This window comes from Stegodyphus dumicola, chromosome 2 (assembly GCF_044657685.1).
Source record: "Stegodyphus dumicola isolate Sdum_Otavi_A_Nest chromosome 2, ASM4465768v1".
NCBI lineage: Eukaryota > Metazoa > Arthropoda > Arachnida > Araneae > Eresidae > Stegodyphus > Stegodyphus dumicola.
Window position 1 is genome coordinate 226,937,896 of NC_140769.1, and position 72,089 is coordinate 227,009,984.

General features: G+C 32.5%; 2 protein-coding genes and 1 long non-coding RNA gene across 3 annotated transcripts; 2 read left to right on the forward strand and 1 right to left on the reverse strand.

Moving 5' to 3' along the window:
- Window positions 1-5,331: 5,331 nt before the first annotated feature.
- Window positions 5,332-7,881, forward strand: LOC146998888 (uncharacterized). Its single transcript, XM_085810351.1, has 3 exons — window positions 5,332-5,463; window positions 5,835-6,152; window positions 7,636-7,881. Exons 1-3 carry the CDS (start codon window positions 5,424-5,426, stop codon window positions 7,686-7,688), a joined length of 411 nt encoding a protein of 136 aa, XP_085666477.1. The 5' UTR covers window positions 5,332-5,423; the 3' UTR covers window positions 7,689-7,881.
- A 7,256-nt stretch (window positions 7,882-15,137) lies between these two features.
- On the reverse strand, window positions 15,138-19,609 carry LOC146998889 (uncharacterized). Its single transcript, XM_085811835.1, has 3 exons — window positions 18,670-19,609; window positions 17,866-18,019; window positions 15,138-15,606 (listed from the first exon to the last, which is right to left on the reverse strand). Exons 1-3 carry the CDS (start codon window positions 18,815-18,817, stop codon window positions 15,138-15,140), a joined length of 771 nt encoding a protein of 256 aa, XP_085667961.1. The 5' UTR covers window positions 18,818-19,609.
- An 814-nt stretch (window positions 19,610-20,423) lies between these two features.
- LOC146998890 (uncharacterized) lies at window positions 20,424-24,562 on the forward strand. Its single transcript, XR_015039795.1, has 3 exons — window positions 20,424-20,669; window positions 21,901-22,031; window positions 22,985-24,562. It is a non-coding gene; the product is annotated as an uncharacterized LOC146998890 (long non-coding RNA).
- The last annotated feature ends 47,527 nt before the right edge of the window (window positions 24,563-72,089 follow it).

Below are 72,089 nucleotides of genomic sequence, written 5' to 3' on the forward strand. Positions count from 1 at the left end.
AACTAAACCTCTGGCCTTGAAGGCAACCAGCCACCGAGTGAAATCTCGTAAAACTGCAATGACAAGCGGCTTGCTTCCAATTGCTTCCAATTCAAGCGGCTTGCTCTCTCTTGCTGGGCAAAAAGCCACAACTTCAGTACTTGGCGTTAGCAAGACAATTTGCATAAATAAGTTAAAGCGTTTAATTCTGGCCGAAAGTTGAAAATAAGATGTGATAGTAAAGATTTAAAATAAAATAAACGTTAGTAAAACTTAGGATCCTTACAATAGAACATGAATCATGCCTTTCTTGGAAATGTATTTTTTTAGAAACATGCTGAGATAACAGGTTGAGACATCATTCGAACAGAAAAGGAGGTAAAGTTAATTTTTATAATGTATGAAGACATTATAAAAAATAACAGTTTTTTTTTTTTTTTAAGCTGGAGAATATTTTTATTTTTTTTGAGAGAGAGCTCAGAGAAATTTCTTTCGAACTGTTCCTGACAATGGAAAGGGAAAAATACTTATCCCATTCCCCTACTCTTAAGAGAAAAAAAATTCTTATGAAATATTCATGCGTTGAATTTGGTAACTTATATGGGTTGCGTTTTGTTTCTCATTTGAACTGTTCAACGGCGAGTCCACTCGTCTCGTTCTTTGGGGTAGTGGATTAAAGTACAGAGTTTTGTTGAAATGGATGACAGTTTCTTCTTTAGCAGGCGGAACTTTAAACCAATCTCGTCTTAATTCTTCTAATCTCTTTGAAATTCTTTCCAATTGTTCTGTTAAGGTTTCCTTGGTACTCATCGTCTGTCTTAGTTTATTGGAGTCTAGATCTATGGATACACGCGGTAAGGATGGTGTAACGACGTATGAATTTATATAGGCGGTTGACTGAAAGAAGACTCCGGAGAGTTTCGCAAAATATTTTTCCCTTTCTTTCAAAGGACGTTCTCATCGGTTTTGAGATAAGAACGGATGATGATGAAACCTATTGGCTAGAACAGTCTTGTCTAACTTGGAAGATTGTTCCGGCCCCCCTCATAGATTTGGATGAAGTCATTTAAAAGAAATGGGGTGGGAAAAAAATAAACACATAACTGAAAATGAACTCTTTTTATCATTCTCTAATGACTTATATATAAAACCCATACAATTCCATTAATTGACATTCAAAGGACCTCTACAAGACCAAATTGTAGACGAGGACCACAAAGAGTACTCTTGACGATTTTCTTCCAGGTCTAAGCGAGATGAAGGTTGAAACCAATATTCTTTGGTTTCTAAAGTGTCCAGACTGACGCATTTTATAGAAAGTTCCTCATCGGCATCACTCGTGTCCTCCTCCTGGGGAGCCTCGACTTCATACGGTTCTTCCTCCTCCTTTTCCTCTTCTTCTTTTTCGACGGCTTGGCTCTCTGGGTAATAAGAATGTAGTTTCCATAGAACGTAATCGCCTTCCTTCAAATTGTATCGAAAATTCTTCACCTTGTTCTCGGCACAATGAAAATACTTTTTGCGGAAAAATTGGTGTCGCGTGCATTTCGTCTTGTATCGCTCTTCGGTTTTCCCCGGGACACAAAGCTCGTAAACGGGCCGCTGACAGACCTTGCTGAAGAATTCGGCTTTATCGTATCCATCGCCTCCACGTTTTCCGTCAGCATTTTCAAGATCGTAGGAAGATGCTCGTGGGAAAGATGACCTTCGGTCCAATGCATGCCGTGTCGGTTACGAATGGTAAGGTTGACGGAAGCTCGATTGCGGGACGATAAGTCACCGTAATCGACGGGAGGGAGAAACATCATGTATCCGCATAAGGTTAAATCATAGGTGACGTAGCCCAGTTTTTTCAAGATGAAACACATTTCTCCATTCTGCTGATCGTGGCAGATAAGCGACTCCATGTCGAGAATGATGTAGGAACCGGTGAGAGCCTTGGAGCTCATGATGCCAACGTTCATTGAAAAATTCTCTCCCTGTGTGTGTCCTGAAGAAAAAAGGATAGCGCTCTCTCTGCGATCTCCCCTTTTGTATAGATAGGCAGTGGAGCACGTGACAGGTCGTATGAATCTTGGGGAAGGTCACATTCTTTTTTGATATCGCGCGCATCTAAATAAATAAGTAATAAAGGTCACCTTGGAAAATTGGGAAAGAATTGGCTTACGTCACGTTGGATGGTACTTCTCGTGGAGTATTTGTTTTCAAACCCCCTTTCACATGGAAAATTCTCACCGTAAAAGTAAAACTAACGGCTGTGTGTGAGAGTGATTATTATTACGGCTTGTCGTGGTACGAAGAAGAAACACCGTACAGCTATTTCCCATGAGTGTTATACATGTTGACGGAACACTTTTCCGTGGTTTGGGTGCGAGGACAAACGAAACGGCGGTTTTTAGAGAAATGGTTGCAAAGATCCATTTGTCGCATTTCGAGATCTACTCAAGACATTCTGAAATACAACGGGATTGAACAAATCGATTGTCTTAACCATACAAAAGGTTTTTTTCACTGTGCTTTACAAAAAGTGGTTCGGTATCATTATTATTTAAAGATACAGAGAAGAAATTCGCGACGTCGATAACATAAAATTCAATCTTGACAGAACTAATAAAAAATATAATGTTATCTCTTCAACAGCACGGACTGTTCTGAAGCGAAACTTGGAATTCTTAAATAGATAAGGGAGAGTTCATTTTTAAAAAAAAATGCTGATGTCTTGTCGATCGAGTCGGCTGGGAAAAATTTCTTAGCGGAGGAAAAAAATTCTCTGGCTTTAAAAAAACCTTTTTGTTAATTTTCATAATGTCTTTAGACATTATAAAAATTAACTCTACTTCTCCTTTTTGTTCGAATCATGTCTCAACATGTTTCTAGAAATAGATTTCCAAGAAAGGCATGACTCATTCTTTTCTTAGAAATCTATTTTTGAAAGCGTGAGACATCATTCACAGATAAAATGGGTGGGAAGTTAAATTTTATAATGTCTAAAGACATTATAAAAATTAACAAAAAGGATTTTTTTTAAAGCCAGATAGTTTTTTTTCCCTCGGCTCTCCGAAATTTTTCCCAGCCGACCCGATCAACGAGACATCATTTTTTAAGAATCGACTCTCGGTTTTTTTATTTTTTTAATTCTGAGCCACAGATACCAATTTGGTTTCACAAGTTTTTACCCTCCTTCCTTTTTCCTAAAATGTAATATAAATATTCTGGTATCTCATTCTTCGAGGCTAATCCGCGGGTTCTCCAATCAAAAGGGTTACTATAAAGGGTTTTGTTTGAATGCATTTATCTGAAAATTTTATAGGATTCTGTTGAGAAGGAGTGGGTATATTGAAGAGTCGTTTTTTGAATGGAAGCCTAGTCTCATCAGATGGTCTTTTCTGAGTATCGTTGATAGATTGGTTTTTAATAGGAATTGTTTCTCTCTGATCCTCAAGAGATATATTGGGGTCCTGTCTTGAGAAATGAGAGATTTAGAGGACCCTTATCCTTATCCTCGAGGTGTCTTGACAGATGGAGAAAGTCGTCGATTCGTTATAATGATTGTCCTCGAGAATATAATATGGATTCTTCTCGGTCCTCACGATCGAGAGAGTTTCGTGCAGAAATTTGTGCAACCAGTCGCTAAAATGAATGAGAATCCCCTTTTTCTTCTCAAGACGATTCATAATATTGTTCATTTGCGGAAGGGTTGGAAAGGTGGCTGTGTAATGATATTTGTCTCGTTTCATTCACAAAATTTGTGTATCCAAGGCAGAAATTTCACGAGCCGTCAAAACCTCCTCGTCGGCCAGAAATTGTCCCCGCATCTTGTAATAGCTACCCACTATATTATAACCGCACATTTTGAAAAATCGGAGGCTTTCAAGTAAACGACTCCTCAAACGATAAAAAATGAAAGCTGAAAATTTTTATATTTGAAAGGAATGCACGTGGTGAGCTGAGGATTCCTCATCATGATCGACTTCCCAAAAAATATGACTCTTTTGCACTATGTATATATATATAGAGAGAGAGAGACCTCCCCCCGTTCCTTCTTCCTCTATCTCTGGACGTCCTTGGGATTTAAACGGTGACTAAAAAAGAAGGTCATGGTTGGTTAGTTTTTTTTTTAATTTCACCTCCTCATTCCAACCCACTCAGCTTAAAAATGGTCATAGAGATAAAATTTCTTGGAAATGATATTATTACGAAATGTGTAGGCGCGGTGAGATAGCTTCCCCGCAAAGCAGTTTTAGGGTTGCCATAAAATGGCAAGGAAAGACAGGGTTACCACAATTTGCGAGAAATCGCCCATTTGGCGTCATGTGGCGACAATATCCCATGGACGGATGGAGAACCTTCTGGAACGAATTCTTACCGTTTAGCCCAGAATGTTCTGGAACACAAGCCGAAAGCTATATAAACACTTCTGGTCGGCAGTCAGTTAACGTGCACCTCGCATAGAGTGCGAGTTAGTTAGTATCGAGTTGGTGTCTCGTCTAACGAGTCAATTCCTGCGGAGTCGATCGAGTTGACAGCCTGGCAGCTAATGCCGACTAGGTCGTCGAGTTCACCGAAGGAGTCTCTTAGTGTATCGCGGTTAGTACCTCGTCGAGAGAGTGTGTTGATCTCCGGGAACGACTGAACCGAAGAGTCGGGAGCTGTGCACTGTGTGTCGAGTGCATCGCGAGTTGCAGTCTGGAGAGTCTCGAGAGTACGTAGAGTTCCTAGAACGACCAAGCAGAATCGGGAGATGTACTCTGGTGCTTTACAATGAAGCTATCTCCACCGTGATAGTCTGATAACCTGAACGCCGTGTCGCTGATTTTTCCATCGAGTGTTAATAGTAGATTTTCGACGACTGTAAAGGCCCATTCACACTTGACACTCAACGACGCTATCGGAGCTAACCGGCGCATGAAACACGGCTCTACCTAACCTAGCTCGTTCACACACAGGCGTCTCAAGACCAGAAGAGGAAAATGCTTATCTTCACTGTCATTGGCTGTATACCACGTGACACTCCCGAAACGTTTTAGGCAAAGAATCTGTAAGAGATTCTTTGGTTTTAGGCGCTATTTCTGGTTTTTCGCCAACTGCAATTGTGTTTCTCGCCAATTGTTAGCGGTTTGTTTAAATCAAGGATATTGCTTTTTTTTTTATTATCAAAATGGATATGTTTAAATGTAAATCTTGCAGTTCATCTTTTTATGCGAAAAGATATTTGAAAGCGCATGCACAAAGAATACACGAATTTAAATAATAAAGTTGCACCATTTTCGTGTACGTATTGTACGAAGCAATTTTGTACAAAAAATTCTTTAGCTAAACATAGGATACGTATCCATAATTTAAGGCGAAGTAATATTAAATGCGGCGAAGACGAATGCCGGGAACTATTTCCTACTACAGGAGATTTAAGATCTCACTTAGAGACTTGCCATAATTACAGCAATATGACCAAATGTATAAAACTGGAGTTTCAAAAAAAGCAAGGTATGCAATGAACTTTTTATTATTTTGTTTTCCTAGTTCAATTATAAATAAGCAAAATATATTGCGTAACTTCTGTATATAGCCCTTAATCTTTTTACATTAAAATTAAATAGCTTCATTAAAGCTAGTTCAGCAATACATTTATTTGAAGAAACACCATATATATGGTATTATTAATTTAAGCTGTTTCAGCACACAAATATGCATTTATTTGAAAAAATTAACAAATTAATTACTTTGAAACATATAATTTCAGAACACTATAGTTTTAACAATTAAGATTATTTTTCTGTGTGGCTGCAATCTGCATATTTTTATTTACTAATCAGATGCCCTTATTATGAAAATTTATACATTTATTTATTTATTAGACTTTTATTCATGGCTATCGGATGAAGAAAGAAAAACAAAGACTCATTTTGTGGTAGATTCATCTGGGCAGAAACATAAAAATTACACCAGGACGCTGTTTTGCTGTAATAGAAGTGGGACATACAAAGCAAAAGGCAAAGGTGAAAGACAGCTAAAAGCACAAGGGACTTCCAAAACAGGTTTCTCTTGCACAGCTACTGTCATACTAAAAGATTTTGGCAATCGTTTTGAAGCTGTATATTTTAAAGAACATTACAAGCATGAAAAATCCCTTTGTCATCTCCCTATTCCTAAACAAGAAAAGCAAAGTATAGCAGGCAAGTTATGTGTTAGACCGTATTTTGATTGTATTAATTTCTCTTAAATAAAACTATAATTACTTATGCAGTTGGAGCCTTTCTAGCTGTCATTAATATACAGGTGGTTCAAAATTCCAAAAGTGAATGAATTTTAATATTAATGAAGTTGATAACGAAAATCATTCATGAAAAATTCAGATTGGGAGAGAAACCGCGAGTGTGAAATTTAAAATTAGGCTTAACAGCAGACTTAATAAAAATAGCAGACTAAAAATAAAAATTTCAGGGATTTTGTGGAAAACTGTATTTTAGAGTCAAATATTAGAACAGGTGCAGTTATCATAAAATTAATTAGCTGCATTAATGTAAGTAAAAATAAATATTAGAAGTAAAATATACAAAACAGATACTAGTAAATAAATACTAGCTATCCTTTATTATAAAGGCATAAATATAATTTACAATTTAGTCCAACCTAGTTACAAAACTTAAAGATTTTAGGCATTTTTCTAAATTGTTTGATGTTTCGAATTCTTTTAGGATGTTTTTAATTCTTTCATCCAATTTTACATATGCTTTTTCCCTTGTTATTTCAGGGTCGCCTAATTCTCTGGCTTTCAAATTAAAAGACACTTTTTGTGTTTCTTCTTTTAGTATTTTAACTAATAAGTGCACAATAGGCTGGTTTCTGCCAGTGATTGTGTTTAATTTAGAATTCCACCTTTCAACAGAATTATTTGTCTTATGATGCTGTCCATGTACATTCCGTATTTTAATGGGCATATTTTGATTTTCCATTCACTACTCAACAAAAGAATCAATGAATGTGGTAAGTTTGTCAATGCTAAAAGCTTTTTCCTATACAATGCTCTAAGTATCATCTACATGTTCTATTGGCAAGTAAGCTAAGGCAGAAATCATTCTACAGACATGTCTTATATCTTCGTTCTCTTTATATTCCTTTATTACACCCATTTCTCCCCATTCATCTTATGTCACAAACATTGATTAAAATGAAAGTTACAACCGAATATAGTCGAACTGGGAAATTCTAACATACAGCTATTGATGGCTGCGGCTTCAAAATCAAATTTTATAATGTCCGGCTTCTACTTAGGGTACCAACATTTCACTTCCTGAAACATTGCAACTTACGTTGCTTGTGTCTTATAAGGCAGAAATGCAAAAAGCGCTGGATAAATATTGGTCTCAGTTGCTGTACTCCTTAAGTTGATGTTCAAATTTCAAAACACTTACTATTTTATATATTGTTGAAAGAATTGATTAGGGCAATGAAATGTTCATTAAAAAAATTTTCAGTTGCAAGCTGATATTCTAATATCATACCATTGTTTGCATGGAATTCATATTTAGTAGGTATAAAATAATATAAAATTTTCTTTTCAAGTTCATATAAATGAAAAACTTTATTTTGCATATAATATATATAATTTTTATCTCCTAATTATCTTTTTAAATTATTTCAGGTAAATTATTGCAGGGGGTGGAAGAGAAACGAATTTTGCAAGATGCAAGATTCTCTTCGAGAGATGATATTGAAACAAAACAGTTAATAACGAGAAAAGACCTGCATAACATTAAGAGGGATTTTGGTCTGAGCATTAATTCTAAAGGATTAATTTTAACAGATGATGAGACAAGTGTTTGGTCCTGGGTTAATACGATGTCGCAAATGGAATTCAACCCCGTTCTGATGTATAAACGTCAAGGAGAAAAATATGCAAATGTAAACAAAAATGATTTCATGTTAGCAATAATGACAGAATTTCAAAAAAAGATGTTGATAGAATCTGTATTGATTCTACACATGGAATTTCTGCTTATGGATTTGAACATTGCTTGTCGTTGATAAGTATGAAGAGGGCATACCAGTTGCTTTCTTAATATCATCAAAAGTATCAGAAAAAATTTTGGTAAACTTTTTTAACTGCATCAAATTTCTTTCTATTTAAAACCTCCTCCACTACTTCTATAATGATGTAAATAGGAACTTGTGGCTTTTAGAAAATTTAGATGCAGCTCTCGAACATTCCTGAATTCAAACGTGCTTACTGAAATGAAGTTTGGCCAACTCTGATATATACATTTCTGAATCTGGTTCCGATAACAGAACAGGGCCAAAATATCTTGTGAAAGAATATATATTGAAATGCCTCACATTATTTATTAAGTGAAATGGATTTGAAAAAAAAAAAAGGTACAAAAGTTGTATCTTCAAAATAAACAATATGTTAATATGTAATTCCTTAACATCAGAAAACATACTGACAAATTATCAATAACATAAATGATATTCTAATGGAAATTATAAGTAGATACACTTATAACTATTAAACCAGTCTGCAGTTATAAAATATAGCAATTTTAATTTTGACATCAGTTGCAAAAGTATTGCATAGCAGAAATATACTTTAATTCACAATGGCATTACCATAATATTCCTGTCATTGCAACTTACTTATTATAATACAAACCCAGTTATTTCAAATCAATTTCTATATAATTCCTGTGTAATATAGTACTTCAAATATACTGTTTGGTATGCCTGTTCACACTTGAATTCTTAATTTTGTTTCATAATTCATTAGTTATGACCGGAGAAATGCATGCAAATAATTCCATGTTATAAAATGCGTTATATATTCCATTTTAATGTGATCATATCTTTACTTTGAACATCAAAATGTGATTTTAGTCTTTGAAATATATTCATCTCATAAAGTGGTAAACAGCACATCGCAAACTAATGAACTACAATATAATATAAACAGTGTTAAATAAACAAAATGTTGTATTAACATTTGTGCCTGACTCTGGCTCACTTTGAAAAAACTGACACCACTTCTGAACCTTAATGTAAATTTTTAAGCAAACTGTTGCTCCTTTTAATATTCCCCATCTTACTAATGAATTATTTTGGTAATTCATCACAAACGATGCAACTAGCAATTATGATATGGCGTTTTTATTTTGGCGATTCTAAATATTAAATTTTCGCCAAAAGTGGTAAACTTACACAGCTAAGTTCTAGTGTTAATGCTGACGTCCAAAGGAAAGAAAACCACGTGACCTGTAATAACCAATCAGCATTAAGTTACGCATTTTCCTCTTCTGGTCTTGAGACGCCTGTCGTTCACACTTACTAGAAGCGTCCACTAGCGACAGCCAATAAGCGAGTAGGAGTTCGCGCGCGCTTTCATTTGTTTACGTTTCGTAGCAGACAAGTCTTCCGCCGTTAATCTTCGAGCGATAGAGCGAATTTTTAAAAAAAAATAGTTCGATCGAAACGTGTGGTGAGCAGAAAACAACGAAAATGTATTTTGTTGCGGAGTTTTCTTCTTGCAGCATATGTATTGTATAAGACTTTAGTCAAAAAGCCACGAAGTGAGTGGGTGAAATCCATTTACCAGCAGAGAGCAATTCATGGACATCATTCTGCTTTGCTACCTCATCTAGGAGAGAATTATCATGACTTATTCTTCAATTTTACGAGGATGTCGGTAAGTACAATTTTCATTGAATATAACAATAATATAGTTATGTTATAGTAGCATTTCCCAAAATTTCAAATTTTAATATACAGTTTTGTTGTAATCCATGCTCATCATGTTTTTTTAAGAGCCTGCTAAACATCAAAATCAAAATCATCATCAAATCAATGAAGGAGATTACATTTTCTGCTTCTTGCAAAAAAATAAATTGAAAATTGCAATTTCTGCATTTTTCTTAAACATTGAGAATTTTAAAATGCATAAAGAAAAGAATGCTTATGTGAAGGATGATTAGTTATTTGTCATTTCCTTTTATGTATGATTTGCAATGTAAAATGAAAGTATGATTTGCAATGTAAAATGAAAATGCTTAGCTTATTTGCTAATTGAAGAATGCTAAGAATTGCACAAACTCTGTGTCCATATACACATCGATATATTTTCACTTATAAAAACATCAGAGAATTGCAGAATCTTGGCATTGCGCACAGCCTTGACTTTGTCCATCAATCTGGTTTTACTTTAAAAAAATCAGTAGAATGATGATGTCATATAATTTTAAACAAAGTTATTCATTGCCAAAATTGAACCAAATTTGTAGCCAATCAAAGCTCCGTAAACTGCATTTTAAATCACACAGTGAAAAATAACTTTAAAAAGGAAATATCGACTTACCTTATTTAGAAATTTCTGTGTCTCCAATCTGTGGTACACAAAATTCCTTAACAGCATCCAAAAACTTTCTAAAGTTATCTGAACTAGAATATGCATACTGCTGTCGCCACATAAATTCACAAAAATAAGAATAAAAAATATCCTACGTAGTGCCGGAGTGTAGGTGGTATTGCTTCCGAAAATCCCTTTTTATTATATTCCACATATCTTTGATGGTTTCGAGATGAGCTCCAGTTTCTGAATCCTTAAATGTCACTGTGTGATTTACTGAGATGTGAACGAAGCCATTATCAAAAAGCCAATTGTACGACTTCCAGCAGTTGGATATGATCATTGTTCAGGTAAAATATTCCATTGAATTACATTCGACAAAATTTAATTTCTTCTGTTCTCAACCACTTAAAAAAAAAACACCTTCTATTCTCATGTACTATGTCACCAAACACCCAGTTTACTACTGTCAGCCATTTTACCATGCAAATCACAAAATACTCAATGTACTTAGACACATCGTGTTTTTTTTTTTTTTTTCACGATAATTGCGGAACTCAAATGGAACAAAGAACTAATCGACATCTAACGCAGAAATAAGAACTTACAAATATTTTCCCCCATCAGTCAAATTCACCTCAATGATGCAACCAATCATGTCTTAATAGGGTTTCTATAACATTCAATTACTCAGGTTACTATAAATGAAACAACAATTTGGCAATAAATTAAACAACAACTTGGTGATAATCCAAGGGACACCCTAAAATATAGACTAACCCAAATTGTAAAGTAAGTTTAGTATTTTTTCATTCACTTCAAGCAGAAAATTTATCTTGATTTCAATAAATAAGGTTGCCTTGATTTTTCTCATATTTCAAATTATTATTGTCACTGCTAGTGATGGGATATCAATTATAAAAAAATGAGTTAACTACCCTAACTATTTTAGGAAAAATGTATGGAAATATATATTAACAAATATATATGTTAAAAGTTTTTTTTTTCTCTCACATGCACATTGTATATTAATGAATGTATGATAGATAAAGTAGTAGTAGCAAAATTAAAATAAGCCGTGCAGATCGCAATAACACTAATAATTCTATACGTCTTTATTTTCCCTTTTTATTCAGCTCTAACCCATACTGAGTTGTCCGAAGGTTAGTAATTGTGTGCATAAGTAGACTTTGTAATGACTTTCTTGAAGTAATACTGAATATAATTTTAATAAGCATTTTATGGCATTAAAAAGGCCTAGCAGTTCTTTATTAAGGTATGATCAAAACATTCCAAGTACACACTGCCATCATAATAATATGTAAATTTTTATTCTTTATCTTTTGTACAAGCTTCCTCCCCTTTCTAGAATAGTAGCTTAAGTATTCAATGAGTTTTAGTTAACCTTACAGAAATGTTATGATCATTGCATTTCAGTGACCTTTTTTTAATCTCATGAAAAATGCATGTATATAATATTATTGGAATAAAACAAATTTAAATTAATGAAATACACAGATGTTTAAGCTTTAATTAAAAATACTTTTTTAAATTTATACCTAAATCATATATTTATATTTAAATAATAGGGCAATCAGTTTGATCAGCTGCTTTTCCTGATTGGAAAGAAAATTGAAAAGAAGACGACTCGTTTAAGAAAGCCAATTTCTCCATCAGAAAGGCTGGCACTTTGTTTGAGGTAAGTAAAGATTCATAAATTCAATAACCTCTGTAGTTTCCATTAATTATGTAAAAGAAAATGTGTGTGAGTATATGTACGCAGTGTGGCAAGGGCGCAGCATCAAAGGGGTGCCAAATTGATGCTACGAAATTTTTTAATGAAATGTTTTCCATTATTGGCACACAGAAAGGGGCGCAAATTCATCAGTTGCCCTCGGATGCTGGAAACTCTAGCTACGCCTCTGCATATACAGTGCAAAGTCTCTAATCCGCAGGTCCATAATCCGGACCTCAAAGCTACAAATTTTATGCGCATGCGTAAACGTACAATGTGTTTACAATAAGCTAGGCTAAAATTATCTAAGGCATTTCAGTTAATGTTGCAGATTGCGCTGTTCCTTAATCTTCTAATTGGATCCGGCTTATTATTTTTTGCAGACTGTTAGAGCAATTTTATAAAAAGTAAGTTTGAACATTTGATTATGTCAAAAAGAGTTTCAAATTTAGGAGCTGCCAAAGGATCTACAAAGCGAAAGCATGTTTCGATGTCCATCAAACAAAAATTGGAATTGCTGCAAAAAATGGATAAAGTCTCAAAATTATGCGATGAGTATGACATTGGAAAGTCAACTGTATATAAGCAAAAAGAAAAAGGAACTTTTTGAATATTTTGTGAATTCCGACACCCCACTTGCAATGACTAACAGAAAAAGGGTTCGTTATGATAAAAGTGACGATATGACAAAATGATGAATGTTTAATAAAGTAAACAAATAAATATTAAGTTTTTTTTTGTAAATTTTGATACCCTTTAGATCATAATTGCTCTTTATTTCATAAATTACAGTTTCATATTTTTAATTGTATGATTTCTGCATGCCATCTTACCTGATTTAAATTGATGATCTATAATCCGGAATCGCCAATGTTCCAACAAGTTTGGATTATGGACTTTGTAGTGTATACATTATGTTTCTTTACTTTTGTAAGGTAAAATAAATAGATGTATGTAACATGAGGGAGGTATGTATGAAAGGTATGTGTGTTAGATGGATACCGAGTTTGTGCAATTCTTTGACTTGTTATTTTAGCTTTGCGTAGCGGTGATTTTAGATACACAAAGCCAAAATAACAAGTCAAAGAATTGTGCAAACTCTGTATGCATGTACCGCCAAAAATTACCGATGTTTACCCGTAAATATACTTTTACCCTTCTATTTGCTATAATAATATGCTTATGAAATATCAGGTACATCTTGTGCTAATATACGATAGCTGATATTTGTTTTTGGAAAGTTGTGTTTTCCAGTTATAGTTGCATTTATCTATTACTAAATATAAGCAAAATGAGTTTACTTTTCTATCATATATACTATTGGTCCTTTTTTTAAAAAAACCTGCTTGTTTTGAAAAAAGTTATTTAAAACACATTTTGAGTAAAAAAAGTAAATAAATAAAAGTTCTGAAAATAGACTCGCATAAATATTCAAACAAACAGTTGATGAACTAAAATTACCAAAACAAGCTTATGTTTAACAAATATTTTTAACAAATTGTTTAACAAATATATCAGATTTTTCTTTTTTCATGTGTACAATGGCAAACCAGTTCTATTTTTCAGATATTTTATTTCAGAATAAATATGTATTTTTATTTTTTTTTATAAGGTTTTTAGCTACTGGTGGAACATATGCAGATCTTTCCTTTAGCTTTAGAATTGGCAAATCGACAGTATGCAGTATTATACATGAGACCTGTGAAGCAATTTGTCAGACTTTAGGCCCATTGTGTTTGCCTGAAATACGTTCACGAAACCATTGGACTGAAGTTTCAGATGGTTTTTCATACAAGTGGAATTTTCCTAACTGTGTTGGTGCAGTTGATGGTTAGTGGCATACCTTTTATTTTGAAATAAAGTATTGACCCTGGCAGTTCATTATTTAATTAAATGCTATTGAATATATAATTACACCTATGACATTACAAATAATGATATTTAGTATTCTAGTTAAACACTATAAATGACAAAATCTAGTGTTATGTTTTAATGAAATTTGATATATGAACAAAATAATCTTTTCTCAGCATTGAAATTTTCTTCTTAATAGAAAATAATTGTGATTGTAATTTATCATATCTTTATTACATATTCACAAAGATTCATGAATGATGAAATCTTATAAAATATGTTTTTATTGATAGTGTTTTTTTCCCTTTCATTATAGGTAAACACATTGCTATACAAGCCCCACCAAATGCAGGATCGTCCTATATCAATTATAAAGGATTCCACAGCATTGTCTTAATGGCAGCATCTGATGCTCATTATAGGTTTTTGTATGTGGACATTGGAAATTTTGGGCGAATTAGTGATGGTGGAGTTTTTGCCAATTCTTCGTTAGGTCAAAAATTACAAAACTCAAAATTTTTACCTGAGCCAGCATTGCTTCCTGAAAGTAACAAGGTTTTGCCATTTGTTTTTATTGCAGATGAAGCATTTCCTTTAAAAACAAATATGTTGCGGCCATTCCCAGGGAAACTCCTTCCTCGGAATAAAAGAATATTCAATTATCGTCTGGCAAGAGCAAGGAGGTGCATCGAAAATGCATTTGGAATTTTGACGGCTCGATGGAGAGTACTTCGAAACACTCTCAACGTTCAGCCAGACAGAGCAGATAGAATTGTGTTTGCTTGCTGCTGCTTGCATAATTTTCTGATGAGAAATGAAATGGGTAAGGCTGCAAAGAGCTACTGTCCATTTGGATACGCAGATTCTATGTTTGAAGATGGATCTGTTCAAGAAGGTCTGTGGAGGCAAGACGAGAGCCATTTACCATCAGTTGGTAGACAAGGTGCCAATAATGCTACCGAATGTGCAGCTGCCATTCGAGAAAGATTCATGCATTATTTTAATGAAGAAGGAGCTGTTCCCTGGCAAAATAAATTTATTTAGTTTTTCTGCTTTCTTTATGTTTCTTTTTGTATGTAAATTATGTATTATTTAAGCTAATTTCATATATTTATTGCATACTAGTAATATTCTATAATAATAAAAAAAAAGACATTTTTCTCTTCGCAAGTAATATATTATGTAGCAAATAAAAAAATGAAGTCAATGAGCATGGAAGAGTTGAAGCTACTTTATTTATTTTCCCAACTCATGCAATAAGCTCAGAAAACCCATTTTGGCTTTGTATTTTGCCTCTTTGCTTAATTCTTTAAAATCCGGTAGCATACTCAGTAAGAAATTTCTGTCGGGATCATCATCATCTTTTTCCGTCAATACAGAGGTAATACTTCTCATGAAATCCAGAATTTCATCTGTTGCATCTTTTTTCCTCTTTTTAGTGCAGACATTGGATTCTGAATCACCATTCTTTAATGCAGATGTTTTGGAGCCTGTCATAGCAGCTTCTCTGCTAAAATCGACTCTTTCTGTCATTGCCTCTGTCCTGTCTGTCATTATTGATAAACTTTCTAAATCGGTTACACCTCTTTCATCATCAGAAGGAACAGTGGCACTCAAGTCGAATACTGAGTCATGTACAGAACTATTGAGGCTTGGCTCCATATTTTCTTCCATCTCCTCATTCCAAATATCATTAGTGATTGTTCTGCAAAAAAAAAAAAAAAATTTGTTTCATTTTACAAATTATTTTACTTTTGTAAAAGGGGAAACAATTCTAAAAGCTTTTAATTTGTAGAAGCAAAAACATTTTCATGTCATTGATAGAAAACACAATGTCACTCTTTGATATGGTATTAGCAACAAGTAAAAATAATTTTAAATAATTTCTGGGTATATCTAGCATTCTGTTAAGTGTCCATGATGGTTAAGCTCAGTGGCTATTCATTACGTTTGACCTGTTAATTCAACATTTAGAAAATGCTTCAAAGTCACATAAAAAGTAAACTTCATTGCTACCTATGTTTCATATTCCCCGAAAAGAGAGTTTTTTAATATGAATATTAATGAAATACTCATAGAATTTTTAAGAAAAATTTCCTGTTTGATATGTTAGTTATTCTGTTGTTAAAAATTCTGCAATTAGTTACATTATTAATGCAATAAAAACAATGTCATTATATGCATAAAACAGGGTATCAAATTGTTTTAGTCATACTATGATTATTTTATTATTAATGGGAATAACTATTAATCTTCAGTTGAACATGGAAAAAAATGGATATAAAAATATTAAAGATAAATTATGCATTTAATCATTGAATACAATTTGTAAAACAGAGGACCAAAAAGTGAACTTGATAACCAAGTTAAAAGTATTTTTTAGTGAGGGCTCTTATTTTTCAAAAAAAAATTTAATAAAATTTTACCATGAATTTATGACCAGGATTTCTTTCTCCTTATATTTAGAAATATTATAAGATTTAGACAAACAGATGAATCTTTGGTTATATATATTATTTACGTGTCATATACATGGCATCATGTGTTTGTTAGGCACATGATGGCTAACAAAAGAATATGCCTCTTTAGAGGACTTTCTACAGAAAACTGTCTTGTATTCACATAACATGTGTGCTAAACCAGGCATCGGCAACTTATGGCACACAGTACAGTTCTCAGTGGCACTCTACACCACTCTTAAGAAAGTTATCAGACAAAGATAAATCTTCCTGTATTTACTCTCTGCACTGTCAGGAAAGTTTAGTTGCCAGAATTTCATCACAGTGCTTAATTTTTCTAATGAACACTTTTGTTAAAGTAATATATAATATAACTCTAAATCTTTATTCTCGCCTTCTGTTCCCTAACTCTGCATGTATTGCTGTGTGAATCAAATTGTTTTAAATATTTCCTACTGTACGGCATCATGAATTATATTAGTAAACTGGTTTGGCGCACTACAGCTACAAGGTTCCTACTCCTGGGCTAAACCATGAAAAATACCCATGTGGCTAGCGTGTGGTGTGAAGTTTTTTTACTGAAATACTGAAAGGGCTTACATACAAAGAAAAGTATAATCGCCTCCAAATGAACATGTATAGACAGTGGTAATGATAGTGCTTGAGAGATGAAACTTGCTAGTGGTATTTATATATATGTTCTCAGAAATACTGATCACTTTTAGAACTAGTCATCTGAAGTAGATGGTCATTATGACTGGGGAAATTATATTTTGAATATGAAGACCAATGAGTACAATAATGGTTAATATGCTGTAATAATTTATGAAAATTGTATAAACAGAAAAAGTCAGAATGATCATAACATAATAAATAATTAGTTAAAACCATTTTATCTCAAAAACAGCATGAGGTTAGTAAAAGACATTGTATCTAAGTTTGTGTATCATTAATCATTTAAAAATTATATAATAATCCGCTTTTGAACAATGAGTGTACTATTTTATGCTTATACCAATGTGAACATACAGAGTAGATTTATGTTTTGTGAAAATGTATCGTTCCAAAATAAATGGTAGACAAGTAAATTTCTTACCACCTACGAGCAGTAATTAATAGCATGTCTACAACACAACTGCTTTGGGAACAGGTGAAAACAAGTCATTCTTAGTGTAAAGACAATGAAACTCATGCTTTTTACATTTGTATGAAAACCTGAATTTTTATGAATTTAAGCACACTACTGTATACTAGTGATGATCTTATCTGTCCTGCCAGTTTATTTACATTTGAACACAAACTTGAAATAAGGGCTTAATCATCGACATAATACTTTTAATAACACAGTAAACAACCAGTTATAAAAAATGTTATTTTGGCAATCTGATATATAATTCATCGTAAATAAATCCATTTTCAAAAAATTATATGATCTGTCAAGAAGAAAGTTCCTTAAAAAAAAAAAACATATACAGTGTTTTAGAAGACATGGAAGTATAGCTTACTTTCTTGAAATCACAACAGGAGCCAGAAAAGACATCTGGGCAGCAAGAGGCCAAGGTTTTTGAACAGAGTTAGCCCCATCTCCACTCTTGGCTGTTCTTTTTTTTCTCGAATACAATTTTCTTAAATTCTGCCACCTGTACATAATCTCATCAACTGTAATAAATGAATATTAAAAGTTTAAAAGCATTGTCCCAAACTGTTTACAAGGCAAAATTAGGAAATGTTTTAAGTGAGATATTGCATTAACTGGAAGACAATTAGGTAAAGTTTTTAGAACTTAGTTCAAAGCAGTAAAAGTTAAAATATTAAGATAATTATCATTACTTGAGAAAAATGGGAATGCTAAATATCAGTATTATATAATAACCATTATTCTTTTCTGGGTTGACTAATTAAGTATGGCAAGGGGTTATTCTTTCCTTTTGTTCAAAATTGGTCATTAAGTATACAGGTTCCAAATCATCAAAAATTATTTAGAAAAATAAAAACATGTTTTATTGTTATTAATAGTATTTTTATTCCAATTGATTAGAGAGTGCGCGAATTTATAAAGTTTGTGCGATTTATTTTATTATATGAGGCAATAAACAGTACCTTTCTTTTTATGAAGAGAAAAGTTAAGAAGGAAGACAAAAATTACATTAACGCTTTTGTTCATGTTTTGCTTTCACTACTTTTAATTTCAATACTAACTTTATAATACAAATAGATATATTATCTGAGATCATTGATATCAGTAATTCAGTTAATACTCCGGATTCAAAATCTAAACACAAAAATGTAGAAAAAAGAAAATTACTTACCATTCCGATGGAGACGATCCGCAATCATCATCCACGCGCATTCTTTTTTTATTTTATTTTTATATTCCTTAAGTCTGTTATCCCATATAACGGGATGTCGCTGGATTTCAGCAATTAGACTGCAATCGTCGCTCATATCTTCAGCCATGTTGTTTATTGAACTTAGCGCGCAAGCTGCTGCTGATGATTTGAAATACTCTCCTGATTGGTCGGTTCCATGTGTCGACTAGCTCCGTTTTGCGTGAAGTTCAGATTTTTCAACTGGCCCCGTAGTGACGAAAAACTGGTTTTTTCTAGCTGACCGGCTGTGTTGTTTGCGTCGGATGTGTTCGTTAGCTCCGATATGTTCCAGTGTGAACGGCGCTTAAAGGTGACTTTGGAGATGTCCTGATTAAATATTGGCCCAATAAAGTGTATGAGAACAAAGTGGCTCTAAGATGTTGGAAATGTGGTATTGAAGGGCACATACGACGGCATTGCAGAACACCCCAGGGCACGGATAATAAAGCGGATGATTTGATAAGACCAGTGAATGCCTTGAGATGGAATACTGGTGCGAAGAAACCAACCCTAAAGTGCTGGAACTGCGGTATTGAAGGCCACGTACGAAAGAATTGCAGAACACCCCAAAGCACAGAAAATAAAAAAAGGCGGGTTAAACAGACATTAAATGTCATGGAACGGAAAAGGAGTGACAAGACGCCAACGTTCTGGTACTGTGGAGCTGAAGGCCACGTACGAAAGAACTGCAGAACACCCCAGGATACGGAAAATAAGATCATTTCCCAGCAACGACGCAGGAAACAAATGAATGGCCATATCGAGGAACGGAAGTTGCCAGATAATGAAAAACTTTGTTTTAAAGCGCTGAAGATTTCTACTGTGAGTGGCAACAGTAACGGACTGTCCATCAATGGACATATCGACGGAGTTCTTTGCAATATGATCATTGACACAGGAGCTAATGTTACCATCATTAGGAAAGATTTAGCTGAACAGTTTAAAGATAAACTTATTTCGACGCCATCCTGTGTTACCCTTCAGACTGCGTCTGGTGACAAGATCGACATAGCTGGGAAGTTAAACGTGAACATCACGTTTGGAAGTGCCGCCTACCATCACACGGTTTATGTGGCGGATATTACAGATCCATTCATACTCGGATTGGACTTTTTAAGGAAATACAATTTTTCCTTAGACTTGAAAAACAACAAACTGCTTTCAGCATCTGATGACATGACTATCCATCGTCAGAAGGGAACCTCACATGGAAACACCGACGCCTTGTCTGAAAGACCCAGCTCAGAAAGCTGCCGAAATCATACTAGGGTCGGAGAGAAAGACCAGACTACCGGTTATTCTCCATCACAGATGCTCTTGGGTCGTGACTTTCGTCTGCCTTGTGACCGCCTGTTTGATCGCCATACGGATGCACCTTCATCGCCTGAGGAATGCATCCAAGATATCCAGGCCCGTTTTGAAGTGATGCACCGTTCCGCACGAAAACTAGTCAACTTGGCGACCGAGAAAGTGAAGTCCAGATACAACACGAGAGCTACTGGACATAGATCCAACAAAGGAGACAAAGAAAGGGCCGTATCCTCCTTGCGTGCAACGAGATCTCGATACGAGAGTGACATCACATATGACGGGTTTTTCGTGCGGAGCGACAATTTGCAATCCTCGAGCACTGATCGCAACCATTTCGTGCGGCGTAGCGATCGTCTGGTTTTCGGCTGCTTTTGTGCAACCGTTTAAAAATCTTACAATCGAAAAGTAATGGCGTCGGATGAATGTTTAGCGATGTATCTTTTAAACTGAATGCATCATCGTAATTCAGTTCAAAGAAGAATGTTACGAAGCAGACTGGATAAGTTTGCATTATCTGTTAAGCAGTTTATAAAGTTATTTAGAGGAGATAAACAGTTGAATTCTGTTCTGAACTAACAGCTTTTGTTCAAAGACTCTTAAATTTTACTGGATTGCCGCCTGAGCTAAAAGTAAGTTACTTATTTGAATTGTTGAAATTTCAGTCTAAAATTGTAAATAACTTAATCAGTTATTCTATAATTTATGTTTATATATTCTACATGTGTCGTGATTTCTGGTTTTCTGATCAATTTCACTTGTAGAAACATTTTTTATGAATTCGTCTATACTTAACAAATAATTTTCTGTTTAATATTTTTTATGTATCACCTGAAACATTCGAAAAATTTAATTGGAATTAAGTTGCGAATTATATAATAGTAAACAGAGAAGAATATGTTAGTTAAATTTCTCTCATAATAAATTACATCTTTGGTGCATAACATTCTCATTTGTGTTTTGTTGTCAAAAATCAGGTTCTGAAAAAGATAACTAGTTTGATTCATTTGCAGTATTATTTAAAAACGAATTACAGTATTTGTTGGGACTTTAGATTTTGATATTATTCTTCTGTTAATATTTATATATATATGTTAATATTTATATTAATATAAGTCATCTGTTAATATTTTATCTAATTATAGTGCTTAAAAATTCATGTGAAAAGGGATTGTAATTTTTTACCTATTGATGTAAAATACCATGTTTCTTCTTATAAAGGTTATGTTGTTATGAAATTGTTTGAAAAAAGAGTATTCTTTTCTCCATTTTACTTTACCAGTATATTATTATGCTATTTTAGAAGCATCATGTGAAAATATTGCAAATTTCTCACGTGATAAATTAATACAGTTTATAAAAACAACTAGTAGGTGTCAGTAGGTCATTTTAATCTCTTTTTTCTCTTGATTTTGGACACCACGAATGAGAAGGTTATGTTAATTTTATGAGATTGTACTCATAATTGTTACATATATGTAAAACTATAAAACTGTGTGTTGAGAATTTTCTGAAGTAAGATTAGTTTTGAATAATAACTCAGCTTTCATAATGTTATAAACATGTATCTTTTCATAAATTTGAAATGAGATTTGTATAAGGCTTATGCAATTTATTTTCTTAGTAAACCCAAGGATTTTAATTAACACTCCTCAATAATTTTATATTGTAGAATATTATTTCATATTAAGTAGATTATTATCATTTAGCTAATAAGTTTCAAAGTATTTAAAAGTTATCAAACATGTGTATTTCTATAATCCTGATAAACATTATCTTTCCTGTTATTGATAGCATATAGTTCCTTTATTCTTGTTTAAGCCTTTAGATAACATCTTTATGTATGACAGTAATATTTTTCAGGTTTCTGATTATAATATGAAGATCTTGGCAATAAATGCAAAATGCTCTTGTGTTCATGACACGTTCATATGGAGACAGTGCAGTTCATAACTTCTTGGCACTGCAGGGAAGGACAAACTATTGCCTTATAGGTATGTGCCCAAAATTTTATAATAAAATTATTTAAGGAAGGAAATAAGCACATTTTGTCAAACATATTTGAATTCTGAGAAATTAAATAAAGCACAAATAAGTATTTTTCAGGGACAGGGAAGGAAACTGAATGTCAGTTATCAATACTTCCTCAATTCTTGTAATCCTGAAATAAGATTTTTTGATACTCTTCTGTTATCGGAACTGGATTCAGAAATGAATGTATATGTATATTATATGTACATACATATGTATATGTGTACGCATATAGGCACATACATACATGCATACATATATACATTCCTTAATCCAGTCCCGATAAGAGTACCAATTTTTCAGTCTGTAGCAAGTTTTGATTAATTTTGTCTGCATTTAGAATGTATTTGATATTATTGTTATAATATTATTCTTACAAATTATAGATGGATCATTTATATCTTGTTATAGAAATAATAAATAAATATAATTTTTTATGTGCTAGTATTTTTATACAGTATCTTATACTAAGTATTATATTATCAGTAATCAACATGCGAGTGGATATATGCTAATAAAAGTATGATTTCATTTTTAAATCTTTAGTAGTATTTACCCATACCTTTTTTTTCAGTAAGTAGTAATTAAAATATTGGTGGAATGTGAAAGAAATAGATTACTAAATTTTATTAAACATGAAATGTACCTAATTTATATGCATTTAGATACACATGCAAGTTAAACATTGTGTTGTGTGTTCTCAATAAATGCAGATAAAAGACAATTCTTTTATAGACTTCTATCTTCCATGTATCAAATTGTTGTACTTAAAAATTATTCATTTTTTCTTTCGGATTAATGAGTTTAAAATGATTTTGCAATGTAATGGGTGACATTTTTTTTTTCTTTTTGAAATCTGATTTTAGATTTCTCCAACTGTACAAGGAATTTTTATTTCCATATATTTATTTTTTAGTATTTCAAGCGATAAAGGTTATCCGCTGGAACTTTGGCTTTTGACACCATACATATAAAAATCCCTGTTCATATATAGAAGAAAATTATAACCAAAAGCATGCAGTAGCAAGGAACTGCGTGGAAAGATACAGTGGTGTACATAAATCAAGGTTTCGTTGCCTACATCATCACAGAGTGTTCATGTACAGTCCAACACTATAAAGGGGCTTCTATAAAAGGGAGATGACTCATAGTCCATTTTGTAGCCAACAAAGCATTTTGTTGCTATCCGCCATTGGATCAGCATTGTTATGTTGACATGTTTGTTGATTGATTCCGACCTAATTTTGAGAAACATGGGTGAATGTGCTGCACCAAATTGTTCCAGTCATTCTAAAAATAGCATAAGAATATTTCGTTTTCCGAGAAATAAAGAAATACGAAGAAAATGGATAATTAATTCTTGTCGAGCTCAATAGATTCCCTGCCCAGGAGCGTGTATTTGTGAGGTGAGTTCAGCTTGGTATTTTTCCATAGAATGTTAGAAAAATTACTCTTTGTAATTCTTCAAAATGTATGTTTTCATTTAACTGCCGCTTATTGATGATCATCTGATTTTTATAAATACAAAATCAATTACGGCGTGTGTGTGTTTGTGCAGTAAAATATAAAATATTGCTAATATTGTTTGTGATGTTATTGTTCCTTTTATTATCACGAATTCTTTATACTGTTTGTAAAATTGTTATTTTTGTAAACAGCACGTAGGAAAGTGATGTTCTTTTTTTTATTATTAATATTTAATTCTACTGTACGATTGGTGATTTAAAGTAACATTCTATGTTTTGATTATGATGTACTGTCGCCAAATCTGTTAGTTGGTGCCAATGTTAAAAACTGGATAGTATGATCTAAATTATAAATGATTTTGCTTTTTCTTTATAGTAAGATAAATATATTCTGTATTTTTAAGCTATTTTGAGGAAGTTAAATATTAATTTAAATATTTGACAGATCATTTTAATCCCATTAATCATGCTTGATCTAGTTGTAAATCTTCATGTTGTATTTTTAACTATAGTTACTTTAAATTTATTTTCATTGTGTGGAAGTATGTTTTAAGTAGCTTTACAAACTTACTTTTTCTTAATTTTTTTCTATTTTCATATAAAAATTAAAATTTACCAGAAAATTGCATTCTTAAAAGCGTGATTAAATTCATTTAATACCTGTAACTGTAATTAAATACTAGTGTTTTAAATGTTAATGTTAAATTTCACGCATGCTTTTGTTAAGTTTGCTGGTACATTTTGAAGAGAGTCAGTTTGTTCATAAATGACATAGTTCATAAATTTCTCATGGTCTGCTAAAACAAATTTACTTTTGTGTGACCTTACATCTGAGGCACCGATTGTAAATTTGTTTTGGCGTATTAACAATTTTGAATAAAAAATTTATTGCTACTGTAAAAGAATGTTCACCTTGCTAATCAATGTCTTATAGTATTGTAATGACTTGCAAGATTTTTCACAATGTGATGTTGCATATGTTTTACTCTTCTTTGTTATCAAATAAATAAAAAGAGCATATTCCTAATCGCATATTTCTTCTTTTAAAGAATTATATTCTTTTAAGGAAGAATTTCTTTACATATTTCTTCTCTCTCTTTTTTTTTTTTTTTTTTTTTTTGTAAGAATTTTATGTATTATGATGCGATATTTGGGATTTGTTTTTAGAGTACATAACAGTACTTTTTTGAGATGTTAATAGAACCAGTGTATTTTATTTATTTACTTATTGCTTTAATTTGCTTTAATTTGAGGCCTTTCTTCCCCTCCTTTCCATATGCACATAAAACTTACTTAAGCTATATTTTTAACTTATTAATGAGATATATGTAAATGAAATAAGTCTCTTATATTAGCTACTTTACTACAAAGAGAACTAAACTAAAATGATATACCTTGAAAACGTTTTGAGTTATTTTTTTAAGTATTTAGAAAAACATACTTTATCTTCTAACACTTACTCTAAATTTTTATTTCTTCAGTATTTAATATTTTCTTGTTTCCCCAGTACATTTTCATTTAAAATCATCTTTTTCACATTTGCAAATTCCAATAACATACTACTTGAACATCTGCTTCAGTTTTGTCCAAACACATGAATCATTCTGTCGAACACAAATAGATTCAGAGTCTCTAGCAATCAAGCAAACAACCCCCAACAGAGTTATTAAGGTTGCCTTACATGTAAAAATTGCATTTCAATTTAGGAATTCATAATTAAATGATATATTTTTAGCCTCAATTTTTTTAGTCATTATACATAAATTATTGGAATATATCTTCAGATTGTGCTGCAAGATATTGCTGTTAATGAAAACTATAAATAATCGAATTTCTATTCTGAGATCTGTTTAAAAATACCTACATATTTTTAAGTAACCAAAAAGTGTATAAACCTGATCTAAATTCACTTACCTAAACTAAAAATTTGTGTATGAATCAGGCAGATTTTTCCCTTAAATGATAAACTGAAATAATAATAATAATAATAATAAACAAATTTTTGTACATCTTAGATTAAAAAACTTAAAACTGCCTAAAGAACTTCAAATGAACAAGATTACACAAAGTTTAGTTATTTAATGATCCTAAATTTCTTGAAAGAATAGTCATGGTGAAAATGAATAACAGCAATCTAAATAATAATACATAAATATGCATGTGTGTATAAAATAGTATCTTTCATGGTGCTTTTCCATGAAAGACACAAATGTCTCTTAACTGACGAGAAGTTATTCGGGATGACGGCTTACTCTAAACAGAGATGGAAAAAGATACATTGTTTACAAAAAAAAAATTAAAGTTACCATTATTTTTCAACAAGTCTTCTCATTGGTTGTTGTTCTATCGTTTGACGTCAATATGTGGGCGGTGCGAAGGAGAAGCTAATACCTCTTTCGATTGGCGAAATGTGCTAACGTTTCGCACAGTAGAGGCGCTTGAGGATACCAGTTTTCTCTCAATCGTTAGTAGCAGCCGAACGAAAAGGAGTCGCTTGCTACTTCACTCTCGTATCGAGATCTCGTCGCACGGTAGGAGGATACGGCCCAAAGTGTGGTTGTGGAATCCGACTCGACAGAAAGGACTTTGTCCGAAATTACAGTCACATTGGGATGGCCCGTACAAAGTCCTAAACAGGCTGAATGACGTCGTGGTTCGGATTCGTAAGTCTTCGAACTCTAAACCTAAAGTCGTTCATTACGACAGGTTAGCTCATTACTATGGCCACAGTACGTAATGTAAATAATTGTAAACAGTGTAAGTCCATGGTCCTTTTTCTTTCTAAATATGTATTTAGTATTTAATTTGCATTTAGTATTTGATTTGTATTTAGTATTTGTTTTGTGTTTAGTATTTGATAGCATTTGATTTGTTTTAGTTATTGCATTTATTGTTTATGTTGTCTGATATTGTAATGTAATGTTTATGCCTCAGCTATAAGTTTGGCTTTCTGTCCAGGGATTGTACTGCCCGGGACATGCAGTCCTTGGGAAGAGGGCAGTGTCCCGGATTTCATATTTAAATAGCTAATGTTAGTTGAATTATAAATTAAATGGTTTTATTTCCCGCGCAGTGCAGCGCGTGATGAATATTAAAGGAAAGCTAAGCCTGAAAATTGAAAATACAAGAGCGCGTGCATTTAGCATTTAATTAATATTTCTTTTTAATTTCGAGAAAGTTCCAGAAAGTTCGCGCGCGCGATTTAAAAATCTTATAAAAAGGAGGAAAACCTCTCAGTTCGGTTAGTCAGTTATTTTTAGTTAGCTTGTTATTGTTTTAAGAGTTTGTTTAGAAAAATGCTCTTGTTGATTGTAATGAATTCGCGGATTAGCTTTCTTTAGCTGTTTTGAATTAACTTGTGTTGAACGTTTAAGATAACTACTGTGAGATATTGGAATACTGAAAGAATATCTGAGGAAATTTTTTTTGTAATAATAATAAATTTTGTTCATTTTTCATCGGACTTGTGCATTCATTTCGCAACGAACCCGTACGCACGCAACAATATCTATCAGACCACAGCCTCTTCCCTCGTCTACTACGAATAATCGTTCTCTGATATCCAGGAAAGAAGTTTCAAAGCGACCGATAGGAGAACATGTAAGAAATATATTGGTGAAAATGTGCTTTAGCCCACTGCTAAAGATAATGAAATGGCGATTTTCAGTAGCGGCGATTTTTTGAAAATCGCCAGTAAACGTTGTATAAACAAAGTTGCGAAGGCTGAGCTATGTGACGTTCATAAATGGGTGGGACTAAGATTGTGACGTCACAATGTATTTCAAACTATTAAATACGAAAAGTGAATTGTAACAGTTATTAAAACTGTAAACAACGTCGCAGTCTCTCATACAGGGTGAAAATGTTTAAGCTTTAGTATTTATACAAATAAAAACAGATTTTTTTTAAATTTTAATTTCATATTGCGGAACATTTGAACTTTATCATCTTTACAAAATTACCTTATTGCTACGTAACGACACTATCTCTTACATACTAGTAAGTAAACAATCTTCATTATTTTCTAAAAATTTTTAAGCTTTATATTAATAAAAAAGATAAAATATTTATTATTGAATATCAACATCATACACAGCTTTCATTTCCATGTTTCTTAAATTCCTAAACCACGTTCAATACTTTCGTATTAGAATTCTACACATTAATAAATTTAAAAAATCTAATTTCTCACAATGAAAGAAAATATTAAAAATAAGCAATTTTAAAAAGAAAAAATATTTTTACTTAACCTTTTCAGGAAAATAAAAAGTCTTTTTGACAATGACGGCACGTTTCCCTTGCATTTCCAATAAAATAATAAATTTACATGTACATTCACTCACCACTCTCAGCATCACAGATAAATCCATAGCAATTGTTTATTTAACGAAATATATGCAGAAAAATAGCAAAAACACACAGATAAAACCACTCGATTGATAACTACCACATAAGAACATTCAAACGGCAAATGAATTAACTGCTCAAATTACGAAGTAAAAATTCCAAAAGAAATCGTCTGCTTGGAAATTCTTTTTAGCTGCAAGTATAGTTTTGAAAGCATAAATTATCGTCTGCTAATTGACAATTTGTCTTCGGACATTTGTGCTCTCTCCGAAGAAATTTATTTGTATCTAGTTATTAAAAAGCGCTGTGAAAGCCATGGCTTTTCGATATCTAAAGCTACGATAGGTAGTATTGTCAACGATAGGAAATTAAAAAAAAAAAAGACAACAAATATAATGAAATTAAAAAACAAAATAAAATCTGAAATTTAAGATTTTACATTACGCCCCAAAGGTGCATTTTCTTAACACTTTGCCTGTTAGCTTTATTAATTAAATATCATGTTCTTCGCACTTAAACCGTAAAATTCAGTTCAACAGCAATATCACAAAATAATTTTAAAATAAGCATATCTTTAGATTTTCCGATACACAGTCTCGCGCGCTGGAGATAAAAATGTTTTTATCTGTAGAGCATTGTCATTGCTTGCTTTGAAATTCCTGAGCATGTTAATTAAAAATTCGTTAAAATTTTACAAAATATGAAAACGATAATAAAACAAATACCGAATTTCAAATTTGGGCTTCCGGATGCCCATATTCGCAGGAGGATGACGTTATTCTAAATTTGATGTTTCTAGGTACCGTTGTTTTATCAAAATGAGGGAAACATACATACATTTATGAAGATTTTTAATCGTTTAATTCCTTTAAATATAACACAGGGCTATAATATTTCTTGGCCACAATTTGAAACATTAGCTACATTGGCTTTTCCCATGTACACATCGATCTATTTTCACTTAAAAAACATCCCAGAATTGCACAACCTGGGCATTGCGCACCACATTGGCTTTGCCCATGTGCACATCGATCTATTTTCACTTAAAAAAACATCCCAGAATTGCACAAACTCAGCATCGCGCACCACATTGGCTTTGCCCATGTGCACATCGATCTATTTTCACTTAAAAAATATTCCAGAATTTCACAAACTCGGCATCGCGCACAACCTCGGCATTGCGCACCACATTGGCTTTGCCCATGTGCACATCGATCTATTTTCACTTAAAAAAACATCCCAGAATTGCACAAACTCGGCATTGCGCACCACATTGGCTTTGCCCATGTGCACATCGATCTATTTTCACTTAAAAAATATCCCAGAATTGCACAAATTCGGCATCGCGCACAACCTCGGCATTGCGCACCACATTGGCTTTGCCCATGTGCACATCATCTATTTTCACTTAAAAAAATCCCAGAATTGCACAACGTCGGCATTGCGCACTGCATTGGCTTTGCCCATGTACATATCGATCTATTTTCATTAAAAAAAACATCAGAGAATTGCAGCACAACGTTAGCTTTTCCAATCTTCTAGGATTGAGCCAAAAAGAAATACAAAATATTAAAATAAGCAACTTTAAAACGAACCATACAAGAAAAATTTTTTCACTTACCCTTTTCAAGAAAAATGTAAAGTCTTTTTGAGGGGTTTTATATATGAATTTATTTCAGGGGGAAACCCTTTTGGATTCCCCCTCATCTTTAAATAAATTTACAAACGTTTATACGCCGTTTCTGTAATATATGCAGAAAAATGGCTAAAACCCACAGGGGGCAAAAACACTCGATTAAAAAAAGAAACCACATAAGAACATTCAAACCGCAACAGAATTAACAAGTAAAAAAAGAAAAAAATAAATAAAATAAAAATAATGAAAGCTTTTAGATTTTACATTACGGGCGTTGTTTTTAACGTTTTGTGTGTTACATTTCTTTATCATATAATGTTCTTTACACTTAAACCATAAAATTCAGTTCAACAGCAATATCGCAGAATAATTTTAAAATAAGCATATCTTTAGAATTTCTGATACACAGTTTTGCGCTCTGCACGTAAAAATGTTTTTTTTTTTTTTTTTTTTTTTTTCCGTACTGTGTTGCAGTTGCTCGCTTTGAAATCTTTGAGTTTGCTAATAAAAATTTCGTTCAAGTTTTACAAAATATCAATCAGATAATAAAAAAAAATCCAAGTTTGGGCTTCCAGATGCCCATATTAGGTTGGAAACGTATGTTATTCAAAATTTGATAGCTGTAGGTACCGTTGTTTTATCACAATGCGAGAAACATTTATGCAGATTTTTCAATATTTAATTTCTTTAAATATAACACAGGGCGATAACATTTAGTGGCAACAGAATAACAACACAGCTTCAAAACATCGGGTTAGCCATGTTGGCGCGTTTATTGCCCACTGAAAAACAATCGCCAAGCAGTGGGCTAAGCCACATTTTAACCAAATATATTCGAAGACCTTTCAAAACTATGCCGTCCCTCCGAAGACGCGTTATCTCATGATCACGACACAGAAGAGCCTGTTTCTCGTCGATCGGTGCCCGTGGATTCTTTGGAAACTATTGTAAAAGGAGGTTCCTTTCCAAAGCCCGATTTCATTTCAAGATTACAAACAACCTATTTCTCCCATCCATTCTTTAAATGATAAGATGAGATGAAAAAAACAGTCATGGTCCGAAAAGAGATTGGCAGGTATACGGAAAGAAATCCAGTGAGCACGTTCGAAGATGATGATGATGAGGAGGAGGAGGAGGAAGAGAAAAAATTACCCTTTAAGAAACGGTTGATTTACTGCAACATCCCTGGGGTGGAACTTGAAGATCCGTTCATAAACCTAGAATCCTCTTCTTAAAGTTATCCAGACAGGCAGCCTCTTTCGGACTCTCAGACTTGTCCAGAACGAACGCGTATTTCCAAACGGAAGTGTCTACCCGTACGACGTCGGACGGCTAGCTCAAACATGGTAAAAATGCTAAACGTACGACTGGTTGCGCACAGACCATCTGCGCATGAACATGCGTGCTTCAATGTGGCATGCGAATCGAGCGCCATTTTGTTCTCGAACGTGGTCGGATGGTGTGGTGGTGAGTATACGAGTGATATCTATTGTTTCCAATTTTAAGTTGAAATTCAAATAAATTAAAATTCTAATGCTTTTTCCACTTAAATAAATAGACTTTTTTTAATCTAATTTTCTTTTTGATTAATTTTAATCAATATTATTTTTTTTTTCTTGCACAGACCGCAATTATAGGCATAATTCGTTTTCTGCTGAATGTATAGGGTAAGAATAATTTTTGATTTTGTAAATATTTAATTAACTTTGAATACGAAATTATTTATGAATTGTATATAGTTTATCGGTTTGTGTGTGCAGTTAAAAGGAAAAAAAATTCGTGTCGTTTATGTACTTATTCACCCACCTTTCTTATTAAATACTGCGAAATGTAATATATTCTTGTATTTCTGTGTTCTTTTGAACAAATCCACTCATTTTTTCATGTTCTCTTTGATATCGTAATAATAGTAATGTTAAATCTCTGGCTGAGCAAATATTTTGGTTATCTGCGCTGAACTTTCCAGAACGTTATTGGAAATCAGCTTTAATAATGCATCTAGTTGAACATGCTTAGCCAGAAACATTAACATATTAAATTCAGCCGAGCTAGAGCGTGTAATATTAATACCAAAATCCTAACATTCTGTGTAAATTTATTGTAAGCAATTCTAGTATTATTCTGTTATTTGTAGCGAAATTAAAAATTGCAGCAAGAAGCAGTGACTTTTGCTGTGATGTGGTTTTGTTATTAAGCCCAGTTAATGTTCTCTTGCCTGTATGCAGCGTGGTGTGGGTGTGAAGCGGCTATTCTCATTCTTGATTGTAAGGTAAAATTAAAATTTATAATCCATTAATTGCTTAAATGAATAGGTTTTCAATTGTAATTATTTATGTTAATTCATTTTTTTAAAGCAAACTGGTGAATGCGATCTTTTTTCCCGGAATTTCTGCATGTATAGGTTAGTAAAAACTATATTTGTAATTATTTAATTTCAGTACAAAATGTGAATTAAATGTATATAATTTGTGTGTATTATTAAATTTCAGAATGTAGTTGCAAATTAAATAATTACATGGTTCCGCTCGATTCAGGGTAAGAAATGAATATGGTGTACTTAAAAGGTAATCTCTCAATGCTGTGCACATAACTCTATTTTCTTATTCAAACGTAATTGGATGGTGTGGCAGTGATATTTATGTGCCCTTTTTTTGTTGTTGTTGCTTACGTGCTTATTTACACAGATTTCTTATTACATTCTGTGAACAAATTTATAATTTTGTTATTGTTATTGGATGAGCATTGGTGCTAAATGTCTAGCTGAACAAGTTAATATTTTTCTTAATATCAGCAAATATTTCAGTTATTTGTTCATTCAACAGCATTTACTGCAAACCAGTTTTAATGTTGCTTCTACTTAACCAGAAACATTAACATCGAAGTTGAGCCAAAATATGTTTTGCCAGGAAGCTAATGTGTGCTATTTTTTATGAGATTCTGGCCATGTCTAGCTATATGCTTTTGCAGTGCCTTTCTTATTTTGTCTGCCATGGTCCATATGATTTGTTTTTAGGATTACAGTATTTTTAAATTGTTAAACTTGTACTCATCTTCACATGTCTTTTCACAACAGCAATATGGTAAAGCGAGATATTACGGTCCAGATTGGTGAGTTTTAAAAAAATTGCCAAGTTGCCAAATCGATTGTTTTCGTGTGTTTTAGAAAATCGCTAACTCATCATATCGCCGGTTACAACTTTGTATTAATTCTGTAAACATGCAAAAATATATAAAACAGGACTTCAAGAAAAACAACGAAGAAAGCGAAGAATCACCCACTGCTTGGCGCGTTTTTAAGAATTACACATTGACCGATTTTTTACTTGAAGAAACATCTTAGAATTGCACAAAAATGACATTGCGCACTCCCTTGACTTTATCCATGTACACATGGACCTATTTTCACTTAAAAAGTCAAAGATAATTGACCGAAACCGATTCTTCTTACTCTTGCAAACGCCAAACAAATAAGTGTGCGATTCTGTACTTTACCTAAAGTATTTGAAAGTTAATAACTATGTATTTTATAGGATCAACAGTATTAAAAGTCTTCATAATATCATATATCATTTTTAAGACAGTAGTAAAATGGAGTAGAGTGTTTGATCATGAAATTTAAGAAATTGTAATAAGCAGTAAATGAGCAATAAAAGATCGGAAAGCATTGATTCGTATTTAAGCCAATAGGTTACCAGATTTGGCGCAATTTTGCTTCTCTTGACAACTGGACCGTAATTTCCAGTCATATAGCATTTCAAAAAGTTGCCAGCTGGAATGTCCTCTGGAGCAGGATTTTGAATTTTCTTTTCTGTTCCTAGGACAAACTTGCTAGCAAATTCGTATTTTTAGTATACATAACTATTTTAGTTTATTTTTGACGAAATATTAAGTACTATGAAATGTAAACAGTACTTGCTGATTACGGGCCTTGATATACTGTGCTTTCATGGAACTTTGTGATTTGGTGGGCTTATCACATATTCATTAACTCACAGTTGTGGAGTTAACCAGTTAGTGGATAGACATGAAATGTTCCAAGCCCAATGAAAATATGCTTTTCATGGAGCACCAATTTACATTAGATCATAAACACTTGAGAGTTTGAATTATGCGCAGAGAAATATTTACAAAAACTAAAATCTGAACACTGATGATGAAAAGAAAATACGATCATATATATATTTACAAGTGAGGTATTTATGAGATAGACAGTTTCTTCCTTAGAGAGTCGTTTCCATAAAACTGTGTTTAATGATTACCACATTGAATTGCGGTGTGTGTTCCTTGGTCATTTTACCACATGCTGAGTGGTGAGATCGTGCAAATATATTTAGAGTGTTGGTATACATATAAGAATTCAACATTTTCTTTAAGAAAATATGCGAAGTTAGAAAATTGTTTATTGGAATTATATTCAGCCCTTTATGAATCTGCTGGTTATGTACATGCCATGGTGTCTTTTAGTACTGTGCTTTATTTTATACGTAGACAGCAACTTTTTTTTTTTCTTTTTTTTTTTTTTTCTTGTTGACTCTGGCCAAAGCCAGATTTGTATATGTAAATACTGGCCTGATGAGAGTTAGATTTATTTTTACACTGCAGCTGAATTTATATTATAACCAATAAGTAGATAAATAGACATACAAGTGGCATTTCACTTTTTTATGTCATATTTCACTGCTTTTGGCAGGGTATATCTTTTAATTCTTTGCTGGTTAGACCAATGTGGGACAATGTTGATTGCCAATTTGATGATTTAATGATTTGGTAAGAATCACTGTATCATCTGCATACTTCACAATTTTATCATTTAGCAGATCATTAATGTACAGATTAAAAAGCACTCCAAAACCTTGGGTCATTCTTGCTTTATTCCATTTCAGGTTTGATAAGCTGTCTCCTACACAAAAGTACATTTTTTAGCTATGAGGAAATATGCTTAATGAAATTGAAAGGCAGATTATTTTCCTTCAGTTTCATAATGAGGCCACCGTGCCGAGCATGGTCAAATGCCTTCTCTAAATTGAGAAAGTAGTCTGGTATTATACCTATATTAATTATGACATATTCTGTATTAACAACAAATCATTGCCAAATAAATTTATAACTTAAACTGAGTACAGTGCAAGAGGAAAAAAAAAAAAAAAAAAAAGGTCATATCTTCAAGCTGTCAGGTACTGCCAGGTACTGAAAACATTTAGCTATTCTGATTCAAAATGTATGTAACTGAACAATAATTGTAGTTGTATTTTGCAATGGCTCATGCAGATGAATAATAATTACTTACCTAATATTTTTTAAAACACTCTCTATATGTTTTTTTTTTTTTTTTTTTTTCATGTAAAGTAATTTAAAAGAAGCATACATGTTATAAAACAAATGTTTATGTTGTTTCTTTGAATGCATTTAAATAAATTGTTCATAAATGTCACATAAGTTTCTACATTCTTAAAACACTTTTCATGTTAAACAGCAGTCTAATCTGTAAAAATACTATAAAAAGATATCAAGGTATTTTTATTGAGACCCTGACTTACACCATAATCAACTTAGGATGGGACCACTGGAAAACACTTGTAAGTCAGGAACGATCTGTAATTTGTGAATTGGTGTTAATAAAAATGATTTTTGTCCTTAGTGTTATGTGCACGGTACATAATTTTTTATGAATATAGAATAATTCAATATCTATATATTATATAATCAAAGGCTACTGCTGTAAACCAGTGGTCAGGTTAATGAATCATTGAACATTAGTATTGGTTGGCTGTGTGTATGTATTTTTTGTTATTTTTTTACATGTAACGTAAATGCAAGCCAATTTTTCATAAAATGATCTCCATAAAAGCATCCTTTCCAGAAAAATATCCTTTAATGTTTTATCACAAAAATCAGCCAACAGTTGCATTTTATCATTTATAGAAATATATGTAATTGATAAATTGTACACATTAGGATGCTTGGATTGTATACTATATCATAATGCATATATTTAATATTGTTGCTTGGTTCTAGGTTCATGGACTTGGAGTAATTGATGATAACACTTGAAGAATCAAAACACAATTTATTTGCCAGTAAGCACTATTACACAGCTCAGTTCCAAAGACACGTTTACACTCATTGATAAACTATGACAAATATGCTGAAACAATCAGAAACACAGCCTTCAAGCTATAACAGTGAAGACAGCTTCAAGAGCTGCACTAAAATACAGCTCCTGACTTGGTTGATCACTCTCAAGCTACCTGAACTTAAGACACTACTTTCTCCCTGTACAGGCAGGGTATATATAGCTTTCAAGAGTATTCCCGAGAAGAACCTGCTTTCAAGAGTATTCCCGAGAAAACCACTAATAATGTGTTCTAGAATGTTCTTGCTCCATTCATGACATATTGCCAAATAGACTATTTCACACCAAATGTGCCAACCCTGCCCAAAGAATGTCTATGCAAAGAAGGAAAGGTTCTGTAGATATAATGTAAACCAGTTTGCTAAAATGCCACTGGAAAGTGGAGGGAAAATTTGACAAGGGATTTGGCAGTGGAACCTGACAGTGAGAATTTCCCCCTCCATGATGTGTACAGGAAATTGAGTAGCACATGTTAAGAAGAAACATATTCTTTCACAAAACGTTTTTTTCTCTGACGTTTTTGATAACTTAAACTCAAATTTTCTTTTTCTTTGGCTCAAAATAACTAACCCATTAATTTATTTACTTGCATAAAAAAACATTTTCTTTTCCTTTACAGTTTAAAGAAATTTAAAACCAATATTTGTTTTAAAAACTGTTGATAAATATGACCTTTGAACCTCAATGCTGGCTTCAAGCTTTTTTTTTCTTTGGTGACAGATATTTCGCACTTGTGCAGCTGTATTGAGTACTCTTGTGGCGGAGAAATTTTCCTTCTTAGCAATACATATTCTTTGCCCTGCCTTCCCTGTCACTTTCTGGTAATCCTAAGCCCACCATAGACCCATGTTGCTCAGCTTGCAGACATCTTTCTTTACTCTGTCAGAGTCGCTTCGTTTTCGACTTGCTGTGCAGAGAAGCTATCTCACCACTCAGCCACTTGCAATTTTGCAACAATAATTTAACTTCTGTGTTGAGGATTTTGATGTTTATATATTTAATCCTGATCAAATAATAAATCAATGGTAGGTACCTTAGCTTCCAAAAGTTCAGCATGTTGTGATGAAATCGATAAAAAGAGAATAATACAGCTTTGATTAACACCTAATTGCATAGCAAATATACATAAAAGAAAATAAGCATTATGTACAAAGAGGAAAACAATATTTGATTTTTATAAATTATATGATCATACTTATGTTATTAACAAACTGATATTTAAAGCTAAATCAAACAAGCAAAACAATAATAAAATGTGCAATTTTACACAAACTTTCCAGTTGCTGCCCGTTCTTTCATTAGATGATAGCCATTCCTCCATTAGGGCAGTTTCCAGCTGCTTGGAACTAACTGGAGGAGAAAAACATGCAGAGACACCTTGCAAAAGGGTATCCCAAAAATTTTTCAATGACATTCAGGATAGTGGCATCATACAGAAGCGACTCCATGCAAGAAATGTGATGTTTAGAGAAAAATCATATAAGACTATTTATTTAATACTCTCAAATGATAGAGTTACATGCTGAATAAATAAAATGACTAATGTGTAGAATCTGTACTTTGACCTGAACCTTAATTAAAACAGAAAGTTCTATAGTGTAAAGGAAATTAATATATTTTAAATCATTTCTTGCTCATGACACATGGCTAAGCACCATGGGAAGTTTTTCAGGCATATTTTTTAAACTTATTATATTTGGTTTATTTAATTAGGGCAAAGCACACTAGGGCTATCTGCGTAAGGTGAAGGATGCCTTCGTGGAGGACTTTCTAAGGGAAACTGGCTCGTATACACGTTACACATGGAGAAACGAGTGAAGATAATTGAATTTTACTTTGAAAATGGACGGTCAATTATTGCAACACAAAGATATGCGCCATTTTAATGTTTGACATCCCCCTAGTAGGCCTGCAATAAGGAACTTAGTGACGCGTTTTCAAGGTTCAATTAGTGCAGTCTTTAAAACCAGCAGACTTTCAGAAACGAGTAAATTATGCTGTCAGGTTTCAGAGAACTGCAAGAAATGACAATGAGTTTATTCACAAGTTGATCATGGGAGATGTAGCTCATTTCCATTTGAATGGACATGTGAATAAGCAAAAAATAAAAAAGAATTAATTAAATACAGTCATTTAAGAAAAAGTTATTTAATTTTCAAAATGTAAAGTGACTTCTGGGCCACCCTATATGTACTTATTTGTCAATTTCCTTCCCCTTTCTCTGCCCCTATCTTTTTTTTTTTTTTTTTTTTATTTTTAATCTTTAATTCTGTTTATGTAGTCAATTTTCTCTATGATGTTAAATATAAAATGCACATACCTTAGTATTCTTGTACCATTTTAGAAATTTTTTATTTGATTTGATTTTAATTTATCTCAGATGTCAGATGAACAATGCTGGCAGGTAGAACAACAATCTTTGAGTGCCTGATTTTCTCATCAAAAACCTTTCAAAGTAGCTAGCTAAAGAAAAGCTTTAGTTTATACTGTTCATTAAAAAAGTCCTCTGTTTGTTTTCTCCAGGTATACAATTCAAGGCATTATTTTTTGCATACTAAGTTTTTAGCATAATAGAATTATTTTTAGTTTCTCTTTCACTCACTGGCATCTCTGTTTTTAAATGATTTTGTGTGTCTAATTCTTCTAGATAGATGGCATCAGAAAAAGCATAACATTTTATTTCTGATTATTTACAGAATTAAATATATTACTAAATTTACAAATGATAAATTTAATTTTTATTACTGAATTAAAATGAGTTCACTGTTAATAGATAAATATAGTAAAATTACATACTTATGTATAGACAAGGTGAACATTTTGCATTGTTTATTCAGATATCATGCATTAATAATAAATATAAAATTTTATATGTATAAATTGGTGTGTATATTTTTTTACTGGGAATTAAATTACCATCTATGTAAAATTTAATAAAATATTATTAAATTTTGTAATGTAAAATTTAATAATATTTTATTCAATACTAATAAAATTCGAATTTCTATTACACTACTTCAAACTTCCAAACTGAATAATTAATTCATCGTATAGCCGCCGAGTACTACAGACTTCCTGTCTGGGTGTAGTATGATATCTAAAAGTTCACAGAAAAATTTATATTTGAGCATAAAAAATATAATAAGCATAAAAAATTTGGTGCTTTAATTCCGTTACAAATACGAGCTAAAACTTTGTCTAAACTGGTGTCGCCATCTAATGCACAAAATGAAACACATTTTCACAGAATTTAATTTCACTGCATAATAATAGCCAAAGGAAAGGGACACTGATGGTATCTGGGCCAAAGATTTTCTAAGGAATTTCTTTGAAGTGCTTTGTCTGGGCTGCCCCTTTCCCATATCATCGAATTATGTCCAAAAATATGACAATTTTGTGAACTAATGATTAATAAAAAAAATGCAAAAATCTGGCGCAAAAGACGCGAGGAATTAATAGAATTTCTTCCACTCTTACATTTCTAATATAATAATCATCAAATCCAGCTTTCGCTTATAAACAACTTTTGACCATTGAATTTATAAACAATTTTTGTATTCAAAAGTGCATAAAAGAATTAAATGGCTTCTTAAAATGTCGTCAAATACCTATAAACTCTTAAGACGACGCACCTGATTTTTTTCCATTTCCAGAGGCCTTAAATTCTCTACGAGGCATCTTCTTTTACGGATGACGCTGAGAATTTTACTATGGGAATTTTATGGGACAATTTAAATTGGATGTCTCGAAATTCCTTAAATCGGCAATTCATTTTACCAACGGTGTCTTTCTATACACACTGTTGGTAAAATGTGAAATAGAAATTAAGAGCAAATAAAAACCAAATGTTAAGCTGCCAGCAAATTTGACTTTAGGAAAGAGATAGAATGAATACCATTTCTAAGTCCATGGCTTTTAATGTCATTAAAACTGCTGTCACTTGTACAGGGTCAACGCCAGAGATTTTGCTGTTCGGTGCAATCTCTGCGATGTCTAAATTCTGCTGTCCATTGCTTGCCTAAAATCTAAACATTTTGCCCTCCCCAATTACCGCTTCCCGGTGCGGCCATACCGGTTGCACAGATTTGGGCGCCGGCCTTGCACTTGTATAAAGTTAAGAAGTCGTTATACCCAGTACTGTTCTCCCTAAGGTTTTTAAAATAAGGCGTCTTTAAAATAAAATTACTAATTTCATCAATTGTTAATTATTAGACTATTTTATAACTGAGAAGTATATCATATTTTGCATAATTACTAGTCAATTACTTTTAACTATTCGTATTTCATTAAATCATGTTTCGATTTTAATATAGTAGAGATAACAAAAACATGAAAAGATTTAACCAAACAATGTAAGTTTCGTTCTTTTAGCGCACTATATTTTATGTTGTAATTAATTTTTTTAAATATTTAACTTTATGTTCTGAACAATTCTTTTGATCTCTTGTACGGCATTTTCTCTTCCTCAAAAAGATTTCTGTATAGGCTACAAATCTATCTGAGAACTGAATAGGAGTAATAATCTATAAGTAAGAGAAATTTTCTGAGACACTAGATCGTAACTATTGGGAAGTAAGGGCATTACTCAGAACAACTGTTGGGAAATTGTCAACTGTTGGGAAATTGTACTAAAAAAAAAAAGAGAGAGAAATGATTTTTGTCATTTTTTTTTTTCGTGTTTTTTAGCCGTTGTTTGCTCTAATGCATTATGCTCATGCGAATAATTGACAGAAACCAAATTATCTGCCATTTTTTGTCACTAAGATGATTAGCAATGATTAGTTTGGAATCATTTAAAATATTGTATGCATTCTGTATGTATTTATACAGTCTATGTTCAAATACGTGTCATATTATTTAAAATATATTTAAAAAAAAGAAAACTGATTCGTTCTAGTGTGTCGGACCGAAGGGCTCAAAAGGTTGCAAGCCCCTCGCGCGGCGCAGTTAAGGGACCAAAGACCCGCCAGTTTGGCCATGACTGTTATATAGGATAAACATAACATAACGCACAGAGAAGTAAAAAATCCTAATGTTTTGATTTAATCCGAATTCTCAAACAGTTCAAATAAATGAAGTTATATAAATGACTAATATAGCTTTTTAAATAAGATGTTTGTACCTATGTTCGAATTAACCTAAATTTTAAATTAAAGAGAGATCAGTATAGTTCATTTGAGTATCATCAGTATAGTTCATTATAAGTTGAATGTGCATTAATAAAAATATGTGACTTTAAATAAAGACATTGCATACAGTCCATTGGAGAATTTATTAATTTATGTGTATGAGTGAGCTAACAGCTTTACCTAATTTAGATTATAGCAAATTACTAGAGGGTTATTTGCCAGAGGTAGCCTTCGCGGAGGACTTTTGGAATGTTTGGTTTGATTTATTTGGTCATGGCACTCGACGACCATCTGCCTAATGGAAGGGATGTCTTCGTGGAGAACTTTCTAAAGAATACTGCATCGTATCCACGTTAAACGTGAGGGAAAATCACAAAAAAGGCCATGCAGTCAATTCTTTCAATTGCAATCGAACCGAAGTCGAACTAGCAGTGTTCAGCGACTGTACGGCTCTGTTGCTGGTTGGCCGAATTTTCAACGAAAGCTGGCTCATATCACTACAGGGAAACTACGAAAACTCCCATGTAACCAGCCATTTTGCTGGGATTTAAAGTTGGGTCGAATTACGAGCTCTTGCATTCTTGCTGCTAGGCCGCTGGGGGTCTAAATGTATTAAAAAAAAACCCGAAATCATATGTTTTTACTCTTCTTTAAGTTTGAACTTTGAACTTAGATCGCGACAAGCATCGACCACTTTTAGGTCAAACTGTTGCTCATGGCCAATTGCGGCAGTAAGAAGAGATGATGCTGTACAGCATTAACACTCGGAGGTGATTATTAAGAAAATGCAAAAGCATACTTTTACTTAAGCAAAAAAGCGCATAGTCCTGTGAAGTAGAGCGCAGTGAAGGCATAATGAATGATTTCAGTCTTCTGGATAAGCATAACAGAGTGCATTCATTCTTCAGATAAGCATGGCAGCGATAAACATGTTGTTAGCATAAGCATGGCAGTAAATCTAAAACATAATAAGCATTTGAGAAGCATAAACTTTTAACAATCTGTCTGTCCCGGCATGGCATAAAGCAAATGCGTCGATATTGGATGGCATAAAATAATTCAGGCATAAGTAAGTAAAAGGTATAACTTGAAGATAAGCAAAGCAGGGATCAGGATGTTAAACTAAAAATGGCATAGCATTCTATTAAACTGTTAGTAGGTTATGTCCGTAGGCAGTGAAAACTGCTGTAGTCCTTCTCTGATGAAGTCGTAGCTCAGAATGAGCTAGATCCGATCCGAGCATTTTATGCCGAGATATTGCGCGGGAGCGCAACGTGTCCGGCTCAATAACAGGAATTTTGCCTGTATGGCACATAATGTGAATGCTGCATAACCGTGGTATCCCAAGGGAGAACTAAGGGGATGGAAAGGGGTGTGGCCGACAATAACAAGGCCAGTGAAGCAAATGGAGAAGTAAAATAGTGCGAGTTGTGGACTTAATACTGCATGAACCATTATAAATGAGCCCCTCATGCCAGACGCGGTCGAAGGCTTTCGCCACGTTCAGCATGAGTAAGGCGACACTTTCTTTGTTATGTAAGGCGCTGCCAATAAACTCGGTGAGTCTAACTAATTGTTTGGTTGTGGATAAGCCTTTTCTGAAACCAAATTGTTCCAAATGTAGTCTGTTAAAGTAGGGTTGCAAGCGAGCATAGATAATTTTCTCAAAAATTTTCCGAGGCCCGAGAGCAAGCTAACTGGGCGGTAGCCGTCCGGTCTGGTTATCTCTTTTCCTGGTTTTGGTAGTAGAATGATCTTGGCAAGCTTACAAGCACGCGGGAAGTAAGAATTTTCTAAACTTAAGTTGATGATGCTTATAAAATGAGTGATAATATTGCGGGGAAGATTCTTAATGGCCATATTCGAGATAATGTCATGCCCAGGCGCTTTTCTTTTCTTGAGAGTCTTGATAATATCCTGTACTTCTGCTGGGTTGGTGAACTCAGTCCTCTTTCTGACACTAGGCGCATTTATCCAGTCTTTTACAAAGTAGCGAGCGTCATAAATGAAGCTATAGTCACAGTGTAAGTCATTTGATTTGCTGTTCAAGATGATCAGCGAGAATTTTCGCCTTGTCTTCGTTGGCCAATGCAATACAATTGTTGCTGTAAATAGGCTTATTCGTAGTGGAACTATTTTTGAGGCTCCTTAACGAAGGACCCAAAGGTCCCCGTTAGGTTCGTTCTAACTGAGTATTTTGTCCTCCCATTTCTCTTGTCTGAATTTGTAAATATTCTCTTTAATAACTCGATTTAGCTTATTTAGCTCTTTCTTGGACCAAGGAAGGGTTCTATTACGGGGCTCTTAGGCATGCAGCCTTTATCCCTACATCGTCAAAGAATTATCTTTATCGCCAAAAAGAGGGTTCCGCAAAGAGGTAAATTTAGTGCCAAAATGTTAATTTAACAAAAACAGTAACTGCCTTCCACAGTGAAAAAAAGGTAAAAAACACTGAATGACTTTATTTATTAATTTTGATGTGGAATAAGGGCCAGAATCAGTTTGGAGGGGTTACATCATGAATTTTGAAAAGCATCTATGTTTCCCTGATCAATGGTTATGTGGTGTTAACAACACGAAAGCGGAAACACTCGCGAAAAACTTCATGTCGCAAGTGCTTCGGGTCTGGGGGAGGGAAAAAGCGCGAACTCGCTAGGCGAGTTTGAATTAAAGAGACATGGCCAGCAATGCCTCTGAGGAGAAACTTTTATAAGTATAATAAGATTGCATTAACTTTAATTGTTATGATAACTAATGAAAAAGCATTAAGTTCTCTTAAAGAGATTGAATTTAAATTAAGTAATCCTTGCAGTAGAACCCTTTTAAGAAGGGAACAAAGATGTGCTTAGAGCCTGATAACAACCGCTTACGGTTGAAAGAAGTAAAATTGCTCGATTACGGGACAAAGAGAGAGTGATCCTGAGGGAAGCTGAAAGATCAGCGAATTCACTAAGGCGATGGAGGGGGAAGCGAACGAGTGTATTGAAACCTTCGAGGCGCCTCGTCTCCATAGCAACGCCTCTTGGGACAATGAAGCACATTATATGCGCTCTCCAGAATAGCTCTGGATCTATTTTTTGACGATGCAATTCCCGGATGATAAACAGGGAGGCTGTGGAGTACGGGGTTTCCGATCGAAGGAATCTTTTGGAAAAAGTTAGCCGAAAGTCGCTGTATAAAGCGATTTGTTTTAGCTCTTCTTGTGAGTTGGGCTCAAAGTCTTATTCAAGATTTTGAGGAGCTTATTCCGCGCTCTGATTTGCTCTCGAATAAGAGTGGGTAGTCTATCCACACCGTGATTGGCCGTTAGTTTACGAGTGACACTGGCAATTGCAGGGTTAATAGAATTGGTAAGTCTGTCAATAGCAACATCTATATACTGCGGAGTCAAACTTTCGTTTGAAGAACTATGTTTTTGCTATTTAAATTTATTTTTACTATTACGCTATACATTTATAGCTGCGAAACAACTGCAAATTAAAACGTAAACAACATGCACGAAGATTTAGTGTCACAAGAGCAATAGTAGCTAATTGGTCCATTTTCAATCCCCCAATGGCTACGCTGATGTGCACTTGTGAAATATGCTGCCGGTGCGCTTTTCGCTAAGAAGCTGATTCAATAATGTCCAGTCAGTGAAACTAATTTCATTCTTCGGAAAGAAAGAAAATATCAAATGGGTGTAGGGATTCGAAATATTATTAACATTAAAAATTGTTTCTTGTATTACGAATCGACATGTACATTTTGTCTTAAAAAGTTCTCCACAAAGGCATCCCTCCCCCGATACAGACAACTTCCGCGTGCTTTGTCATAATCGAATAAACCAGAGGTTCTCAACCTTTTCACTAACACGTACCATCTAAACAAAAATTGAAAATCTTTAGTACCACCACTACAAAGTACTGCTACCACCACCACTCTTGAACGAAGCTTAGATCGCATAAATTTACGAGTGTTAGAGAAAAAAATCAATCAGGATGTTGGGGTTTTAATTTTTGAATTTTATAGTTAAAAGTACTATGCTTCTTTGCGTACCACCTATTTTTCTCTGGTGTACCACTATTGGTACGCGTACCAGCGATTGAGAACCCCTGGAATAAACCAAACCATTTCTATTTCATATAATGCACTAAGGTTATAAACTTACAGTATTTTCATTTTTCAAGTTTTGAAATTTAAGAAATAATTTAAGAAATCATATAAACAGTATCACTTTTTAAGAGTAAAATTTTAAATTGCTTCATTAATAAGTAACTGGAGCAAAAACATTCAGAATACTGAAATATTTTAGAATCATATCTATTTAAAAAATTAAATTAAAAAGTTGGTGTTGTAAGTATTTCGTATAAGTAGAGGAGCATTTCTGAAAATTAAGGAAGAAAATACTTTTATACTTTTATTATTAAAGTCAGGCGATAATTTCGAAACAAAAGAAAGACTCTGAGACAACCATCCAGTTTGAATGAGGAAAATGTTTGGCCTTTTGTATCGGTGGTCTTTTTAAAAAAGGTGCTGTTTAATTGCAATATTTATTTATAAGCTCAAAAATGTTGCTTACTTTTAAAAGTAATTTCGCTAATTGATCGACCTGAGAGTGTTTGTTCACTTGAGTTATTGGCATCGCAACACATTTTAGCAAAAATGAAATCATTATTATCCAGTATGAACTAGTGTATGTTAATTTATCTATAAGGTATCAAAAATAAGGCAAAATAAGAATTTTGAATTAAGGAATAATGCAGAAAGTCCTGTAGAAATGTAGTCTTTCGCGGCATTTTGGTATGAGCAAATCACTAGTTCTTGAAATAACTGTTATATCAGCGATTCTCAACTGGTGGCACGCAAAGAAACAAAGTATTTTTAATTATGAAATTCAAAAATTAAATACTCCAACATCCTGTTTACGTTTTTTTCTCTAGCACTCGTAAATTTATGCGATCTGAGCATTGTTCAAAGACAATATCCGCTCATCCATCCAAAACTTCATGCGTTATAATGACAGTGGATCTTGTTTACGAAACAGAGATTGATTCTACTGCAGACCTTGCTATAGTACGTGCCACGGAACTTCGGCTCAGGCAAACTCGAGTCGTTCGCTAAAGGTTTCCGCGTGTTATCGCTAACCCGGTGTAATAAGTTGTCGATTTTTGAACACATGTGAAGTTCTAATAAGGGTCAATGAATTAGCAGGAACAGTTCACAGGATAGTTAAGTCTTTGATGCGGGGTACACATAACGAATCCGAAGGAAACACCACCTGCTCTGCAGGCCGAAGTTGAAGAGTAAGTGCGCGCATAATCAATCACATGACATTACTTGAACTTCTGCCGTAAGAAGGGAAAAGTTTTGTCACAAGTTTGATGGAGAACACTCCGAGGGATTCTCACCTCTCTTTCCTTGCCAGCTCTCTTTCCTTCCAACACTCAAGAGTCAAAAGTCCTCTCGAGTGTTTTGCTCGAGAGGACTTCTGACTGATGAGTATTATAAGTGTCCCTTGAGAACTGATAAGTAAGAACTTGAGAATATAATTTATATTCTAAAAGAGCTCAATGAAATTTTTAAAAAGAATTTCATCTGTTTCTGTGAGACATCTAGTTTGTTAAAATAAATCGCAGTGTTTAGATTTCCTTTACATCTTACGATCTGGCCCAATATTTATTTTTATTTCAATAATAAAATAATTCAGCAAGAAGGTTTGCAATTAGAAAACGCAATTTACAGGAAGAAAGTGTCGCATTTGAATAGTTTTTTTTAATATGCTTCTTTTCTATTTGGCAATGGAAAACAGCATAATTTTCAAAATTGTTGACACACAAAATATATTCAATTTTTAATTTCGAAATAAAAGGATTAATGGTATTAAATTATGTTATAATAGACGAGGGAGAAATTTTAATTTGCGCAGTTGGAGTATACCTATCTAAACATACTATACAAAATGCAATTTAAAAGAGGAACTCTATTATGACTCAGCTTGCGATGACCACCAAAATTATTTAAATGACAATGACAATACCTAATGACAAGATATGTTTTACATAATTGTGGAAAACAGTTTTTCTGCTGTTCATATTATATGTTATTTTTGCCTTCCTTTCCGCAATTCAATCTACAAAATTGTTTAATTCGTATAAAAATATGAAATTTATATAAAATTTTGAATCTTTTTAAATGAACTCTAAAGGGGAAATCTCAAATACTAAATTTTTAAAGCATAATTCTATAGCACTATTTCAAGATAACATATTACATTAAACGGACCACATAATTACTGTAATTAAAGTTACTAATTGTTCAGTTTGTTTCTTAACTTTCATGAAGACTTGGATTGCTGTAGGATATTTAGCTTAAGCAAATAGTGCATCTTATACATTGCATTACTATTAATTTCATGTATCAATAATATATAATTTCACGTCAAGTCAAAATGATAAAAAAAATTAAGCATAGATGAAGGCAATTACTGCTAACTACTAATTCTAGATAGCAAATATGTGATATATTTCTGAAGAGAATTACGTCATGCATATGGTGAAATAACAGAAATTATTTTTTTTTTGGGGGGGGGAACTAATTTTTAAATTTCAGATCTTTTCGAATTTTTCTTTGAACTTCTTTCAGTACTTATAATTAAGCATTTATCTTCCATGTATTCTTAAAGTAATTAGTGCAAGTGGAGTTTTATAAATATAATTATAACCTTACTTGGGACAATAGCAGAACTTTTGATTCAGAATACTAAGCACGAAAAACACGCACGAATTCATAGCGAACGATCAGAATGCATAAAACACAGTAACTAATAAGAGATTATTATTTTATTATTATAAATGTAATGAAACAAAATGTCGAATAATTTTTTAAAAGACTTCAAATTTATATACATTTTGTTTCCCTTGACACAAATTCAAGTAACTAGAAGGGATAATGTAGAACTTCTTTGTCATGTGTGTGTGTTTGGAATAGTCATGTGATTACCAAACAGAAAGACATAAAACTAAAATTTTGATGTTAAATTTTCTAGCCGACAAAGCCATCTGATATCAGTAAAACGTCATGAAGATCTTCTACAAATAAGGTCAATGGAAATTACCTTCTCAGAAAATGTATTGCATCTAAAACATTTGAAACTTCGAAATCCTGAGACCGCAAAGGGGAGATAACATTTACGGTAGGTAACAAAACAGATAAATTGATTTACAGCTTGAGCTCAGTAAATGCAACATATATCTTAAACAGCAGAGTAGAGTACTATTTTATACACTGAATAAGGAAACTGCCAATACCGCTCTATTCCACGAACACTTCTGTAATACACGTTTTCAAGTAAATGACTCCAGGAGGTGTCATTAAAAAAGCTAACAATTTCATGAGCACTGGATGATCCTCTTCAACAACCGGAAACAATTCTAGAAAGAATGGGCGATTTATGCCAGATGAGCAGAGGGCTTAGAAAGCAGCAGAGGGTATCAGCTGTATTTTATAAACCTGAAACATAGAAACGCAATTTGATTTTATGCATTTCAGTATCAAGTGAAATATTAAAACTGATTGTTCATTATAACACTTTATGTATTCATTCAAAGCGGATCTCAGATAATGTGCCGCAAATTATTTCCACACTAAGTTTTTTGTGCAAATAATACGTCCTGCTAGTGTTTTTGTAATAAAATGCATGTTATTAATTGATTTCGAATTTTCGTTGCATCTTGATATTGCTGCCAAAAGATATTCAATCAACAATAGTATCTTTTACTACGTTTATGTGTGTGGATACATAGACCATTTCTCCGTGTACTAGAAAAATTTGATAATGATTTATCCACTTTTGAAGTAAAAAAATAATAGTTAGGAGTGTTATACGATTTTATAATACAAGTAAAAAATATATATAAAGCTCTGGAAAGTGTTAACACATATTTATGGAATATTATGGATGGTAATTTATGAAATATTATGGATGGATGAGTAAATGGAATATTATGTGCGTGCTATATATGTATACACATATCATCAAGTATAAAATCATTTATATATAATTTTTATGTCGCGATGAAATTTGTTTTCTTCCGCAAAATAACGGCAAATTATGAAACATTACGCAACATTGAAAAGCGTGATGAACAAATTTTGCGAAAAGAAATAGCGACTGCTGCACGTATCTCACAGATATCTTTCATTCAACACAAAGGTGAAAAAGTTCTATTCCTGTTCAAAACATACCCTGCAGTCTGAGTCACAGACGGAAGAAATGACAGCAGGTCTTTTGTTCAACTGAGGGGATGTGTTTTATGGCTTACTCACTTTCCCGCCAAACAAGTACAGAGGAAGGAAGCGTCGTTGCCATAGTAACCAGGCTGTAGGTAGTCTTACAGATTTGAGTCTTTATCGCTCAACGTTCGTAGCGCCATCTGTTATTAAAAATCGACATGAGAAAGGGGTATTAAACGCTCTTAATGAAACAAAACAGTTAAAAGAAAGCTAAGTACATCCGAATACGACTGTAAAGATAAGATCAGAGAGAGGACATTCGAGGAACTGCAGGCGTCACTGACAAGGTCAGACGATACTGTCCTCGAGGGTCGCGCCTCTGCCAACTCAAAACAGCCTAAATATAATACATCTGGGACCAACCTCATTTGATTTTTCACTGCCGTTCGCTTGCCTTCTCAAAAGGGATTATTGCCCCTTTTATGCAAGCTCACTTCAAAATGTCTTGCCCGATCGTATACCAACTTCGCGGAATTAATTGAAGCCCTCCTTAATTCTCTAAGGAGGTAAGAAAGGAGGTTATTCCCTACCTCCATGCAATTCTCCTCGACAACTAACAATGGTCAACTTTTCAGTCCCTCACTTTAATGTACAAAGGGTGACACAAAAAGAAGAAACTATGAATTATGAACGAATTACTTTATTTTATACTCATATTATATTTTTATAATAAAGAATGATGAGTCAGAACTTGTTTATGCTCCACAGGATTAACAAAATTTTCAAGTTTCAACATGTAGCTGCTATATGTTATTTTTGACAATTATTATATAAAGAAATTTGGGACTTAAGTAGTTAAAATCTTGCAAAGCGATAGTTAATGTACTAAAATATTATCTCTCAATTCTTGAAATTAAAAGTGGTCAATTAATGTCAAAAACTAAATAGGAAAAAATTGAAATTAAACTGAGTTATCGTGTTTCTTAAAATTACCATTCATATTTACTGATGTAATTTTAAGAAGTGTAATAACCGAGTTTAATTTGAATTATCTCCTATTTAGTTTTAACATTACTTGTCCACTTTTAACTTCACTTTGGAGGTAATGTTTAATATATCAGTTTTAACGTATGTAAACCAGATAAATTAATGAACCTACAAGAAATTGATATATATATCTACTATATATATTAAATAAACCTATCAAATATCGGATTTAAGAGAAGATACTACAGTACTAATATTAATTTGCATCGCAGTTTAATTTTTTTTATATAAATATTTATGAATTTTCTTAGATCTTAAATTTCAAATTCAACATTTTAGGAAAATAGTTCTAATCTAATTTTAAAATTCTTTTCATTGAATCCCAAAATTCGGCTTGTTAAACGTTTCTAAATTCATACAAATATTATTATAATATATGTCATATTAAGCCGTTATTTACTTTTCCAATTTTTAATCACTGAACTTGAAGTTACTTAACTTTCTTACAGACTCCATATTTTAAGAAATATAAGAAATGTTAAAAAATTTATTTTGTTTTCCAATACTTCTCTCACCGATATGCAATGAAACACATTTAATTTAATTAAACACATACACGTTTAATTAATCATTATGAACATATGAAACATGTTCATAATTATACAAAAAATTTCTAACTTCCTTCTATTCATCGCTTAAAATTCTTAATCTCCTCTTCAACCATTTCTTTTTAAACTTGCATTATATATTTCTTTTCGCTATACATTAGAATTTGTATATTGTTGTATTGTATTCATCCAATTTGTATTTAAATGATAATTTTTAGAACGTTCTGCATCATAACTCTAGTTAACAGAAGATGCTTCGTGTTGATGAATAGTATGCATCTTATTTTACAGTTTAGGTTTAGGTTTCAATAAAACTATTTTTAAAGAGAGATGACGCTGAGTTATGCTAATAATATCTCTAACTGTCGCTATTTATAATACAAGTTAACGTGATTAATTAGCAAAGTATAGCTCATTTACAATTTTTCTAAAAATTTCCAGCCACTACGGAAATTAGCAAATGCTCCTAATATTTTGATTACATTTTCTTCTTCCTTTATATTTTTGTGATATAATGTTTCATGATTGCATAGAGATAAATGTAATTCATTTACCCGATATGTAAATCTATATTCAGAGCACTTTTGCGTTTACTAATATTGTACCTTCTATCTTCTTTAATATATTGGTTCAACACACAGCATCTCATAAGACTAATTTCAAGAGCTTTGCGTTCACCAGCGATCAAGCATTAAAGTCACTAAACATTGGTAATTTGACCAAAGTTTAAAATTCAAGAGAATGATTTGGCTGCATGACAGTTTTTGTGGCTTTTCCTCATATGTAACGTGAGTACGAGCCAGTTTATCTTGAAAATTTGCTCCTACTACTGATCGAATTGAAAACCGCTGTACGCTAGGTTCATTCACAGGCGAACAAGTTGGCTGAAGCAGATATCCTTCGGGTACTTTGCCATAATGTACAAACCAAGAGCTCTTTCTTTTGTGTGAATATTTATACTGTTATCGGGTTGTGTGAGGATGATAGTAGAGTTCTTGAGTAGTCTACATAAAGGCATTATAGCGAAATGAAATTTTGAAGTGCTAGGCTAAAATCACTGTTAATTTCGAGAAATTGGTGTGTTAATTATTGAATCCACTGCATTCGTGATTTGTAACTTGCATATATTTGTTTCAGATATTAATTAGTAATGTGTCAATCCTATTTTTTGCACTATGCTAAACTGCTTTAGTATTTAGGACTGAATCATTTTCCATTATTGTTATTGATGAAAATATTTCAAAACTGCATATTTCAGAGAATTTCTATGTAAATTTGATTATTACAGTGCAAAAATAGTGTGAATATTTAAATATTTTGAATATATAAATATATGTTATCGAGCTGTGTGAAGACGATAATAGAGTTCTTGAGTACTTTACATAAAGGCGTTATTGCGAATTTTAACGTGCTAGGTTAAAGTTACTGTTAGTATAGAGAATTGGTATAAAATTATTCAATCCATTGCATCAGTGATTTGTAATTTGCTTATATTTGTTTACATGACATTTTTAGTTATTTAATAATGTGTGATTCCGATTTTTGCACTGTGCTGAACTATTTTAGTGTTTTGTATTGAATCGTTTTCTATTAGTATCCTTTAGTAGTATGAGTAACTATTGCTGCAAATATTGAAAAAATGCCTATTTCAGGGAAAATGTAAATCTGATTATTTCATTGCACCGGAGAGACAGCTGCATTAGGAAGGTTCGAGAGGTTTTTATCCGTGTAACTTTTGATATGTATGTCAGGCCTCCGCCCACCAGCGGCCGAGCGTAAAGTCGCTGAACACTGGTAGTTCGGTCCGAGGTTCGAATCCCGCGAACGGGCTGGTTGCATGGGTGTTTTCGTGGTTTTCCCCATGTGTAACGTGTATACGAGCCAGTTTCCCTTAGAAAGTCCTCCCCGAAGGCATCCCTCCCGTTAGGCAGATAGCCCTAGTGTGCTTTGCCATAATTAAATACACCGTATGTCGGGCCTCCAGTGGCTGAGCGGTAAACTCTGAACACTGGTAGTTCGGTCAGGGATTAGAACCCCGGCGAATTTGCCGGCTCCATGGGCGTTTCCGTCGTTTCACTCATGCGTTATTTGCATACAAGCCAATTACTCTTCGAAAGCCCTTAGCGAAGGCATCTCTCTTCTTAGGCAGATAGCCCTCTTATGCTTTGCCGTAAGTAAAAAAACTAAACAATTTGTTATGTATATTTTTTATAACAAAAATGGCACATAAAGAATTTCTTTCTATAAAATGGATTTTACATTTTATCGCAAACCCTACCTATTTCTATGTTTATTAAAAAAAGATTGAAATTTGTTAGAGAAACTTAAAGGAAGATAAGTGAGGGCGGCAGTTTTAAGTTTTTGCCCCGCCTAGGAAAAATGCAAAGTCCGGCGCTGATTATAGTGTAATTGGTTTTTTGGGTGGGGGGGGGGCAAAAAGGTATTTTGTCCCGTGCGCCAGTTATGCTTGCTACTCCACTGGATCGGACGGTAACCTTCAGAGATAGTAATATATCTTTGCCTGGTTCCCAGCCTATGAAGAAGTACAATTTTCGCAGTTTTCCATTTCGTCGGAAAAATAAGATTTGTCAAGACATGCATTGAGAATGCTTGTATACTTTTTGATGATATTAAGTGGGAGATCCTTAATAGTAATATTTGTAATATCAACGTACCCCGGAGCTTTATTATTTTTTAAACGTTTGATGATATTAATAACTTCATTAGGAGACGTGAAGTGGGTCTTAAATCTAGCAGAAGGACCGCTGAGATAATCTTGAATACAGTAACGAACATCATAAGTGAACGTATAGTTACATGGCGACCTGTTAGGCATAAATTGATTTTCTAATTGATCTGACATAATCATGGCTTTCTTTTTATCTGTAAATGCAATAGTAGACCTACGTTGAATAGGTTAAATGCAGACAGGAATATATCGAAGTCTTTTGGTGAAATTCCAAAAGGCATTTCCAGGCTCCTTAAAATTTTGAATTCTCTCGTTCCATCTTTCAGTTCGATAATTACTGATGTTTTTCTTAATAATACGATTCAGTTTACGTAATTCACTCTTAATACGATGTTCCAAGTTAGATTATATCTTTTTCTAAGCTTATTTCTATTTTTAATTTGTTCGTTGATGTAACGGGGGAGAATCTCCGGATTTTGTTCTGGTAGGAGCTTACGAGTGTCATGGTTGTGAAGTTAAATTATCAATTGCAATTCCAATTTCATAAGTGGATTTAAGTTCTGGTGGATGCTTAACAAGGAAATCATTAAAAATATTCCAGTCTGTGCTTTTGATGCACTTTGTGTCTGCGACTTTATTTGTACCTAGGGTAGCAATGACTGGTATATGGTGAGAAGTTAAGTCCATTTTTGTTTCTAATGGTATAGAGGTAGTAGATATTAAAACGTCTAAAAGAATATCTCCTCTTCTGACATTATTTAGTAGGTAGGTGTACTCCGAAGGAGCATAAAAGTAAACTGGGTGGTTATTAATAAAATTAAATAAAGTAATTCCATTACTATTAGATCTTCTGCAGTTCCGTAATTGCTCGTCTAATGGATTACTTGGAGAATTATACATTGAACTGAAGTAAGTAATTCCGTAATGAGGGAGTAACACAGAAACAGCTATGACCTCGTGACCATTTCTCCTGTTCTCTTTGATATGGCAGGATTGCAAGCAAAAAAACTGCGACCCCCTTACCCCTGTGACTCAGTCTATCGCCCCGATAGCATCTGCAGTTGGCAATATTCATGCTGTTACAGGGTTTTGCATGCGTTTATGTAATCAGTGCTATGTCAATGTCATTAATTAGAAAGTTAAGTTTTGAAATTCCTGCATTTTTTGTAAAACGCTTTGCGCGTTCCCAATCATGACTTGTGTGGGCGCTTTAATAACATTACGTCGACCCATTATTTGACTCTTTTACAGTCTAATTTTACTGATTGTTATTTTTTAATTGTCTTATTTGTTGAGTAATTTGGACGAGCCAGCATTTTTGATAACCGAAACTAGTTCGGCGAGGTTAGAAAAGATCTTTTTTGCTTCGCTAACGGTTTCATTATAAGTGCATAAGGCAAGTGTCTGAGCATATGATTTAACTTCAGTTACTCTGCTTGAATAAGTTTTTTGTATATCCTCTTTTTTCTCAGGGGACTTCATACACCCTTTAAAACTTGATGTGAGATTTTCACCACAGTTTATACAACAGAGCGTTTATCTTTATTATGCTTGTCATGACAATCTCGAGATTCATGATTTTGTGCGTAACGATATAGCTGGGTTGGTAATTGCAATCAGCTTGAGTATGATTAAATCCATGACATTTATAACATTGTAGAGGGTTTTGACGACCTTTGTATTCAGTTATAGTGGTTTTTAAACAGCATAAATATTTTTCATGATAAATGTTCTTAGACTTCTCTGTTTTTGGAAGTGTAAGTAAAAAAAATGGGAGTTTAGAAACTTCTCTATTTCTTCTACGAGTTATTTGCTTGATATAAATGATTTTGTAATTTAAATATTCTAACTTTTCTTTTATATCGTCCATCTCAATGCGTACAATTGTTAGTCTGGGATAGCGCAACCGCGCGGGAGCCCGCTTACGCGACCTGCGTTCGCCTGAGTCGTCTATCTCAGTGCTACGTAGTATATCTTTAATAACAACTTTAAGATTTTTGTTTTGGGGGAGAATGTAAGAGTGGTGTTTTACCCCAAGCTCTTTTAACATTTTAACTATTCCCCTGTAGGTATCGGCATCAGAGGTAGTCAGTCACTTTAACTCCATCTGGGATGCTATTTCCAATAAATTTAAACTTTTTGTTGATCGAACATTTTCTTAAGTTTTCCATACGAAAATTTATTTTCCTCAAGTATTATCGATGGAAGTCTAGATTGTTGTATATCCTGATTAGTATTTGTGGCAGTCTAGATTGTTGTATATCCTGATTAGTATACATAAAAATTCATTATCAACTGTGATGTTATTTGTACTTTCCCCACTATTGGTAGTGTCCACGGGCGGATTATCCGTATGTAGACTGGTAGTTTTATTATTTGTTTCACTGCTGTTAGTGTCAGTGACTGCGCTTTTGTGTACATTGTCACAATCGAAATAAACCAAAACCAAGACCTTGTGCGGCTAATTTTCACATTTTTCTTGAAAAATATGTTCTTAAATAATTAAAAAAGAATTCTCCTTTAATTTTACTTTGCATAAAATCAAGTATCACTCACTCGTCTACAGACCACTAATAAGAATTCAATCTTTTTCTATATAGTCCAATAACAGAATCAAAACAAGTGTGAAATTTTTCCCCTTGGATTTAACATTTTTAATCAAAGGATCCAAATAAATTGTACATTAATTTTTGGTATACATAAAAATTCATGTGAAAACGCTAATTAAAAGGTAATACAGTAAGATCTGAAGAAACAAATATTTTTACAATTCTACTTCCTCAAGAGCCTTGAAAAAGGGATGGGTTTTAAGGAATACGTTTCAATTGGTCGTCTCAAGCGAAAGTAGTTAAGGTAAGAATAGCGTCGGGTTTCCTTAAACACGGCCCAAGGGAATTGATTTTCTGCAAATCCTACTCAGTATTTACATATATAAAGACCCACTGCCTTTTAACCTAGATCAGGTAGTTGGTTCTACACCAAAGCTTAATAATTGATAATATTTAATTCTTGGTTCTAAACTTGGTTTGCATAAGTATGACTACGTTAGTAGGTGAAAAATTTTCGACATTTGAAGAATTTTCAAGTTTTCTTGAAAACTTTTGTAAGGAACATTATTGCCAGTTTTACAAAAGAGATTCGAAAACTCTTGCGAGCTCTGAATGGCGTGCAAAAAGAACTTGCGACGCAAATGAATCTCTTATATATTACTATTTAAAATACTGTTGCATCCATGGTGGAAAAACTTTTCAGAAGTCATCCTCAGGCGAAAGATCGACTAAGTAAGTACTTTTTATAATTTAATTTTTTTTTTCAAACTAACTAAATTGCATAGCATGCTGTTATCGCCGAAAAGTTTTTAATTTTGAAATCATTAAATACTGAGCAAAGTTATCCAATGTTTAATGTCCGATAGTTCCAAATTTTCGAGAGTTTTGCCAGCCAGAGAGAGCTTAAGACGAGTTGGCTTCTCCGTATTAAAATAAATTTCAATACATCAAAAAATTTATTGCTTATTTTTAATAATATGAAAAGTCTTATATGCATAATCGGTATTAAAAATATATTTCACACCTCCGCTGAAAATACTTGAATTTTAAAAGTTCTTTAAAGAAGGTATTTATAACCTTTTTTCGGTGGTTTTTTGCTTCGCAATGAAAGATTCAGCTATAATTAAAATTTTTTTTAAAGAATTAACTAGTAAAAAGTCCTATTTTGTGAAAATTAAAATTCAATGTACATCTTGAGGTATATAAGTTTATAGTATTTCCCACTGATATTCATGAGGTTTAAGTTAAAGTTTTATATTATATATTAAAACATTATATTTTATATCATTTGTATTGTAAATATGATGAGAGCGATTTCTATGAAACTTTCATGATCTTTAATGAGTTTCAACATTGTTTAGATTACATAATTTTCTTTTATCCCAAGTCTATTAACGTTCTCTAAAAGTTATTAATTTAGATTTTTAAAATTTTATTCGGCACTTACGTTCATTATTGAGTAATAATTTTGTATATTAATTTTAAATTTATTCATTTTTTTATTTAAAGTACATTTTATTTTTCTTCAATTCTTTTAATTTAATCATAAAAAATTATTTTTTTTATTGGTTACTTTTAATTAATTAAAATATTTAGCTTAGTCATTTTTTGACCGATTTCTTTACAATTCAGAAATTTGTACTACAATAATTTGTCTTGAAGTCATAGATTTTTAAAATATATGTCAACAAAAGATTTTTCATTGCTTATATTTTTAAAAACTCCTATAATTCGAGTTATAATAATGTTTAAGTTGTTGCACTGTAAACTTTATACAGAAGAGTAAGAAAATCGTAACATGTAAGAAAAACAGAAAAATCCTAAATTTCTTTCATTTAAGTCAGATAGACCTGAGTGAATAATACTGATACCTTCTACTGCACATGAATATTTTGATCCATAACTTCGCTAAAAAATACTTTGAAATGATTTTGATATAAAACTGGAATTAATTAAATGTGGAATAATTGTGCCTAACATTGTTTAACAAGGAGAATATCTTCAAAACTTATGACAGCATTGTAAATAAAGCAGGAAGTAGAAACTTTGCTAAAAAGCTTGCTAATTAATTTTGTCTTAAAATTTATTTGAAATTACACTTTGCATTATAGTGATTTTGAACAATAAACATAAATAATTTATCATTAAATACGATATTATAACTTCATGTTAAGGAAAAACAGGATCTTAAGTTCAAATATAGTCGAAGATAGTCGAATAATTGTGCTAAAATTTTGTAAAAAAAAATTGTTATGAAATTAATGAAATACTTGAGCTGTACTTGTGGGATTACAATCCCTTGCTAATATTCATGTAATAAGTATGACTCATTTTTTCATTTATACATTGTTACTCCTTCTGTCTAGTTTGGATGCTGAAAATGCAGGGCGCACACCATGTGAAGAAAGAAATGAAAATTTTCAGCAGTAAGTATTTGAGCTTACAATTTGGTAACATTTTTATAATCTGGTAACTATTTGGGACATTTTCTATGAAGAATTAGTCATTCACAAAACTTACATATTTTGCAGAATTTAAAACGCAAATAAGTTCCAATGCAACTAATTAAAATAACTTACTGTTCCCCCACAGAATTTTTGATGGGGATACGGTTTCCATAACGTATGATGGATTGTCTGCCAGGTGAATAATTGTGCTAAAATTTTGTAAAAAAAATTGTTATGAAATTAATGAAATACTTGAGCTGTACTTGTGGGATTACAATCCCTTGCTAATATTCATGTAATAAGTATGACTCATTTTTTCATTTATACATTGTTACTCCTTCTGTCTAGTTTGGATGCTGAAAATGCAGGGCGCACACCATGTGAAGAAAGAAATGAAAATTTTCAGCAGTAAGTATTTGAGCTTACAATTTGCTAACATTTTTATAATCTGGTAACTATTTGGGACATTTTCTATGAAGAATTAGTCATTCACAAAACTTACATATTTTGCAGAATTTAAAACGCAAATAAGTTCCAATGCAACTAATTAAAATAACTTACTGTTCCCCCACAGAATTTTTGATGGGGATACGGTTTCCATAACGTATGATGGAGTGTCTGCCAGGTGAATAATTGTGCTAAAATTTTGTAAAAAAAATTGTTATGAAATTAATGAAATACTTGAGCTGTACTTGTGGGATTACAATCCCTTGCTAATATTCATGTAATAAGTATGACTCATTTTTTCATTTATACATTGTTACTCCTTCTGTCTAGTTTGGATGCTGAAAATGCAGGGCGCACACCATGTGAAGAAAGAAATGAAAATTTTCAGCAGTAAGTATTTGAGCTTACAATTTGCTAACATTTTTATAATCTGGTAACTATTTGGGACATTTTCTATGAAGAATTAGTCATTCACAAAACTTACATATTTTGCAGAATTTAAAACGCAAATAAGTTCCAATGCAACTAATTAAAATAACTTACTTTTTCCCCACAGAATTTTTGATGGGGATACGGTTTCCATAACGTATGATGGATTGTCTGCCAGGTGAATAATTGTGCTAAAATTTTGTAAAAAAAATTGTTATGAAATTAATGAAATACTTGAGCTGTACTTGTGGGATTACAATCCCTTGCTAATATTCATGTAATAAGTATGACTCATTTTTTCATTTATACATTGTTACTCCTTCTGTCTAGTTTGGATGCTGAAAATGCAGGGCGCACACCATGTGAAGAAAGAAATGAAAATTTTCAGCAGTAAGTATTTGAGCTTACAATTTGCTAACATTTTTATAATCTGGTAACTATTTGGGACATTTTCTATGAAGAATTAGTCATTCACAAAACTTACATATTTTGCAGAATTTAAAACGCAAATAAGTTCCAATGCAACTAATTAAAATAACTTACTGTTCCCCCACAGAATTTTTGATGGGGATACGGTTTCCATAACGTATGATGGAGTGTCTGCCAGGTGAATAATTGTGCTAAAATTTTGTAAAAAAAATTGTTATGAAATTAATGAAATACTTGAGCTGTACTTGTGGGATTAAAATCCCTTGCTAATATTCATGTAATAAGTATGACTCATTTTTTCATTTATACATTGTTACTCCTTCTGTCTAGTTTGGATGCTGAAAATGCAGGGCGCACACCATGTGAAGAAAGAAATGAAAATTTTCAGCAGTAAGTATTTGAGCTTACAATTTGCTAACATTTTTTTAATCTGGTAACTATTTGGGACATTTTCTATGAAGAATTAGTCATTCACAAAACTTACATATTTTGCAGAATTTAAAACGCAAATAAGTTCCAATGCAACTAATTAAAATAACTTACTTTTTCCCCACAGAATTTTTGATGGGGATACGGTTTCCATAACGTATGATGGATTGTCTGCCAGGTGAATAATTGTGCTAAAATTTTGTAAAAAAAATTGTTATGAAATTAATGAAATACTTGAGCTGTACTTGTGGGATTACAATCCCTTGCTAATATTCATGTAATAAGTATGACTCATTTTTTCATTTATACATTGTTACTCCTTCTGTCTAGTTTGGATGCTGAAAATGCAGGGCGCACACCATGTGAAGAAAGAAATGAAAATTTTCAGCAGTAAGTATTTGAGCTTACAATTTGCTAACATTTTTATAATCTGGTAACTATTTGGGACATTTTCTATGAAGAATTAGTCATTCACAAAACTTACATATTTTGCAGAATTTAAAACGCAAATAAGTTCCAATGCAACTAATTAAAATAACTTACTGTTCCCCCACAGAATTTTTGATGGGGATACGGTTTCCATAACGTATGATGGAGTGTCTGCCAGGTGAATAATTGTGCTAAAATTTTGTAAAAAAAATTGTTATGAAATTAATGAAATACTTGAGCTGTACTTGTGGGATTACAATCCCTTGCTAATATTCATGTAATAAGTATGACTCATTTTTTCATTTATACATTGTTACTCCTTCTGTCTAGTTTGGATGCTGAAAATGCAGGGCGCACACCATGTGAAGAAAGAAATGAAAATTTTCAGCAGTAAGTATTTGAGCTTACAATTTGCTAACATTTTTATAATCTGGTAACTATTTGGGACATTTTCTATGAAGAATTAGTCATTCACAAAACTTACATATTTTGCAGAATTTAAAACGGAAATAAGTTCCAATGCAACTAATTACAATAACTTACTTTTTCCCCACAGAATTTTTGATGGGGATACGGTTTCCATAACGTATGATGGATTGTCTGCCAGGTGAATAATTGTGCTAAAATTTTGTAAAAAAAATTGTTATGAAATTAATGAAATACTTGAGCTGTACTTGTGGGATTACAATCCCTTGCTAATATTCATGTAATAAGTATGACTCATTTTTTCATTTATACATTGTTACTCCTTCTGTCTAGTTTGGATGCTGAAAATGCAGGGCGCACACCATGTGAAGAAAGAAATGAAAATTTTCAGCAGTAAGTATTTGAGCTTACAATTTGCTAACATTTTTATAATCTGGTAACTATTTGGGACATTTTCTATGAAGAATTAGTCATTCACAAAACTTACATATTTTGCAGAATTTAAAACGCAAATAAGTTCCAATGCAACTAATTAAAATAACTTACTGTTCCCCCACAGAATTTTTGATGGGGATACGGTTTCCATAACGTATGATGGAGTGTCTGCCAGGTGAATAATTGTGCTAAAATTTTGTAAAAAAAATTGTTATGAAATTAATGAAATACTTGAGCTGTACTTGTGGGATTACAATCCCTTGCTAATATTCATGTAATAAGTATGACTCATTTTTTCATTTATACATTGTTACTCCTTCTGTCTAGTTTGGATGCTGAAAATGCAGGGCGCACACCATGTGAAGAAAGAAATGAAAATTTTCAGCAGTAAGTATTTGAGCTTACAATTTGCTAACATTTTTATAATCTGGTAACTATTTGGGACATTTTCTATGAAGAATTAGTCATTCACAAAACTTACATATTTTGCAGAATTTAAAACGCAAATAAGTTCCAATGCAACTAATTAAAATAACTTACTTTTTCCCCACAGAATTTTTGATGGGGATACGGTTTCCATAACGTATGATGGATTGTCTGCCAGGTGAATAATTGTGCTAAAATTTTGTAAAAAAAATTGTTATGAAATTAATGAAATACTTGAGCTGTACTTGTGGGATTACAATCCCTTGCTAATATTCATGTAATAAGTATGACTCATTTTTTCATTTATACATTGTTACTCCTTCTGTCTAGTTTGGATGCTGAAAATGCAGGGCGCACACCATGTGAAGAAAGAAATGAAAATTTTCAGCAGTAAGTATTTGAGCTTACAATTTGCTAACATTTTTATAATCTGGTAACTATTTGGGACATTTTCTATGAAGAATTAGTCATTCACAAAACTTACATATTTTGCAGAATTTAAAACGCAAATAAGTTCCAATGCAACTAATTAAAATAACTTACTGTTCCCCCACAGAATTTTTGATGGGGATACGGTTTCCATAACGTATGATGGAGTGTCTGCCAGGTGAATAATTGTGCTAAAATTTTGTAAAAAAAATTGTTATGAAATTAATGAAATACTTGAGCTGTACTTGTGGGATTACAATCCCTTGCTAATATTCATGTAATAAGTATGACTCATTTTTTCATTTATACATTGTTACTCCTTCTGTCTAGTTTGGATGCTGAAAATGCAGGGCGCACACCATGTGAAGAAAGAAATGAAAATTTTCAGCAGTAAGTATTTGAGCTTACAATTTGCTAACATTTTTATAATCTGGTAACTATTTGGGACATTTTCTATGAAGAATTAGTCATTCACAAAACTTACATATTTTGCAGAATTTAAAACGCAAATAAGTTCCAATGCAACTAATTAAAATAACTTACTGTTCCCCCACAGAATTTTTGATGGGGATACGGTTTCCATAACGTATGATGGAGTGTCTGCCAGGTGAATAATTGTGCTAAAATTTTGTAAAAAAAATTGTTATGAAATTAATGAAATACTTGAGCTGTACTTGTGGGATTACAATCCCTTGCTAATATTCATGTAATAAGTATGACTCATTTTTTCATTTATACATTGTTACTCCTTCTGTCTAGTTTGGATGCTGAAAATGCAGGGCGCACACCATGTGAAGAAAGAAATGAAAATTTTCAGCAGTAAGTATTTGAGCTTACAATTTGCTAACATTTTTATAATCTGGTAACTATTTGGGACATTTTCTATGAAGAATTAGTCATTCACAAAACTTACATATTTTGCAGAATTTAAAACGCAAATAAGTTCCAATGCAACTAATTAAAATAACTTACTTTTTCCCCACAGAATTTTTGATGGGGATACGGTTTCCATAACGTATGATGGATTGTCTGCCAGGTGAATAATTGTGCTAAAATTTTGTAAAAAAAATTGTTATGAAATTAATGAAATACTTGAGCTGTACTTGTGGGATTACAATCCCTTGCTAATATTCATGTAATAAGTATGACTCATTTTTTCATTTATACATTGTTACTCCTTCTGTCTAGTTTGGATGCTGAAAATGCAGGGCGCACACCATGTGAAGAAAGAAATGAAAATTTTCAGCAGTAAGTATTTGAGCTTACAATTTGCTAACATTTTTATAATCTGGTAACTATTTGGGACATTTTCTATGAAGAATTAGTCATTCACAAAACTTACATATTTTGCAGAATTTAAAACGCAAATAAGTTCCAATGCAACTAATTAAAATAACTTACTGTTCCCCCACAGAATTTTTGATGGGGATACGGTTTCCATAACGTATGATGGAGTGTCTGCCAGGTGAATAATTGTGCTAAAATTTTGTAAAAAAAATTGTTATGAAATTAATGAAATACTTGAGCTGTACTTGTGGGATTACAATCCCTTGCTAATATTCATGTAATAAGTATGACTCATTTTTTCATTTATACATTGTTACTCCTTCTGTCTAGTTTGGATGCTGAAAATGCAGGGCGCACACCATGTGAAGAAAGAAATGAAAATTTTCAGCAGTAAGTATTTGAGCTTACAATTTGCTAACATTTTTATAATCTGGTAACTATTTGGGACATTTTCTATGAAGAATTAGTCATTCACAAAACTTACATATTTTGCAGAATTTAAAACGCAAATAAGTTCCAATGCAACTAATTAATTACTTTTTCCCCACAGAATTTTTGATGGGGATACGGTTTCCATTACGTATGATGGATTGTCTGCCAGGTGAATAATTGTGCTAAAATTTTGTAAAAAAAATTGTTATGAAATTAATGAAATACTTGAGCTGTACTTGTGGGATTACAATCCCTTGCTAATATTCATGTAATAAGTATGACTCATTTTTTAATTTATACATTGTTACTCCTTCTGTCTAGTTTGGATGCTGAAAATGCAGGGCGCACACCATGTGAAGAAAGAAATGAAAATTTTCAGCAGTAAGTATTTGAGCTTACAATTTGCTAACATTTTTATAATCTGGTAACTATTTGGGACATTTTCTATGAAGAATTAGTCATTCACAAAACTTACATATTTTGCAGAATTTAAAACGCAAATAAGTTCCAATGCAACTAATTAAAATAACTTACTTTTTCCCCACAGAATTTTTGATGGGGATACGGTTTCCATAACGTATGATGGAGTGTCTGCCAGGTGAATAATTGTGCTAAAATTTTGTAAAAAAAATTGTTATGAAATTAATGAAATACTTGAGCTGTACTTGTGGGATTACAATCCCTTGCTAATATTCATGTAATAAGTATGACTCATTTTTTAATTTATACATTGTTACTCCTTCTGTCTAGTTTGGATGCTGAAAATGCAGGGCGCACACCATGTGAAGAAAGAAATGAAAATTTTCAGCAGTAAGTATTTGAGCTTACAATTTGCTAACATTTTTATAATCTGGTAACTATTTGGGACATTTTCTATGAAGAATTAGTCATTCACAAAACTTACATATTTTGCAGAATTTAAAACGCAAATAAGTTCCAATGCAACTAATTAAAATAACTTACTGTTCCCCCACAGAATTTTTGATGGGGATACGGTTTCCATAACGTATGATGGAGTGTCTGCCAGGTGAATAATTGTGCTAAAATTTTGTAAAAAAAATTGTTATGAAATTAATGAAATACTTGAGCTGTACTTGTGGGATTACAATCCCTTGCTAATATTCATGTAATAAGTATGACTCATTTTTTCATTTATACATTGTTACTCCTTCTGTCTAGTTTGGATGCTGAAAATGCAGGGCGCACACCATGTGAAGAAAGAAATGAAAATTTTCAGCAGTAAGTATTTGAGCTTACAATTTGCTAACATTTTTATAATCTGGTAACTATTTGGGACATTTTCTATGAAGAATTAGTCATTCACAAAACTTACATATTTTGCAGAATTTAAAACGGAAATAAGTTCCAATGCAACTAATTACAATAACTTACTTTTTCCCCACAGAATTTTTGATGGGGATACGGTTTCCATAACGTATGATGGATTGTCTGCCAGGTGAATAATTGTGCTAAAATTTTGTAAAAAAAATTGTTATGAAATTAATGAAATACTTGAGCTGTACTTGTGGGATTACAATCCCTTGCTAATATTCATGTAATAAGTATGACTCATTTTTTCATTTATACATTGTTACTCCTTCTGTCTAGTTTGGATGCTGAAAATGCAGGGCGCACACCATGTGAAGAAAGAAATGAAAATTTTCAGCAGTAAGTATTTGAGCTTACAATTTGCTAACATTTTTATAATCTGGTAACTATTTGGGACATTTTCTATGAAGAATTAGTCATTCACAAAACTTACATATTTTGCAGAATTTAAAACGCAAATAAGTTCCAATGCAACTAATTAAAATAACTTACTGTTCCCCCACAGAATTTTTGATGGGGATACGGTTTCCATAACGTATGATGGAGTGTCTGCCAGGTGAATAATTGTGCTAAAATTTTGTAAAAAAAATTGTTATGAAATTAATGAAATACTTGAGCTGTACTTGTGGGATTACAATCCCTTGCTAATATTCATGTAATAAGTATGACTCATTTTTTCATTTATACATTGTTACTCCTTCTGTCTAGTTTGGATGCTGAAAATGCAGGGCGCACACCATGTGAAGAAAGAAATGAAAATTTTCAGCAGTAAGTATTTGAGCTTACAATTTGCTAACATTTTTATAATCTGGTAACTATTTGGGACATTTTCTATGAAGAATTAGTCATTCACAAAACTTACATATTTTGCAGAATTTAAAACGCAAATAAGTTCCAATGCAACTAATTAAAATAACTTACTTTTTCCCCACAGAATTTTTGATGGGGATACGGTTTCCATAACGTATGATGGAGTGTCTGCCAGGTGAATAATTGTGCTAAAATTTTGTAAAAAAAATTGTTATGAAATTAATGAAATACTTGAGCTGTACTTGTGGGATTACAATCCCTTGCTAATATTCATGTAATAAGTATGACTCATTTTTTAATTTATACATTGTTACTCCTTCTGTCTAGTTTGGATGCTGAAAATGCAGGGCGCACACCATGTGAAGAAAGAAATGAAAATTTTCAGCAGTAAGTATTTGAGCTTACAATTTGCTAACATTTTTATAATCTGGTAACTATTTGGGACATTTTCTATGAAGAATTAGTCATTCACAAAACTTACATATTTTGCAGAATTTAAAACGCAAATAAGTTCCAATGCAACTAATTAAAATAACTTACTGTTCCCCCACAGAATTTTTGATGGGGATACGGTTTCCATAACGTATGATGGAGTGTCTGCCAGGTGAATAATTGTGCTAAAATTTTGTAAAAAAAATTGTTATGAAATTAATGAAATACTTGAGCTGTACTTGTGGGATTACAATCCCTTGCTAATATTCATGTAATAAGTATGACTCATTTTTTCATTTATACATTGTTACTCCTTCTGTCTAGTTTGGATGCTGAAAATGCAGGGCGCACACCATGTGAAGAAAGAAATGAAAATTTTCAGCAGTAAGTATTTGAGCTTACAATTTGCTAACATTTTTATAATCTGGTAACTATTTGGGACATTTTCTATGAAGAATTAGTCATTCACAAAACTTACATATTTTGCAGAATTTAAAACGCAAATAAGTTCCAATGCAACTAATTAATTACTTTTTCCCCACAGAATTTTTGATGGGGATACGGTTTCCATTACGTATGATGGATTGTCTGCCAGGTGAATAATTGTGCTAAAATTTTGTAAAAAAAATTGTTATGAAATTAATGAAATACTTGAGCTGTACTTGTGGGATTACAATCCCTTGCTAATATTCATGTAATAAGTATGACTCATTTTTTAATTTATACATTGTTACTCCTTCTGTCTAGTTTGGATGCTGAAAATGCAGGGCGCACACCATGTGAAGAAAGAAATGAAAATTTTCAGCAGTAAGTATTTGAGCTTACAATTTGCTAACATTTTTATAATCTGGTAACTATTTGGGACATTTTCTATGAAGAATTAGTCATTCACAAAACTTACATATTTTGCAGAATTTAAAACGCAAATAAGTTCCAATGCAACTAATTAATTACTTTTTCCCCACAGAATTTTTGATGGGGATACGGTTTCCATAACGTATGATGGATTGTCTGCCAGGTGAATAATTGTGCTAAAATTTTGTAAAAAAAATTGTTATGAAATTAATGAAATACTTGAGCTGTACTTGTGGGATTACAATCCCTTGCTAATATTCATGTAATAAGTATGACTCATTTTTTAATTTATACATTGTTACTCCTTCTGTCTAGTTTGGATGCTGAAAATGCAGGGCGCACACCATGTGAAGAAAGAAATGAAAATTTTCAGCAGTAAGTATTTGAGCTTACAATTTGCTAACATTTTTATAATCTGGTAACTATTTGGGACATTTTCTATGAAGAATTAGTCATTCACAAAACTTACATATTTTGCAGAATTTAAAACGCAAATAAGTTCCAATGCAACTAATTAAAATAACTTACTGTTCCCCCACAGAATTTTTGATGGGGATACGGTTTCCATAACGTATGATGGAGTGTCTGCCAGGTGAATAATTGTGCTAAAATTTTGTAAAAAAAATTGTTATGAAATTAATGAAATACTTGAGCTGTACTTGTGGGATTACAATCCCTTGCTAATATTCATGTAATAAGTATGACTCATTTTTTCATTTATACATTGTTACTCCTTCTGTCTAGTTTGGATGCTGAAAATGCAGGGCGCACACCATGTGAAGAAAGAAATGAAAATTTTCAGCAGTAAGTATTTGAGCTTACAATTTGCTAACATTTTTATAATCTGGTAACTATTTGGGACATTTTCTATGAAGAATTAGTCATTCACAAAACTTACATATTTTGCAGAATTTAAAACGCAAATAAGTTCCAATGCAACTAATTAAAATAACTTACTGTTCCCCCACAGAATTTTTGATGGGGATACGGTTTCCATAACGTATGATGGAGTGTCTGCCAGGTGAATAATTGTGCTAAAATTTTGTAAAAAAAATTGTTATGAAATTAATGAAATACTTGAGCTGTACTTGTGGGATTACAATCCCTTGCTAATATTCATGTAATAAGTATGACTCATTTTTTCATTTATACATTGTTACTCCTTCTGTCTAGTTTGGATGCTGAAAATGCAGGGCGCACACCATGTGAAGAAAGAAATGAAAATTTTCAGCAGTAAGTATTTGAGCTTACAATTTGCTAACATTTTTATAATCTGGTAACTATTTGGGACATTTTCTATGAAGAATTAGTCATTCACAAAACTTACATATTTTGCAGAATTTAAAACGCAAATAAGTTCCAATGCAACTAATTAAAATAACTTACTTTTTCCCCACAGAATTTTTGATGGGGATACGGTTTCCATAACGTATGATGGATTGTCTGCCAGGTGAATAATTGTGCTAAAATTTTGTAAAAAAAATTGTTATGAAATTAATGAAATACTTGAGCTGTACTTGTGGGATTACAATCCCTTGCTAATATTCATGTAATAAGTATGACTCATTTTTTAATTTATACATTGTTACTCCTTCTGTCTAGTTTGGATGCTGAAAATGCAGGGCGCACACCATGTGAAGAAAGAAATGAAAATTTTCAGCAGTAAGTATTTGAGCTTACAATTTGCTAACATTTTTATAATCTGGTAACTATTTGGGACATTTTCTATGAAGAATTAGTCATTCACAAAACTTACATATTTTGCAGAATTTAAAACGCAAATAAGTTCCAATGCAACTAATTAAAATAACTTACTTTTTCCCCACAGAATTTTTGATGGGGATACGGTTTCCATAACGTATGATGGATTGTCTGCCAGGTGAATAATTGTGCTAAAATTTTGTAAAAAAAATTGTTATGAAATTAATGAAATACTTGAGCTGTACTTGTGGGATTACAATCCCTTGCTAATATTCATGTAATAAGTATGACTCATTTTTTCATTTATACATTGTTACTCCTTCTGTCTAGTTTGGATGCTGAAAATGCAGGGCGCACACCATGTGAAGAAAGAAATGAAAATTTTCAGCAGTAAGTATTAGAGCTTACAATTTGCTAACATTTTTATAATCTGGTAACTATTTGGGACATTTTCTATGAAGAATTAGTCATTCACAAAACTTACATATTTTGCAGAATTTAAAACGCAAATAAGTTCCAATGCAACTAATTAAAATAACTTACTGTTCCCCCACAGAATTTTTGATGGGGATACGGTTTCCATAACGTATGATGGAGTGTCTGCCAGGTGAATAATTGTGCTAAAATTTTGTAAAAAAAATTGTTATGAAATTAATGAAATACTTGAGCTGTACTTGTGGGATTACAATCCCTTGCTAATATTCATGTAATAAGTATGACTCATTTTTTCATTTATACATTGTTACTCCTTCTGTCTAGTTTGGATGCTGAAAATGCAGGGCGCACACCATGTGAAGAAAGAAATGAAAATTTTCAGCAGTAAGTATTTGAGCTTACAATTTGCTAACATTTTTATAATCTGGTAACTATTTGGGACATTTTCTATGAAGAATTAGTCATTCACAAAACTTACATATTTTGCAGAATTTAAAACGCAAATAAGTTCCAATGCAACTAATTAATTACTTTTTCCCCACAGAATTTTTGATGGGGATACGGTTTCCATTACGTATGATGGATTGTCTGCCAGGTGAATAATTGTGCTAAAATTTTGTAAAAAAAATTGTTATGAAATTAATGAAATACTTGAGCTGTACTTGTGGGATTACAATCCCTTGCTAATATTCATGTAATAAGTATGACTCATTTTTTAATTTATACATTGTTACTCCTTCTGTCTAGTTTGGATGCTGAAAATGCAGGGCGCACACCATGTGAAGAAAGAAATGAAAATTTTCAGCAGTAAGTATTTGAGCTTACAATTTGCTAACATTTTTATAATCTGGTAACTATTTGGGACATTTTCTATGAAGAATTAGTCATTCACAAAACTTACATATTTTGCAGAATTTAAAACGCAAATAAGTTCCAATGCAACTAATTAATTACTTTTTCCCCACAGAATTTTTGATGGGGATACGGTTTCCATAACGTATGATGGATTGTCTGCCAGGTGAATAATTGTGCTAAAATTTTGTAAAAAAAATTGTTATGAAATTAATGAAATACTTGAGCTGTACTTGTGGGATTACAATCCCTTGCTAATATTCATGTAATAAGTATGACTCATTTTTTAATTTATACATTGTTACTCCTTCTGTCTAGTTTGGATGCTGAAAATGCAGGGCGCACACCATGTGAAGAAAGAAATGAAAATTTTCAGCAGTAAGTATTTGAGCTTACAATTTGCTAACATTTTTATAATCTGGTAACTATTTGGGACATTTTCTATGAAGAATTAGTCATTCACAAAACTTACATATTTTGCAGAATTTAAAACGCAAATAAGTTCCAATGCAACTAATTAAAATAACTTACTGTTCCCCCACAGAATTTTTGATGGGGATACGGTTTCCATAACGTATGATGGAGTGTCTGCCAGGTGAATAATTGTGCTAAAATTTTGTAAAAAAAATTGTTATGAAATTAATGAAATACTTGAGCTGTACTTGTGGGATTACAATCCCTTGCTAATATTCATGTAATAAGTATGACTCATTTTTTCATTTATACATTGTTACTCCTTCTGTCTAGTTTGGATGCTGAAAATGCAGGGCGCACACCATGTGAAGAAAGAAATGAAAATTTTCAGCAGTAAGTATTTGAGCTTACAATTTGCTAACATTTTTATAATCTGGTAACTATTTGGGACATTTTCTATGAAGAATTAGTCATTCACAAAACTTACATATTTTGCAGAATTTAAAACGCAAATAAGTTCCAATGCAACTAATTAAAATAACTTACTGTTCCCCCACAGAATTTTTGATGGGGATACGGTTTCCATAACGTATGATGGAGTGTCTGCCAGGTGAATAATTGTGCTAAAATTTTGTAAAAAAAATTGTTATGAAATTAATGAAATACTTGAGCTGTACTTGTGGGATTACAATCCCTTGCTAATATTCATGTAATAAGTATGACTCATTTTTTCATTTATACATTGTTACTCCTTCTGTCTAGTTTGGATGCTGAAAATGCAGGGCGCACACCATGTGAAGAAAGAAATGAAAATTTTCAGCAGTAAGTATTTGAGCTTACAATTTGCTAACATTTTTATAATCTGGTAACTATTTGGGACATTTTCTATGAAGAATTAGTCATTCACAAAACTTACATATTTTGCAGAATTTAAAACGCAAATAAGTTCCAATGCAACTAATTAAAATAACTTACTTTTTCCCCACAGAATTTTTGATGGGGATACGGTTTCCATAACGTATGATGGATTGTCTGCCAGGTGAATAATTGTGCTAAAATTTTGTAAAAAAAATTGTTATGAAATTAATGAAATACTTGAGCTGTACTTGTGGGATTACAATCCCTTGCTAATATTCATGTAATAAGTATGACTCATTTTTTAATTTATACATTGTTACTCCTTCTGTCTAGTTTGGATGCTGAAAATGCAGGGCGCACACCATGTGAAGAAAGAAATGAAAATTTTCAGCAGTAAGTATTTGAGCTTACAATTTGCTAACATTTTTATAATCTGGTAACTATTTGGGACATTTTCTATGAAGAATTAGTCATTCACAAAACTTACATATTTTGCAGAATTTAAAACGCAAATAAGTTCCAATGCAACTAA

Coding starts and splice junctions, on each gene's coding strand:
- LOC146998888 (XM_085810351.1), top strand. CDS start 5,424: ATGACCAAATGTATAAAACTGGAGTTTCAAAAAAAGCAAG. Junction 5,464..5,834: donor GGAGTTTCAAAAAAAGCAAG/GTATGCAATGAA, acceptor TTTATTTATTAG/ACTTTTATTCATGGCTATCG. Junction 6,153..7,635: donor AGAAAAGCAAAGTATAGCAG/GCAAGTTATGTG, acceptor AAATTATTGCAG/GGGGTGGAAGAGAAACGAAT.
- LOC146998889 (XM_085811835.1), bottom strand. CDS start 18,817: ATGGCTGAAGATATGAGCGACGATTGCAGTCTAATTGCTGAAATCCAG. Junction 18,020..18,669: donor GGATCGTCTCCATCGGAATG/GTAAGTAATTTT, acceptor CATTTATTACAG/TTGATGAGATTATGTACAGG. Junction 15,607..17,865: donor CCTGTTGTGATTTCAAGAAA/GTAAGCTATACT, acceptor TTTTTTTTGCAG/AACAATCACTAATGATATTT.